Source organism: Solanum verrucosum, unplaced genomic scaffold (assembly GCF_900185275.1).
Source record: "Solanum verrucosum unplaced genomic scaffold, falcon-dt-bn FXZP01000011.1, whole genome shotgun sequence".
Classification (NCBI taxonomy): domain Eukaryota; kingdom Viridiplantae; phylum Streptophyta; class Magnoliopsida; order Solanales; family Solanaceae; genus Solanum; species Solanum verrucosum.
The window spans coordinates 247,978-320,066 of NW_026020058.1; the positions used below are offsets into that span (position 1 = coordinate 247,978).

Sequence of the window (72,089 nt, forward strand, 5' to 3'; positions counted from 1 at the left end):
ACAATGGTCCTTCTTTAGGCAAGTAGGAATCCCTTATCTAGTGAGGGTGACACCGGGATTCCATGAATTACTCACATGGTCTATGTCGATTAAGGCTTACCCCCAAAATAATGTTAATGAACTATGGCTTCTTAAGAATGCACTACTTAGTGTGGGTGGTGGTATGGGACGCCATCTATGCATTGCACAAGTAGGCTTTGAGAGAGGTTGTGGTGTGTTCCTTTGTAATGTTAAGTGTAATGAATGTGTTCTTATGATGATGCTAATGAAGAATGTTAATCTAAAGTCTAATGAATGAAGGTGCTCTTAATGTAATGAAGTTAATGAAGAATATGACTTATGCTTAAATGAGATGGTGCATGCTATACTTTGATTGTACTATGAGTTACTTCTTTGTTATGACTTATTGCTTAGGAATGTTCCTTGTCTATGGTAACTTCAAAGGAGTACTTAGTGTGAGTAGCAGTATGGGATGCTACTTGTACATTGCACAAGTATGACTTCGGGGTTATCTTAGGTAGTGGTCTTTATGTATTGATATGACTTATGAAGTGTTTATGTCTCTTATGTATGACTATGGTGTGAAGTTGGAAAGGTTGAATGGTAAGTTCACTTTTGGTGACTTTAATGTTGTACTTTGGTGTGGATGGTGGTATAGGATGCTATCCATACATTGCACAAGGTATATCATAAGGGTTACTTGAGGTGAAGGCTTAATGTGAAGGTAATGGGTTATATGTTGATTATGTTCTAATGTGAAGATTTGACTTGTATGTTGATTATGTCTTATATTATGCCTATTATGCTCATGATCATGAGGTTTTACCAAAATGGCATATATCATGACTTTCAAATAAAATGTCTGTTTTAAGCATGTCCTTGCATGGCTATCATACTTAGCACTTAATTGTGATAACCCATATTTTCTTTACCTTTATGAAGTGTAGGGATTGGCACTCAATTTGATTCTCCCTAGTTGAAGCTTGGATTAGAGTTCTTCCAAGACATCTTTTGGTATGTCCCTTTAGATCGAGGACAAGGACTTTTAATGTTTCTAGTTCTTTCATATAATAGACTATTTTAGATTTCTATTGTCAAGGGGCCGTGTCCCTACTCTTGTTTAAAGTTTTGTCTAAGATGGCTATGTTCCGCTTGATTTTAATGTTTTGATTGTTGGATTTATAAAAGAAAAGTTTAAATTCCGCACTATTTCTATGTATCTTATGTTATGAATGATATGAGGCTTGTATAAGACCCCTTCGAAATTGAGTACGCCGTGTCGCTTCCGGGGTGTAGACTCGGGTCATGACAGTAAAAGCCTAAACTAAGGCTTATACTATCAGACACAAGTCTGTTATTCCAGTCTACAAGGACCTAGTGTGTCAGAAGCGACGCTAGAAACACAATAAAGCTACAAGGCTTTCAGGTCTAAGGCATCACTAGTCTATCCTAGACTAAGGTTGAACATGCTGCAAATAAAACATAATAATACAAGATAACTACATAGCATATTCCAACACAAATATGACCCCCAAATAGCATGGAACTACCCTCGAAACAAAGCTGAGCAATCTTGAAATATGGTTTCTAAAAGGAAAAGTAGGAATAACTAGGTACCCATCCCAATTTACACTAATCATCCTAAATATACATATTCATGCTCAATCTAAAAATAAAGGAAATCGTAGCCTAACTATAGGCCATCCACGTGCACTTAAAACTACATGGCCAGCCTCTCGAAGTTGACACGCTATAAAAAAAATAGGATCACAATGTAAATCTGGTCGTTAAGACATAAAAAAACACATAAAACATAATTGACCAATTTTAGAGTCAAACAAAAATTGTGGGACCTGCACTAGAATTTCCAGAAGTGACTCGGTCCAAAAGTCCTAAATTAAACCTAAAAATTGTGTTCCAAAATTGAACAAAACTCAAGGCCAGAAACCAGCCAGAACAACGCCATGCAAAAGAACCAACAAGCTAGAAGATAAAAGAGGTGGGATAGTAGCTTTGAGCTCGATTTTACCTCAAACGGATATTCACCAACATAAACCAATCACTTAACCATATAGCCTCAACAATTACGAATGTATGGGACTTTGAATCACAAAATTCCTAGCTAAAATGGAGGAGATATCACCTTCAGAAACTTTAATATGAGTTGCCAACACATCTGTCATTAGTTATAAAGACAGACCTCAGCTTCTCATCATGGTTGCAAGATAGAGGGTCGCGATCGGGGTACATTAAGAGGCTGACTATCATGATCACAAAGACACTGCCTCGCGGTTATGATGACAAAGAAAAGTCAACCCGTCATTGTGATCGCGGCACAGGATCACGAAGTTTTGAAGAACAAAGGCCCAGGCCTTCATGAACGTGACCAAGAGTTCTTGTGATAGCGAAGGGAAAATTGGCCTGCACCAGCAGATGCATATTAGCTTGTTTTTGGCAAGTTCTAAAATCTCGACGGGGCATTTCAAATTCATTTGAAAGCCCGTGCACACAGACAAAATATGCAACCCTACCAAATTTGATATTCTAAACTCGACGGAGCAGTCGAAATCCCTATATGAGGTCATCTTCATTTTAAGACAAATCCTCAAGGGGGAACAGAATTAGCCTGGAAGTCACGGGATTATAAAGAAGGTTTGTTCTAGACAAAAATCAACATTCCAAAGCTAACCACACTAACATAATTCTCATTCGGGCTAATTTACGTAGAATGTTGACCAAAGTCAAAATTAGACCTTAACTTGAAAGTTAAAATAGTTAACCGCACCGACTCTCACTAAAAGCCTCGAGAGTCATGCTGGTAGCCTAAAATGACTCTTACAAAGTTGATGGAATTGTCAAAATTGTATTATGTGGTCATCTTCTTGAACTTTTGGTCAAAATTGATCGTTCAAGGTTCAAAAGCTCCAAAATACTAAAATTTGCAGACAAACTAAACAAACGACCAGGTGACGAAACTACAAATACCAGCAAGTCATAAATGACTTGGGGTCACTACAGGAAAGATCTAAACTATGAATAGGAGGCATAACACAAAATGACTTGGGGGTCATTACATCATTGCACGATGAGTATTATAGAAACTATTGAGAAATGGACTTTCCTTTCTTAAGTTTCTCCCAACAATCAATTGATTTAGGTTCCAAGTTTGTATATAGATCAATGGTGTTATCTTTTGAAGAATGAAAAAATTGCTTGAAAGATGATCACCGTGTGTACCAACACTACTACAAGTCTCGATTCAATGGGAAATATGTTGCCTTGGATTTCCCCTTCCATCAAATTGTTGCAAGTTTGGTGGTTGATATCCAATCAACATCATTAAACCCTAAAATCATTTAGAATATGACTTTCAATATCCTAGAGAACCTTTGTGATGGGCCATGATATTGAGATTTAATTATTTTTTTATCATATATTGCAGTTGTTGAACTGTTGGAGTTGTCACGAAGAGATTGCTTTGCATATTGAAAGTCAACTGACATAGTGGGAGAATCAACATTTTCTTGCATTGTTAGACTGTGTCATGACTCTCCAGGGTTGTAGAGATCTAACTTGCTCATGAGTTGGGCTATTTGGAGATTTTATTCATTAATAGACTTTTTCAAGGCTTCAATGGTTTGCTCCATTATTGCAAACTTCTCATCCATATCAGTTGCATCAACCATAAAGGCTTTACCCTTTGTTTAAATTGGAGAATCCATTAAATTCTTAGATTCACCAAAGTTGAAACGATATTGAGGAAGTTCACCAAACAACTAAGATGCAATGTTTCCCCTAGGGAATGCAGTTATGAGTGTCGTTTGAGACTTGCTCTTTCTTACCAACTCCAAAGATGTAAAGTATTCAGATGTATCCAAGCTACTGGTCTTGAACTCGCGTCAAGTGATTTGAAAAGAATCACTAAAATTAACAAATGTGGCAATAGTAGAATCCTTGCATGAAACACCATTCATCTTTTTAAAGTCCATTGCAGTAGTTGAACTTATAGTTTTTTTATTGTCAGGAGGAAGAGATGAGACTTGAATTGGTCCGACTAGCATACCATATTTGTTCGCAACAATTTTCCGTAGCTCTAAAAAATTAATTGAAATCAAAATAAATAGAAGAGGTGTAATTTTTATTGATGAATCTTGTGAGAAAAATTCTTTTGATCCATTAATTTTTCTCTCCTAAGATTTCTCCATGGTTCGAGCGCTAACAATGGCGTGTTTCTTGAATGTAGAATTATGTAGACCTCCTTGAAATGTGTTTTATCTCTGGGAAGTACTTCTTCATTTCAAGTTGATATTTGGGAAGAACTGTGTTGACAAATACTTCAAAGAACAATGTAGGTGATGTTGTAGCTTTCTCCAATGCTTGCAAAATGCTTGTTGAAGTGTATGTAGAATCGTCCTCAGAATGTCCTTGAATGTCATGTATATCTGTTATTTATAGTTTTAGGAGTGGACAAGGTTGCTTATGATTGGCAAAAGATGTCATTTTTACACTTGCAAATTGTGATTGGTTCTTGAATTTGAGTGAAACTACCACATCATTTGGACATGTGACGTCATCTTGTTGGTCTTTGATGCCTAGTCATCATGACACGTAGCATGGGTTTAGGTTTCAAGGTCAAATGGACGTTGTATTTGAACTTGATAAAATGAATTTATTCATTTTTAAAGCCCAAATTAATCATTCAACCCAACAAACATGGATTAATTCAAATTTAGTATGAATATAATCCAATAAAATTTATGTGTCTACACCTATAATTAATGATTACATAAGTTTGCAATTTCTTAACTATATCTTCTATCTAGTAGTAACATTAGTTTTTAGAAATATATTGGTTTCTCAAGTAAGTATCATGATGTGAAGAATTAATAAAATCAATGGTGATTTTAGATAAGGTGTACCCGTGAACAAAAAATACAAAATACACTTGCAGAAATATAATACTAAACCAGGTTAGTATAGAACTAAAGAGCAAAGAAAAAATGGATGATACACAAACAATGTTGTTAAAATCTATAATTTCTTGTGACAAAGAAAAGATTATTTAAATTCCTACAGATTTTCTAAACATCAAATAAAAGGGATAATTAAAAAAATTGAAGAAATAGATAAACAAAAATCTTGCTTTAAGGGAGGTGACACATCTAACCAAGATTGTAGATATATACAAATACTCACATCTTGGATAACCAATACTAATAAAACTTACTTAGAATTACGAGTAGACTTGAACATTTTACATAACTAGCTATAGAGACCAATCATACCACAAGTATCAAATAATACTTATAAATCCGATTTCCTTAAACAACAAAGATGAATTACAAGTTGGTCGACAGGACAAATAAAATAGATAGAGAGACAAATCACATGGATCCAAAGGTAATACTAGTAACAACAAAAATATGCTACTATAGTTGGTTGACAGAACTTTGCACAACACAATTATTCATTTGCATCTTTGAACCAATTTTAAAATTGTGAAAGGGGGAATTAATAACATCTGCTCTTCATTTGTGATGGACACTGCTTGTTCTTGCCAATAAGTTCTCGAATATGCAGAACATGTTTTCTTCCTACCGTATTTGTCTCCAACACTTTCTCAGTGAGCTTCTTCTTTCAAACTTCTTTGGCTTCCTGTTTTCCCTCTAGTCCATTTTTAGAAATAGAGTCCGGGTTGCGTCCCCTTATTCTAGACTACGTTGATGTTTGGTACACAACTATCAAATTCAAGGGGGTATTCCGCATTTTATTATGACTTTAATTTTTTGAGGATGAAGCTTGATTTTTAGTGTTGAAAATTGTTTAATTTATGTTTTTGTAGTGGACTGTGTGGTACTAGTTAATTGGTTCTTCCACTGAATAGCTGGGGGGGGCCTCTCACAGCGTGTTGAGTTGTGACACTTGTTTAAAAAGCTAAAAGGCATAGTGCATAAACTACAAAATATTTATTAACTCTATCCCAAAATAATTGGTATGTTTTATTTTTTGAGAGTTAATTTGATTAATTTTTAGAACTAAATTTGAAATGGTTAGTTCAATATATTGATGAATCGAGAATTTTGACTAATTTAAGGCTTATTATTCAAAGAATTAGTGTCCGCAATGCCTACTATGTGCTCATAGCTGATATTAATGTGTTGATATGTGGAAATGAAAGCTTAAGAAAAAAGGCAAGGGAATTACGATGCGAAAAGGAGTGAAAAGTTTGAAAAGCTGAAGAAAAGAGGAGTTGGAGATTGCGAAAGTCATTCGGCCACTCACCGAGGAACCCTCCAGCTCGCCAAAAGTTCCAGTAAAGTAGCCCATGTACCAAGCCAACTTGGCGAGCAAACGGATGATTCGGCGATTTGCTAAATGGATCGGTGCTCATGATGCAACTCGCAGAACAAATTGTTGCAGGAGTCAAGCCAAAAGGCGAGAAGATGCACAACTCGGTGGTAGGCCGAGTTAATCGGTGAGCTGGACTAACCTCTCCATTGGACTCTGTTTGAGTTTTTGGGAACGTATTAATTTATTTTTTGAAAGAAAAAAAGGAGTTCCCACACACTGTATTCCTGAGTCTTTGAGGGTTTTTACATTTTTACATTGTTAGACATTCTTGGTGAAGATTTAGATCTATGATGTGAGATTATAGGATTTTTGCTTTGATTTTGGCATTGGGTATTGCAAATTGTTCGCAATTCAGACGAAAATCTTGTTGGTAACGATTTCTTACTTTTCGCTATGTTCGGCTAAAACCCCTTACCTTAGGGGTGTGATCATGTAGTCGACTGAATTAATCAATTAATGGGTGTTATTAATTATTGCAGTTAATGTTGTTTCGAAATGGGCTCGATTGTTTGTTCATGTTTTAATTGATGAACTGAGGTTGCAAATTCAGGTCTAGCTTAGCTCTCTATGCTAGCTTAAGAAAGAGGTATTAGAGTACAATGAATGATTAATAGTTGTATTAATTGCGTCTATAAAATCTATCTTGAGAAAGTGGGTTTGATTACGTCTTTACAAACCCAGCTTAAAAAATTTGGTTAATCAAGGAATTGGGTTGTTTGGTAGTGTTAAGTTTTTTGAGGTTCTAGAGAACTCACTCGAAACATGATAGTTGATCGAGAGATGGCTATTGTATTCATAACGTAGCCTACCCATTGAGATTCAACAACTTGAAGCAATTAGTAATTACTTATTAAGTGAAATTAGCATTCGACTGATTACATTCCTAAGGTCCAATCTCTAATTGTTTAATTACCGTGTTAGTTGTTCTTTGTCACAAATTGATTACTAAATTCCCCCTCATTTGATAATAATAATTGAAACTTCGTGATTAAATTTTATGTTGCAAAATCCTTACTTCTACAAACGATTAGAACACATTTTTACTTCATAGTTGAATTATCTACCATATCACTCCCTGTGGGATCGATCCTAACTTTTAGTTGTGTTTATACTTGTTAGTGACCACCTACACTTAGTATGTGTAGTTCAACTAATTTTATTGTAGTTGAATTATCTTATGTAAATGATAGAAATGCAAGTCAACTTGGGAACAATGATGACATCGGAAACTTGCACGATGCTAATGAGGATCAGATGGGAAGTGCGGGTGCTATACGATTGCCTCCAACTATAGACAATCCGGTTTTTCATTTGACCATCACCATGTTGCAGTTGTTGCAAATGAAAGGTTTCTTTAGGGGACTTTCTCATGAGGACCCTCATGACCACATCCAAAATTTTGTGGATGTGTGTGGACCATTTTCCTTCAAGAACATCACTCAAGAGTCAGTCCGACTTCGTTACTTTCCCTTTTATCTAATGGGGAAGCAACGAAGTGGTTAGCCGAACTACCAAAGGAATCTATCACTTCTTGGGAGGAGCTCACAAAAGTGTTTTATGAAAGGTTATTCCCTCCCTCGAAAATGGTTAAGTTGAGGGATAATATTCAGAACTTCAAGCGGACTGATGGTGAGCCCACCCATGAAACATGGTTGAGGTTCAAAAAGTTGGTTCTCCAATGTCCGACTCATGGGTTGCTGGACAATGTGTTATTGCAATATTTTTATCCGATTCTCAACACGATCAATAAAGGTGTCTTTGACCAACGTATTTGTGGTGGAATCATAAGACAATCTTTTGACATTGCGTCAGCCCTACTTGATGAGATGACTAAAATCAATTGTGCAAGGTACACAAAGGAAGATCAGGTGTCTCCTTTGAATCTTGGGCTGACAAAGGAACAAATTGAAAATAACCAAGAACAACATGAAAACATAGCCAAGATAATGACCAAAATGGACTTATTGACGAAACATGTCATAAGAGGTGGTCACAAGGCTATGAATGTGGTAGGTGGTAATAGTGGTGTGAACCCACATGACACACAATTTGATGTCATGTACAACGAAGAGGTCTAGTTCTTGTCAAACCAAATGAGTGGTTCTCGTCTGAGCTATCCAAGGCCGGGTGAGAATCAAGGTTGGAATAGAGATCGGGATGATGGTTGGAGAGATCTAGATCGAGAATGGCATGACCGTGGTGTAAATTAGAGAGATAGATGATGACAAAAATTAGTTTGTGCCTTCTGATGAACGTCAAAAGTTGAAGGAACCAAGGGCGGATCCCGAAAGCTTCCGATCCGAGGATATACTTGATAGTATCTTGAATAAGGTGGAAGGATCAGACAAGGTACTCAAGGACATGAAATATGATGTCTCTTCTCTAAATCAAACTGTGACTTCACACTCGATTTCCATTAAGCATCTTGAAACTAAAATGGGCCAAATCTCGACTCATTTAAATCCAAGACCGAAAGGGGATCTTCCTAGTGATACCTTAAGCAATCCGGAGAAAGAGGCATGATCACATGGCCTCATCTTGCCACAACATTAAATAAGATGTTTCTTGGGAGGCAACCCAGGTTTTACATTTTGTTTTGAATAACGTTTGTTGGATGTGAAGGCTGAAATTCAAATTTTGGAAGAAAAGCGCAATTGGGCGAGCTAAATCCCACTCGGCGATCTGCCGAGTGGATAGGCGACCCAATATAGATAATCTTTTGGACCAACTGAATGGTAAAGTTTTTGTTACCTTCGACAGGCTAAAGTCCACTTGGCGATTCTCCAAGTGGATCGGCGGTGTTAATGAACCTCGACGATTGAGGAGTGAACTGTAGAGTCAAAGGACTTTCAACCGTTTTAAATTCAAATCATATCCTTACAATAAAAAATTTTATCATAGTTTTTGACTTTGATTTTTGTGGGTGTCCTCGTGTTGTCAGAGTGTGAAGCGTTGCCCATCCTTTTCTCTTTTCCTTAATGTCACGTGTCTACATTTGAGGTTGGTTTTCTAAATTTGTTCTAAAATTCCATAAAAAAATTTGAGCATGTGTTTGAGTAGTTCATAGATCTATCATTTTCCTTGATTGTGTGCTCAATCACTTGTTAAAATCTAATTTGAAATCAAGCATGCATGATATCTTTTTTAGAATAAATTAGTTTGAGATTGGCGTTTAAATTGTGTAAAATGCGGGTTTGAATGTTAGGTTTTGTGTGGCTGATGTCTGAGTAACCCAAATTCCACTAAACAACTTGAATTTTCCCATTGATGGATTAGGTAACGTCGTTCTTAAGGGTAAAATCATTGTTTGGTCGAATCTAGATCAATTGGGGTAAGTCTGAGCACCCTGGGATAGATAATCATTGTGGGTAGGCTTGAATTGCATAGAATTATACTCAAAATTGGTTTATGTGGGCTGTTAGGTGAAAAATTGACTTCGGGTTTAAAATCTTCCACGATGGGCCATTTGGAGAGCTGAGTCGAGCTCGCCGAGTTACTCGTCGGTTGGTTGATTAACCCCCTTATCACCTTTTGGACCCTAAATGTTGGTAAATTAATATGTAACTTGCGGAGATAGGCTTGTGCTCGCCAAGTAGACTCAACGACTCGCAGAATAGCCTTTGGTATCACCCTTTTGTGCTGATTATTTGTTGATTTCTTCTGTAACTTTTGGCGAGCCCCCTATTGCTCACCGAGTGGTTTGGCAAGTTTTCCTGCTTTTCTTTGAAAGTGATATGGCTAGACCAAAGCTTTCGGTAAGAGGTCCAGCACCCCAGAAGAAGGGAAAAATGGTTGTCATTGTAGTGGAGGTCATACCTCCCCGAGCTACTCGTCCTAAACTTCCTTAGAGCAGTGTGAAGGGAAAAAGGAAGAAGCAGGTGGTGGCTAGTTCCAGTTCGAGTTCAAGCTCATCGAAGAGCATGGGCTTCGACTCCACTCATTTCACCTCCTCTGAGTCTGAAAGAGAGAAAGTTGTGGGGTCTAGGACTCAAGTACATACACCGGTAACTGAGAGGATTTGCTCAAATGGAAGCGCTCAATACAGCGATCTAAAGTAGTTCATGATCGTTTGGCTAGACATCCAGCACTCCCGACACCTCCAGCACTTGCAACAGTATAGGCACCTCAAGTGCCTCCAATCTCAGAACATCCTCCGCGGTTCATGAACCGACTGAAAATCGCTGGCTCACGGACTATCTTGGAGCATAAGTGGTTGTCTAGTGATGGTGTTTTTGACAGGTATCCCGATCTGTGGGACACACTTCGCTTCTATAAGTTTCAACAATTCAAAAATCCCAAAATCTGTATGTTCCTTCCTGGGTTCATGAGTTTTATGCATGTTATCCAAGGTTATTCCCGAAAGGGAAGAAGAAAGTTGGGTCGATGGCACCGGTTGGGAATATTTAGTTCCCATATATCATTTTAAAGAAACTGAATTCAACTCTACTCTTTCTCGAAAACATTTTAAAATCATATTATAATATGATCATTGATGACTCCGGAAGTCATACGGCATAAAAGTTGATGGTATATCTAGATACCATAGTGTTCATACATTGATAACATACTTGATTGTCATACTAATCATGTTTTAGAAAACTCTTTTCTCAAAACTCATCTTTATTTTCTTAAAACTCAGTTTAAGAACTCAAGTGTTGGCTTTGAAATGCTTTTTTAAAAAATGTATAACTCAAATCATAGGGTTCATATGGAATTATGAACATGAACGACTCAACTTAGGGATCTTAACAGCAATAAAGAACCTCAGTACTCAAAACTCAAGAATCAATGATACTACTTATCTCTAAATTGCTCGATTCATAGGGGTCATACGGAATTATGGGCATGAACAACTCAACTCAAGGGCTTAATGGGTAACATATAGCAGTCCCATCAGTAGGAATATAATCTCAAAAGGATTAGGAACTCAATGCTCAAAGACTTAGAACTCGAAGATACTACTCCTCTCAAAGATGCTCAATGTATGAAGTTCATACGGAATTTATGGGCATGAACGACTCGACTGAGGGTCTACATAACAATATGTGATAAGTCTTAATGTTTTCAGATGTTTTAATAATCCTCACAAATGCAAGGACCTGGTCTTCTGCAGATTGTTCTTGTCCAGGGCAATGTGCTATACAGCTTAAAGTTGTCGTGTCAGAGGTTAGTGAAGCGTCAGTGTACGTAACCAATCATAATGGACGAGGTTGTTTTGTACAATGGTTAATAATTCTTTATGATAGATATATTCAACATGGCAAACAACATATCAACTCATTCATTCAAAGAGAGAGAAAATTCAAGCTTCAATAAAATAACAAGGGACCTCATCAATTGATGAATTGCTTTCTGAACCTGTTTTTATTTTGATTGATTGTATTTGTGCTTATCTTGTAGGATTTATTTCAGTTGTGATAGAAACGTTTCAATCCATGTGTGAGTCATTGTAGGAACTTAGTTGAGGGAAACTTTGTGTCTTACTTTCAAAAGTCCATATTAATCAGTGAGGGTTAGTATAGTGGGCAATGGAGGCATTGCTTAGGCTCGATTAAGTAATAATGTGTATTACTTAGTGTGGAGATTACCAGGCTAATCTCGTGTTGCAAATTGTGTTTTACTTTTGCATTAGAAGATTAGGAAAAATTGTTTGAAAATCTAGTGAGACAGGTCATGGTTTTACTCCCTTGAGGAATGAGGTTTCCACGTAAAGTTATGTGTGTTATCTTTACTTACATTATTTACTTTTGCATATTATAACTATGTAAAGAACCTGGTCCTATCATAGTTAGTGGACGCATACATTCCAACAAGTGGTATCAGAGCTTTAACTTTTCTATCTGGGTAACACCAAGAAAAGAAAAGATTCTGAAGGAATGACTGCTCCACCAAGCCTGGAAGAAGGTCAGTCCACCACTCGACCACCTCAATTTAACGGATAGTTCTATGGATGGTGGAAGACACGAATGCATGACTTTATCAAAGATGAAGATACGGAGTTATGGGATTGATTCTTGACGGACCGTACATCCCCACAAAGGATGTGAAGAAAAGTGAACTCACTAAAGTGGTTCCCAAAACTAGAAAGGAATACAACGAAGCTGATAGGAAGAATATCGAGAAGAAATAGAAGGCAAAGAAGCTGCTAGAATGTGGAATCGGCCCAAATGAGTACAATAGGATCTCTGCCTGTGAAACCGCTAAAGAAATATGGGACTGTCTCAAAACTGCTCATGAGGGAACGGCCCAAGTAAAGGTATCGAAGGTGGATATGCTAACGAATCAATATGAGAATTTCAGTATAAAGGAAGGTGAAACCATCCATGAGATGCATACAAGGTTCACTTCTATCACCAACGAACTAAGGTATCTTAGAAAGCCCATTCACCCAAGTAAACAAGTTTGGAAAATTCTCAGGGTGGTTTCTTAGTTATGGGAGAGCAAAGTGAATGTTATATCTGAAGTAAGAGATCTAAAGGTTCTCACCATGGGTGATTTGATCGAGAATCAGCAAACCTACGAGCTAAACAGGCAACAGGGGTCAGTAGTGAAAGAATGAAAGAAAGAAAAATTAGTGGCGCTGAAGGTGTCTCTAAATGATGGGTCAAAGAAGAGGATGAGATGGCCTACTTAACCAGAAGGTTCCATAAGATCGTCAAAAAGTAGGAGGGTTCCAGAAGAAAGGGTCTACTAGCAAAGTGTCAAGTGCAAATGATCTCTGCCACAAACGTGGAAAGCCTGGTCACTTCATGAGGGACTGTCAAAGTTAGAAGCAGGAAACTCAAGATTACAAACCGCAGAGAAGGGACTAGGTCCCTAATCATGCTAAAAGAAATGTTCATGCAGATGAAGTTGTGAAGAAAGCCTTTGCAGTCTGGGGAAATGCATCCAGCGACATTCAGGAAGGAGAGGACAGCCATAAAGATGTCTCAATGATGGCAGTCAATGATGATTAAACTGTGTTCAATTCCATATTCTCATTGATGGAAAAATTGGATGATAAAGAAAACCAGGATGAGGTAACCCTTTTCGATCTCAAAAGTGATCTAGACACTTTCTCCATTAAGAGATTGAGAAAACTAGTTGTTGTACTAATTGACTCTGTAGATGAATTGACTACTGATAATATTATGTTGAGTGAAAAACTTAGTTTGTGTGAAGATAAAAAGGCCGCCCTTAGCTCTCAAATGTCTTAAATGAATGGTAGGATGGATATTCTAAAAAATATGAATCCTGAGGTGGAAGGGGAACCTGGTACCTCTAAGGGGGGAAAACAAAACTTAGCGATTTTGAGGCTGAGTTAGAGAAAAGCTTGTAACTTTCTGAGATTAAATTAGTTGTTGCGCTTTAGAAAATGCCCAACTCGTAAAGGATCTGAGTAAGATTGAAGATGAGTTAACTCATTCCCTAAAATGGACTGACTCATCTAAAATTCTATCAAACTTAGATTATCAGAAGTTCAACAGCAAGAAGGGTTTAGGATGTAGGAACATAGAACCTCCCTACAATCCTCATATCAAATATGTGTCTATTTCTGATAATTTGTTATGTACCCAATGTGGAAGAAACAACCACCTGAAAATAAACTACGAGTCTTTAAAAATGGCAAAAGAAAATCAAGAGAAATTCTTTAAGTCAGGAGGAGGAAACATAGAAAAGAAGAAGGTACCCAGTCCCAAATATCATTTTAGCAAGAATACCTTGCCACCATGGATTGGAAGGTTTCTTATCAAACCCTTTGACAGCTTTTGGGAACTCCATCTCAAATGGGTTCCAAAATCTAACAATTGATTCTTATGCAGAAGAGAGAAAGCAGACATTCTCTTTAGAAGCACACCAAGGTGGTGGTGTGTCATTTGGTGATAGAAAAGGGGGATTCATTCTAGGTATTGGTAAAATTGGAAGATCTGCTGAACACTCCATTGACAGTGTTCACTATGTGAATGGATTGAAGTACAACTTGCTGAGCGTATCTCAAATCTGTGATAAAGGCAATGAAGTAAAATTTATATTAGATGGCTACTCAGTCACAAATTGTCTTACTAACAAAGTTGTTATGTGTGCAACAAGGGTCAAAAACATGTATGTTGCAGATCTGAACTCCATTGAAGGGGATAGTCTCACATGTCTAAGTGCTCAGACTGATAATGCAAATATTTGGCATAGACGACTGGGACATGTGAGTGCATCCTTGTTGAACAAACTTGTTGTCGGGGACCTGGTCCGTGGATTGCCATAGCTGAAGTTTGTCGACAACAAAGTATGTGATGCATGTGTAAGGGGGAAGCAAACAAGATCATCTTTCAAGCCAAAGAAAGGCATCAACATGTCCAGGCCACTGGATCTTCTCCACATGGATCTGTGTGGACCTATTAGAATTCAGAGCAAAGGAGGTAAGAAGTACATCCTAGTGATTGTTGATGACTTCTCAAGATTCACCTAGATCATGTTCTTGCGAACTATGGATGAGACAACTGGAGTATTAATCACTTTTTCTAATGCAATTCAACTAAAGATAAACTACAAAATAGTGAGTATCATATCAGATGACGGTACAGAATTTGAAAATCCCCAAATCGAAGGCTTCTGTGCTGAAAATGGGATTTATTAGAATTTCTCTGGTTCCAGAACTCCACAGCAAAATAGGGTCGTGGAAAGGAAGAATAGGACCCTGGTGAATATTTCAAGAACCATGTTGATTGACTCAGGACTTGCAATGAGCCTTTGGGCTGAAACAGTTAACACATCTTGTTATGTTACAAGCAGATGCCTCATCAGGCCTGCAATCAAGAAGACCCCTTATGAGCTGTTAAATGAAAGAAAAACATCACTTATCCATCTAAAAGCTTTTGATTGCAAATGCTTTGTTTTGAACAATGGAAAGGATGATCTCGGTAAATTTGATGCAAGAAGTGATGAAGGGAAGTTTGTCGGCTATTCCTCAACCAGTATAGATTACAGAATTTTCAGTAAGAGAACTTTGTGTGTGGAATAAAGTATGCATGTGATATTTGACGAATCTGATGATCTGAATAGAGCTAAACAAAGTTTAGACATTGAAATGGAGGAACTGATGGAGGGTCTACAAGACAGAGTAATTTAAACTATTATAGCTGAAAAAATTTCAAATGAAGGAAATAGTATAGAACCCACAAAGGAACCTGGTCCCTCCATTGCAGCTTAAAAAGTAGACTCTTAGAACAAATTACCTGAAGAAGATGAATTTGGTGTTTATCTTGAAGAGGAGATAACAAGAAAGTCTGGATGGAAACATCAATCTTCCCATTCTCTGGACAATCTTGTGTCCCCACTTAAATCTGGAATACAAACTAGATCTAAAGCAAGAAATCTAGTTGCTTTCTTGGCCTTCATATCCTCCATTGAACCCAGGAATATCAAGGAGGCCTTAAAGGATGTTGATTGGGTAACATCAATGCAGGAAGAATTTCATAAATTTGAAAGGAGCAAAGTGTGGCACTTGGGGACCAGACCTCTAAATATAACCATCATTGGGACCGGATGGGTATTCAAAAAGAAGCTAGATGAGCATGGAACTATCACCAAGAATAAGTCAAGACTTGTGGTGCAAGGGTATAATCAAGAAGAATGGATCGATTATAATGAGACATTTACACATGTAGCCAGAATGGAAGCCATCAGAATTCTAATAGCCTTTGCAACCTATATGGAATTCAAGCTACTTCAAATGGACTTAAAAGTTCCTTTTTGCATGGATATTTGAAAGCGGAGGTGTATGTCAAACAATCTCCAGGTTTTGAAGATAATGATCTGCCAAATCAAGTGCTAAAACTGGACAAAGCCTTGTATGGTCTAAAACAAGCACCTAGAGCTTGGTATGAGGGCCTGTCAAAATTTCTTCTGGAAAATGGTTTTCAAAAAGGTAAAATTGACAACACCTTGTTCCTGAAGTCAAGAGTTATGGAGTTTCTGATAATGCAGGTATATGTTGATGATATTGTATTTGGAGCCACCTTATATTCACTATGTAAGGAGTCTGCAGCCTTGATGAGTAGTGAATTTAAAATGAGCATGATGGGGGAGCTTACATTCTTCTTGGGCATGTAAATTAAACAGTCCCCTTAGGGCACATCTATATGCCAAGAGAAGTACATACGAGAACTGCTTAAGAAATTCAGCATGCTCGAGGCCAAAGCTCTTGACACTCTCATGAGCACAAGAGTCAGACTTGATATGTACGAAAAAGGAATTGATGTGAATCAGACTATGTACAAGGGAATTATTGGGTCACTTATCTATCTCAGTGCCAGCAGGCCAGACATAGTCTTCAGTGTAGCGATGTGTGCCAGGTTCCAAGCAGCTCCAAAGGAATCACACTTGAAGGGAACACAGGACCTGGTCCTATTATATCCTTCTGGTGACTCCTTTGATTTAATTGGGTATGGTTATGTTGATTGATGAGTCCACGATTTGGACTCATTTAGGGCTTTATTTTAATAGATTGAGTGTCCTCAAATGCATATTTTGTCTCAATAACTTATGTAAATCCTTGAATTTCAGGTATTTGGATTGAGGGACAAAGCATGGACACTATTGAGCAACAAGGAATAAGGCAACTGAAAGAACGAAGAAAAGAAAGCTTGAGAATCTCCTCAACCATTGGGCGAGTCGATCCTGACTTATTGTGCCGACTGGGCCTTCGCAGCACACTTTTTGACAACTATAAATACTTGTTTGAATTTTTACTTTAGTATGCAATTTTAGAATATCAATTTTATTATTCAGTTTTAGAACTTAGAACTGTTTTTGGAGACATTCTTCCTTAGCTTTGAAGATTGCCATTTCTAAGAAATTGGAAGTGGGTGTTGAAGATTATTCATCTTAGACATTTGTAAAGACAATATTAATCGTACCCAATTGATGGAAACATTTTTTGTTATCAATTTCTATCATTTTAATATGTCTAGCTAAAACCCCAATTCTTGGAGTGTGATTATATGATTATGGGTTGATTTAACTGTTGGGTATTGCTAATTGATAGTTTATTTGTTGTTTAAAAGTGATTTTGTTCAGTAGTTGTGGTTGAATTTAATGGGATTGTAGTTGTCAATACAATCTTAACTTCATGTTTTTGGCTTGCTCGAGAGAGAGGTTTTAAAACCAAAATTACTGAATCGATGGTATGTGGGTATTGGGTTGTCATAGGTTCAGCTCGAGAGAGTGAACCCTAAACCCTTTTCCACACATTCAGCTCGAGAGAGTGAATGGACTAAAGTGAAGGTTGTGCTTCATTGTGGCTTATTGGTGTTCAAGAGAAACCAATTTGATTTAGGGTAAATTGTTCAAGAGAAAGTTTATCCCCACTAAAGTCTAGCTTATTCATTGATTTGCAGCGGTTTACTATTAAATGTCATTACCCGATTGTTTACCTTAGCCCATAATCCTATCACATCCCAAGAATCATGTCTTCATATTCGTATTTCCATATCATTTGTTGTTTTTAGTTGCTATTTGACTACAACCCCCCCCCCTTGATATTTGACAATTGTGTCACCTTTAATTTATCATGTTTTTCTTTGCAAATATTTTTAGCTATGATTGACTTGAGCATGTTTATGCTTTTCTATTGATTCTCAATTACGAACTGCTCCCTTGGGACTCGACCCCAACTCACTAGTTGGGTTATTACTATTGAACGATCATTGACACTTAGTATTAGATGAAGTGACCCTGATACGTTAATCACTGATTATGCAGGATTTCTTGTTGATCAAAAGAGCACTTCAGGCGTGGCTCATTTCTTAGGGTCATCAATGATTTCATGGGGAACCAACAAGCAGAATTCAGTGGCTTTATCAACTGCAAAAGCATAGAATGTAGTTGTTGCATCTTGATGTGCTCAACTTTTATGGATCACGTAGCAGCTCGAAGATTTTGGTGTTCTCACAGACATCATTCCTCTCATATGCGACAACACAAGTGCGATGAACATGGCCGAGAATCATGTCCAGCATAAGAGGACCAAGCACATAGATGTGAGGCATCATTTTCTAAGTGACAATGTTGAGAAGAGCAATGTAGTGATGAGATACTGCAAGACAGAAGATCAAGTGGTTGATATCTTTACCAAGGCATTAACCAAAGAGTGTTTTATCAAGAATAGATTGAAGTTGGGGATGCACAAGATTACCTGATTCCACAACAAGTTGGCATAAAAACCTCTTTTTTTGACAATGCTAGGGAGGGCAGGTATCTATACTTGGTGTATTGCATAATGTTTGTGAACTTTCATCTTGTACCTTAATACAGGTACACACTCATGGCATGTTGGCTAAAGGGAAGATTTAACCATAACAGGCAGGGCTATCCACAGAGAGGGACCTAGTCCTCAAAAGGTTAGTATCACTTTTTGCTACACAATTTTCTGACAACGGTCACCATAAACGCTTTTGGGTCTGCTAACTCCTAAAACCTTACTAAAAATGTTTAAATCTTGTTTGGTAAGGAAAAGACCAAAATACCCTTCATATTTTCGAGTAACTTTCCTTATTTGGACATCCCAACTTCAAACAAGAATATCTCCCTCATACGAGATTAAAAATTAGTAAACTCAGCGGCGTTGGAAAGAGGATTCCAAGACCTTTCATTTGATATCTTATGGGTCTACTAACTTATCTTATGCTAAAAGTTATGGTCATTTGAAGTTGAACCAAAACTTAAAAGAACTAAGGACTCATAAGATGGGAGCCTTCACATGAGTTGAGTCAAGGTTCCTAGTAGCAATCTCCATATCCAATGAACTAAGACATGCTTAGAGAAGAATCTCATGGTGTTCTAAAACATGAATGAACTAAGACTTACTTAATGAAGTACCTCATAGTGTTCTAAAGTTAAAAAGAGGAACTAGGTTCCGAAGAAGTGTTAGTATGAGGACCTAAAGGTAGTACTTAGTATGTACAGTATTATGGGGTGCTATGCATGCATTGCATAAGTATGACTAGGGTCATTAAGAGAAGTCTTGAGATATGATTGTGCTATAGTTGCCCTTCCTAGTTATAGTTGACTAAAGGTGAGCGATTCCCTTAGTTATGATAGTTAAGTTCATAATGAGGCCAAAGGAGGGTGAATATGACTAAGATGACTTCAAGGCTATGCTTAGTGAGAAGGGTAGTATATGATGTCTTTCATGCATTGCAGAAGTGTGTCTTGAGGTTACTTAGGAGTATAGTACCCTTATGGTAAAGAAGATTAAGACTTAACCATGAATATAGACTATGATTAAGATGACCAAAAAGGGATACTTGGCTTGGGTGGTATTATGGAATGTTATTCTTGCTTTGCACATGTATTCTTTTGGGGCTACTTGAGAATGGTGCTATTATGGTAAAGGGGACTAAGATTCTATTATGCTTATATGAGTATGACTATGTCTTATGTTTATATGAAGCTTATATTGATGATTATGCTATGACTATGATGATTATGTTATGACTATGTTATTATCTTTTAAGCTTATGTCTTATGTTGACTAACCATTTGAGATGCTTTTATGATGTTGTGCTAGCTTTCATACTTGTACATTTTGTACTAACGCATATTGCCTACATTCTAATCAAATGTAGGGTTGAGGAGATTGAGTTGCTTTGAAGGCTAGGTTTCCAAGGATCTAGAAGAGTTGAAGACTTGGTGAGTCCTCATAGCTTCGAGGACAAACCCTTATTTCCTTTATGTCATTTCTTTATGTTTTAGACTTTGTATGGGCTGCGTCCCAAGAGTTTTATTCAAGAGTTATGTTAGATGGTTTGAGACAAAGAGTATAGAAAGACTTCCGCTTGTTTTTTGAAAAATGACTTCTATTGTAAAAGTTTTACATTGTTTCATATTTTCATTTCTATTACCTATGTTATGATGCTAAGGGCTTGTATTAGACCCTTTCGGGGTCTAGTACGTCGTGTTACATCTAGGGGGTACTCCTGGGTTGTGATAGCAGCGTGCCCTAGATGAGCCAGAGGGGGCTGGGGTGGCGCCCCCATAGTGCGCCAAGAAGTGTTCTCTGAAGTTTAGGGGATGGCGCCCTGCGCCAACAGTGGGGGCACTAGCAGTGCGCCAGGGTTTCCTCCCCCCACCCTTTTTCCATCGTTTTACCCGCCTCCCAATATAATGGATTTGAAGGAGTGAAAGCCACTTGACTCTAAGGAGAGGGGGTGACTTTCGCCTATCTATAAGGACAGTTGGAGTTAACGGTCCTAGTTCTGTTAGAGTAAGAGCTCTTGCTGGAATGCCTTCACCACCAGATATTGCATCAAGAGCTTCTATTGCATCAACTTTTATTGAACACTATACAATTTCGAAAAGAAGGAGCTTTGCCGTCGAGAGAAAAAAAAAGGCAATTACTTCACTTTACTCGAGCTAATCAGGCTTGATGTCGGTAAGTTCTTTTAAAGTGTACCTTTACTCTCTATTGATTCCAAACACTCTAAACTACTTCTAAACACCTAGAAATCATTCATAACATGAATCATAACCTTAAATTCAAAATTAAAATTCAAGGTAGAGTTAAGAGTTAAGTCTTGAGAGTTCTTTCGAACATTTTGAGAAAGTCCCTTTGAGTCTTTTCGAGGAGTCTTCTACAATGACTTTTAAATTGTTTCAAGACTCGAGTAAGTGAGTATGAGAAGGAGGAGAATGTATTCATGAGTCTACATTATCATTGAGATCCTTGAGTCAAGTCGCTCATGCCCATAATTTCGCGTGAACTCCACAACTTGATTTTCTTTGAGAGGAGTAGTATCTTCAAGTTTTAAGTCTTGAGTATTGAGTTCCTAATCATTTTGTGATTATATTCCTAATCATGGGACTACTACATGTTACCCATGAAGGTCCTTGAGTTGAGTAGTTCATGCACATAATTCCGCATGAACCCTATGAGTTGAGAAGTCTTGAGATGAGAAGTATCATTAAGTCCATGAGTTGAGTAGTTCATGCCCATAAATTCTGCATGAACCCTCCGAGTCGAGCATTCTTGAGGTGAGTACTATCATTGACTCCTTGAGTTCTGGAGTTGTTGAGTTCCAAGTATTGAGTTGTATGCATAGTTATTGAAAACCTTGAATTGAGTCATTCACGTCCATAATTCGACATGAACCCTAATTTAAGATGTCTTTTTACAAATTGTTCTAAAACTTGTTTTAAAGACTTGAGCACTGAGTTAAGGAAGAGTAGAGCTGAGTTCATTTTCTTTAAAATGATATATGGGAACTAAGTATTCCCAAGAATAAATGTTTTTACATTTCATATGAGAGGAAACTGAGATTTCCAAAAGAGTTGTGAGCAGTTTGAGTACCATCTCTTTTAAGATAAAGATTTTTGAATAATAATCTCAAAATACATAAAGAGTTATATTTTAAAACATATGAGCCAGTTATATTTTGGGAGTAATATTGAGCACCGATATGGGGGAGAGTACAGACAACTCACCGCCCCCATAAATCGTGTAGCCAACGTGGGTAGAAAGGGTCATACTTTTTAGATGATTCCTTATTGCTTTTTAGCATAGACTAGTGGATCCACTTTGTAGTAGGTTCTATACCCTGGCAAAGTATAGGACAGTTCTAGCAGCGTGGTCTAGACGTTGTATCATCAGATAGCTCATAGTGATGGTTGTCGGTTAAAGAATCTCCCACAGAGTTATATTGTATTTTTATATACAAAGTGAGTTATTATTGTATTCTTCAATACATTGAGTTGATATCTACTAATTTAAAATCTTTCCATATATTGCATCTTTTATTGCTACTTTATCTTGAGTTGAGTATCCAGAGTTGAGTATCTTATTGTTGAGTTGAGTCTTATTACTTTGAGTTGAGTTGAACTATGTTTCACAAGAGTTGAGTCCCTTATTAATGATTTGAACTATGTTTCGTTGAGTTGAGTGAGTTGAGAAGATGTATGTTTCTTTTCTATCAGTTCAAGTTTATCTTTATGTTTTAGAATTCCCCTTACATTCTTGTACATTCCATGTACTGAGCCATTTGTCCTGCATCGTTTCATGATGCAGATACAGGTATTCAGGATCATCAACAGGCATTTCGTTGAGGTCATGTGATATTCCAGTCAACTTTGGTGAGCCATCTTATATTCCGGAGGACTTCACCTTTATTTTACAGTTAGTAGTTTTGAGATGTCGTGGTTCTTGTCCCGATATCCTTCTGTAATAGCAGAGGCTTTATAGATAGATAGAGTTGAAGAGTTTATGTATTTACATTTATTTTGAGTATTGTACAGACGTTTAAAAAGGTTGAGTATTCGAGTTTATTGAATTTATTTCAGTTTTAAGCTTTTGTATACTTGAGTTAGTCTTCCGCTTGTAGCCAGCCATGGTTCAATTGGGAACCAGCAATGGTTCTCGAGTGTCGTCCACCTCCAGGGTGTAGGCTCGGATCGTGATATAATCCTTTCTTCTTTACTAAGTGCTCTCTCGTATGCGAGATGGATTTTGGATGTTCTCTCGGCCATTTTGAAAATCGTGTCTGTAATGTTAGATGTTATCTCGGTCATTATTACAAATTTCTCATCAAATATGGTAACTAATTACTCCATGTCTTGGTATACTTGTTTTGTTTGAATACATTTATTTATATATATATATATATATCTTTGTAACAACCCAAAAATGGATGTGATGGCACTCGTCTTATCTCACTAAGACAAGTCAGTCTAAAACCCAAATATCCCAAAAATGTGGAAGTAAGACAAATTGAAATCTCAAAATATCGTAAGTGTGGATAACTAAGTCAACTTAATAAAGCCCCCAAAATCTGGTTATCACATGTACAAGTCTCTAAAGTATTACAATTGATTCAAAAGAAAAACACAAGTCTCAAATGACATTGTTTCTAGAATAGAATAAGATCATAAATAGGAGTAAGAAGGTCCGCTGAGATGACAAACAGCTACAAGCCTCAAAAAAATAAGAGAATGGAGGGTATCATAAAATCCAGGCTCGTAACCTATAAAAATTGTGGAAGCAAGGGGTGAGTACCAAACCACACGATACTCAGCAAGTAAACCTCAAAACACAAGCTAAAGAAATAGAATGCGGGTACTCCTTTACACACCAACCGAACCTCCACAACTATAACCTGCATAAAAACCAGCCCAACCTAACAGGTCACAATTTACAAAGCACACATCTCAACAACAACACACTAACAATTTCATATCTTCAACAACGGGCTCAATATTCATCAGTCACAAGTTCCACAGAAAGACACTCACATGATCAGCAACACACAAGATCAAGTTCACAAATAATAAAGATGTGCAATGCAATGCATTGCAATGTCAAGTATATTGATGCATGTCTGACCTAATAATACACATATGTTGTCTCACAGTCCGGGACCCATGGGGAACATATTTGTTCATGTATCCATCGTGGCGCGCGATACGTCCCTCGATATATAGCATCCATTGCGTCGTGCGATACGTCCCTCGAATATAGTATCCGTCGCGACACATGACACGTCTCTCGAAATGGTACATCATTTTATCACATAACACTTATCACAACAATGTCTTAGAGCCAATGCAAATGACATGTTCACACAAATAATGAGGAGATGATCATTTTCACGACAATGCACAATTTACAACAACACAATCGTGATATACATCAACCATGAATCAATAAGCCTTTAAAACTATTCTCAACACGTTACATATCAATAATTAATGACATTGCCATTTATTATCCCTTTTTCATCATTAGAATTATTCAATATGGACAAGTCAACCCTTCACCAAGTCTCATTACTCCCCAACACATACCACAAGGAAACACAAGATTCTATGCACTTAACAAGTGTTTAGAAATCCATTTGTCTCAAATAATCGAGCAATTACTTTGGAACTTGAGTCTTCCCCTTTCACAAAGCTTCAAGTGCTTCCAATCTATCAAATATATAATCTTCATAAGAATACGAATCTAATGACACCCATATTACTATATTTAGTTTCGGCTCGAAAATTGGGTCAAAAATCAGCCCGAGCCATCAAATTCAAATCTGAAGTTTTCTTTCAGATTATATTTACCCATGATAAAACAAACTTGCATGCAAAATTTCAGCTAAAACGGATCGTTATTCGACACCCAAATAAAGATTTTGTTCTAAGAACCCTAGACCTATATTTTCTTAAATCAATATAAATTATGCACATTTCTACCCTAAAAATCTGTTCATAATCACATAAAAATATAATAGAAATGACGAGAATCATTATCTTAATGCTTTGAAATGAAAATCTCAATTTTTCTCCTCCATTTTCCCCTCCTTTTCTCCCTTTCTTTTTTCTTTCGTTCGTGCTTCCTCGTTCTTTGTTGCTGCGTTACTGCACAACAGCAGTAACCCATATGAATTATGACCCCCCTTTTTTTTTCTTTTTTCTTGTTTTCTATTGGGCAGTTGCCCCTTTTTTTTATTTTAATTCATTTATTTATTTATTCATTTAGTAGGGCACTTTTCCCTTTTTTCCTTATTATTATTTAATAAAACTTAAATAACTCTTAATTTAATTTAAAATTTGCAACACTTATTCCCGCAAGACATAAATTATTTATAAAAGCTACTATAAAGGGTTTAATATTAGAAAATGGGTAAAATTCATAAAACGACTAAGAGGGTCGTTACATTATCCACCACTAAAAATCATGTTCGTCCTCTAACATAAAGAAAGAAGAAGGAAGAATAACCGACACTATCATAAGCCTAAGTTATGACCTACCAATCGGTGTTCAACTCTCTAAGTGAACTCCTTCTTAAGACCATTCCATCAAAATCAACCACTAAGAACTGAATTGTCGAATCAAACTTTGAAATATCTACAAATCAAGAGTGGTTATCAAGCCACAAACTAACTAATGAACTCAATCTAAACTCAACCCCATTGGACCTTAACACAACCATCATGACTAATCTTTTCTCCCATAACCACGATAACCTTTTGAAGCGATACCGGCTACACAATATTTTCACGAGCTTAAGTTATACAAATATGATCTTTAGACTTCAACTTATCTCACCCAAAGAAGAACAAGATTAAGTAACCACCCTACAAGCAGTACACCCAAGTATACAAAACCTCAAACAATACTATCGAAAATGATAGATCAGTAGCTATGATTGTAGACAGCCCTTAAGAACAACATAACTAGACTCAATGATCCCCACATTCAACAACACATAGCTGGAACGTGATCTCAACGACTAGATGAATACTAAAACTGTCGAACAACTGAAATATATTCATGGAAACTCTTTTATAAATTCTCATAAGTAAGGTGGTACATATAGAACCACTGGAATACTCAACTGCTCCAAGACAACTCCAAATACGTCATATCTAAAATAATTAAGTCTGACCAAGCATCCTATCCTACCAAGAGGATGTCGCAGGATCGGTACACCCGATCCACCACTAGGGATCCACTCACAGAAGTGAAAATATGTGTGGGGATACATAACTAATCACAATCTAAATCATATCAAAAACAATGTAGGTGGTCACAGAAGAAATACAGAACCAAAGTCAAATAATGCTATATACTTCTTCCATAATGTCCAAATCAAACATTTCCATTCATATGACTCCATCTCTTGGTTTTAGCTACCCAAAATCAATCAGTCGGGTCCCCATTATAACTGTACACATACTCAATTTATCAAACCTCGCATACTTATCACAGTACTCCATTGGTGTCAACACTCTTAATATCAATAAACATCATAACCACACCAGTCATTTACCTTAATCTCAAACCTTCACTAGTATCAAAGTCTTCTTAGCAAGCACATTGTAGCCTCCAAAATTTCAAACTATGGTTCCTTCTCTTTTCATTTAAGCATCCAATGATAGATATGGGTTACACCCAAGACTGATAGCACTAATTTCAAATCTAAAAATACTTTCCCATTAAGGTAAAATATTTGAATCATACTCAATGTCAACTTCACACAATCACTCACATACCAAGTTTCAACTACCATTCAAACATTCATATATCTCATGCCAAAACTAAGGGAAATTCTTGGTCACCCCAATAATTCTATTTACTATGAGCACATAACCTCCATTTACTATCAAGGGTCTATGTAACACATCACACCAGTCTGTGTAGTCTCATTTAAAAATAGTAGTTCCAATCCCCTCAAAATCCTCAATAACCATGTATAACTATAGGCCCATACCGTTACGTATTCATAAGTCACCTACCATAATCTGAACAATTTAGCCCCACAGAGCAACACATAATGTTTTTAACCCAAATCAAATTCCAATCTTCATAAAAATTGCTGATAAATCTCTAGTAAGTCTATACCGAACCAATTCACAACCATAGTCATATTAGAACTTATATATGAAAATTCATACATCCTTCAACTTCTAACCAAGAGTTTATATGAGAGGTCTTATTCCTTCACATCTCTTACATTCTTCCTATGACGCAAATTTTAAATACCTTGAACTCCTCAATACACCACTCTTTTTCATGTCGCTGACTTGCTTACCAATCTTACCCTTTGACCAACAACCCATGATATGTTTACCTTATCCTCTAAACATAATGTGAAACCCCTCTTATATAACAATCAAAAGTAACCAAATTTACTACTCAAATTATTTTTAAGTCCTTCCAAGTGCTTCATACTCAATGTGATCGATCATTTCTTACCTTACTAATCCATGCCTTGAAAAAATACACTACCACAAACCTAAACTCACAATGAAAAACTTGAATTTTGAATCCAACTTTGTAACCCAATCCATTTATCTATCAACATTAGCTCATACCTTAAAGATTTTTATGAATTCACGTATCCTAGCTTATCATTGATCTCCTCTCCATCGACCTTATCACATCTTTCGCTAAAAATTCAACCGTACTCATTACCAAACTCAAAACCACAAAACAAATTGATCATCACACTCGAGTTGAATGTCTGTATACTCCTTTCTCAAATTTTATCTAATAGTTTTTAACCAATATGATGAACCTGTGACAGTGTTATCATCATTAGTGCAAAATAGATGAAATCATGTGCCTCTGAACTCAATTATCTACGATTTGAAGGTACATTTTTTCTCCTTGCACTCAAAGTAAATATATTTGTTCTCGATCGTCTCTTTCCAAAGACTAAACTATATTACACTAATTCTTTCCATTATGACTCTACCTCCTTTCAATTTTATTCGAGCGATGTCCCAACACATTCTAGAACTTTTTATAACCACACTACTCACCAAATGGTAGTAACCTATAACTTTAAATACATGCAGGTCATCATTATCATACATAAGTCGTTTAACCAAAAAATCTTATAATCATATAGTCGCATCTCAATCATAATCCATCACAAACTCTTACAATCATTATGCTCACATCCTTGTATAATCCATCATTAACTCGTATGTTATATATAGTAGTCATTGCCATCATCTCGAAGTCAACCTTGTCATCGAAATGACATCTCAAACCCAACTATACCAATAAAATTTAAAGGACTAGCTCAATTTTATACACACTTTCTTACTAAAATTCTCAATTACCTTCACGTAAGTATACTCGTTGGGACTTCCTTTACCCATAAATTTGCCATCCTAATATTGATCCACTTCCATGAGCTTACGATGAAATCACCACTCATTTAAAATCCTCGTGATACACTTCACAACCTAAATACATTAATATCGTACCAAAGATCCACCACTAAAAGCTTCCTTATAAATAATGCTTAATCCAAGCGTCTGTAGTAACAAACTAGTTTATTTCTCAAACGTGAATGTAACATCAAATCTAATTATATGAACATTTAATACAACTGATAATTCTTCAAGTAGTTAGTATTCTCACTTGACAATCAACGTATCTATTTCCATATACAACTAGTATCACACCGTGAAATTCTGTTAGATCCACCACTAGAGCACATCATACACAGTGATAAAATCATTCTCAAATAGTTTACACATTTCTATCCATTGAATAACTACAAAACATTATCAAATTCATTCCGTCTCTATCCCAAGAGAGGTGCATTCTTTCATAGATCAGGTCGATAAAGAAGTAACACACTTCATAACTTTAACCAAGTAAGCCTCAGTATCGTTATAGTAGTCGTATCATGGCCCTTTTTTATATACACTCAATATATAAAATTGTAGTAAAGAATCTGACCTCATTGGCGCAACATCATTCTCTAAGCAACTCATACATGTTATGACAACTTTACTTACTGTATTTTCCATAGTTACAATGTTCATTATCTAGCCACCCCTTTAATCATTCCACTTCCAATTGTCAAACCACTTAAGATATTGCATATATAACACAAGTACTATTCCCTCTGTTGGGTTAGCTAACCTAAAAAGATGACACGTTTATGAAGTCCCTCAAGCCATTGTTCAACCTCATCATTCAAATATTGTTAAAATGTATCATCGAGCCATCACTTACTCAATCTTTTCAAATTGTTGAACATTCTTAATCTAACCACTCATCATTCTCATAAGTTTATCACTTCCACTTTAGTACTAGGTCTAACATTCAAGCCATACACGACACACCAACTGCTCACAGGAGGAACTACGCACGAGTCATCACTATAAGTGAGAGTGAATGTAGTGAAGCGATAAGAATCAAAATCGGACCAAGTACACACGATATAGATCCAAGAAGTGAAGATTTTTCATAAAATTCACTATAGCCTCTCGAAGATAAGTGCAGGCGTCTCTGTATCGATCCTCGAGACTATACTTCGACTAGGCTTGTATACACGTCAGACCTATGAACCTAGGGCTCAGATACCATTTTTTCACAACCCAAAAATCGACGTGATGGCACTCGTCTTATCCCACCAAGACAAGTCTGCCTAAAACCCAAATATCACAAAAATGCGAAAGTAAGACAAATTGAAATCTCAAAATATCGTAAGTGCGGATAACTAAGTCAAGTTAATAAAACCCCAAAAATCTGGTTGTCACGTGTACAAGTTTATAAAGTATTATAATTGATTCAAAAGAAAAACACAAGTCTCAAATGACATTGTTTCTAGAATAGAACAAGATCATAAATAGGAGTAAGAAGGTCCACTGAGATGACAAACACCTACCTCACAAATCTCCAAGAAGCCTCGGAAAATAAGAGAATGGAGGGTATCACAAAATCCAGGCTTGTAACCTACAAATATTGTAGAAGCAAGGGGTGAGTACCAAACCACACGGTACTCAGGAAGTAAACCTCTAAACACAAGCTAAAGGAATAGAATGTGGGTACTTCTTTACACACCAACCGAACCTCCACAACTACAACCTGCATAAAAATCAGCCCAACCTAATAGTTCACAATTTACAAAGCACACAGCTCAACAACAACACTCTAACAATTTCATATCTTCAACAACAGGCTTAATATTCATTAGTCACAAGTTCCACAGAAAGGCACTCTCATGATCAGCAACACACAAGATCAAGTTCACCAATAATAAAGATGTGCAATGCAATGAAATGCAATGTCAAATATAGTGATGCATGTATGACCTAATGATACACACCCGCTGTCTGACAGTACGGGACCCATGGGGAACATATTTGTTCATGCATCCATCACGGCACGCAATACGTTCCTCGATATATAGTATCCATCGCGGTGTGCGATACGTCCCTCGATATATAGTATCCATTACGGCGTGTGATACGTCCCTCGAAATATAGTATTCTTTGCGGCGCGCGACACGTCCCTCGAAATGGTACATCCTCTTATCACATAACACTTGTCACAATCATGTCTCAGAGCCAATGCAAATGACATGTTCACACAAATAATGAGGAGATGACCATTTTCACAACAATACACAATTTACAACAACACAATCGTGATATAACATCAACCATGAATCAATAAGCCTTTCAAACCATTCTCAACACGTTACACACCTATAATTAATCACATTGTCTTTTATTACCCCTTTTTCATCATTAGAATTATTCAATATGGAAAAGTCAACCCTTCACCAAGTCTCATTACTCCCCAACACATACCACAAGGAAACACAAGATTCTATGCACTTAACAAGGGTTTAGTAATCCACTTGCCTCAAATAATCGAGCAATTACTTCGGGACTTGAGTCTTCCCCTTTCACAAAGCTTCAAGTGCTTCCAATCTATCAAATATATAATATTCATAAGAATACAAATCCAATGACACCCATACTACTATATTTAGTTTGGCTCGAAAATCGGGTCAAAAATCAGCCCGAGCCATCAAATTCAAATCTGAAGTTTTCTTTCAGATTATGTTTACCCATGATAAAACAAACTTGCATGCAAAATTTCAGCTAAAACGGATTGTTATTCGACACCCAAATCAAGATTTTGTTCTAAGAACCCTAGACCTATATTTTCTTAAATCAATATAAATTATACACGTTTCTACCTTAAAAATCTATTCATAATCACATAAAAATATAATAGAAAGGACAAAAATCATTATCTTAATGCTTTGAAATGAAAATCTCATTTTTTTCTCCTCCCTTTTCCCCTCTTTTTCTCCCTTTCTCTTTTTTTTTTCGTTCGTGCTTCCTCGTTCTTTGTTGCTGCGTTACTGCACAACAGCAGTAACCCATATGAATTATGACCCCTTTTTTTTTTCTTGTTTTCAATTGGGCAGTTGCCCTTTTTTTTTATTTTTTTTTATTTTAATTCATTTATTTATTTATTAACTATTCATTTAGTAGGGCACTTCACCCTTTTTCCTTATTATTATTTAATAAAACTTAAATAACTCTTAATTTAATTTAAAATTTGTAACACTCGTTTCCGCAAGTCATAAATTATTTATAAAAACTACTATAAAGGGTTTAATATTAAAAAATAAATAAAATTCATAAAACGACTAAGAGGATCGTTACAATCTTGCCTTACACAAAGACTATGTAATTTTGCAGATAAGAACAAGTTTGGAAGTTGCATTAAAAGCTGCACTGAGAACTATTGCATTAGCAATACTACTCTAAAGAAAGATTAAGCAGAAGCATTTAAGCATTATTGCCACAAAAGTATGTGTCTATAGATGACACTAAATAATTAATTTGTAGTTGTACTCTCTTTTTAAAATTATGTAATTGGACTACATTGAATAAATTTTTTGTGCTTTAATGTTCCTTATTTTAGTTTTATTAAGTCATGTCAGCGTCAAGAATTTTTTTTTTCATATACTATCTCTGCTCTACTCTATCTAATTACTGTTATTTTTTATCAGTAGTATCAAAGTCATGTTAGATTTTTTTTTAAAAAGGAAGAAAAACATAGAAAGATACAATAAGTTTATGGCTTTAGAGAACAATTACATGCAAACAATTATCACTACAAGATCAACATGAGTTGTGGTGCACTGGTGGGACTGCTTCATCCTTAATCAGAGGTCTCGGGTTCGAACCCTGGGTATGGAGAAAATTTTGTTGGGAGCACCACCCCCAAATGGGCCCTGCAGAGCGCAATCCAGATTTAGTCGGAGCTCCAATGTGGGCTCCGGACACCGAGTGAAAAACAAAAAAAAAACTATATATTTATTTTCTTCATTTAATATATTTTTCAAAATACGACAAGAGACAAGCTAATATATACATATAGTATTATTATTATCATTATTATTTTATTTATTTAATTATCCATTTTTATCTATTTTATATTATCTTAAAAGTGGGAAGTCCTTTAATTGAGACCACCTTTTATATATGACCTCGGTTCTGAAAAATAAGAAAAATAATTTTGCTAATGGAAGAAGGAAAAACATAATATGGTTATCATCTCCTCTCACCCACTCGATTTCCCCAACCCGTCACCCCATGTGAGGAGAAAATATTTTGACCCATATATGTAATATATGTTTATAAATTATCTAGTATTTCTTTTATGTTTTGTGTTTTAAGAAATTTATGCTTGCGATAATTTGAGAATCAAAACTAAAATTAAGTTTTGTTTTGGCCATGTTCCTTCTAATTTGTCTAAATAAAGTTCTTTGTATTGTAATATTTATTATGTTGGTTTGATCTTTCATAAGTGAAAACAGAATAAAACATCCTTAATAAAGGTTTTATTTTCTTATGTTTTTTTAATAAAACTTTGTCTTTGGGCTTTTCAACTAAATAAAATACAAAAGATTTATACATATACAAAAAAATAATTAGGATATATAGATGTATCATTTTTGTTTAATATGTTCATCAACTAGGGAAGATAAAATAATTCTGAAAAAATCTACCAAAAAGTAATTAACAAGAACACTAGACTTTTATTCAATCGAAACACATAACGATTACATAATTTAGAAAATTACAACCACAAAAATATTTAATTAGTAGACGATTGATAAGGGTGAAAGATGGGGTCTCGTACAAATAGTGTGACGGGCATTGGTATGAATACCGGTGTTATTAAAGGAAGAATTTATTACTATAATATGATAGATTGTAATTCGAGAATGTCAAAGCATATGAGTATTAGCTGATGTATTTAGTGGCTTGATTCTTTTATGTGGTTGTGTTTCTTTATTGAACCCGTATATTTGTGATAATTGAGGTGATTATGTCATAGTGACATTTCATTTATTGAGATGTTGCATCATCCCTTGTTTATTTATATCATATTATGCACATGCATTGACATGAGATTGAGTGTGAGTAAAGGTCTAACACATGGAGATCGTCTGTGTTGAGATCGAGTTATGATTATAATTTGGGCACGTGAAGATCGTCCTCGATATTTTGTTTGAGAGGCATAGCATATTTAATAGAGGAGTCAAAATATAAAGAAGCAAATATATAATGAAGTAAAAAAGATTTAATATATATAGTATATAAATCAGTCCTCTTTAAAATTGTTTCATTCTCATAGGACTAGGGGTGCGCATCGGTCGGTTCGGTTCGGTTTTAGGTGTTATTGGTTCGGTTTATCGGTTTTCGGTTTGTAAATACTTCAAACCGATAACCAAACCAATAACATATTTCTTATCGGTTTTTGGTTAATCGGTTTATGGTACTTAACGGTTCGGTTTTCGGTTTAACCAATAAGAAAATACTCATATATATTATATACACGATAAGAAAATTTTCAAATAAACCATATGATTTTTCCAGCATTTGGCATGAAAGTAATAATCATAAAAGTAACAATCATTTTTCTTGCAAGTTTAGACACTAGACACATTCAAAGGAAAAAGTGTGAAAGTAACAATCGTTTAACCATTAACAAAAAGTGTGAAAGTAACAATCGTTTAACCATTAACAATAAGACTAGTAAATTTAGTATAGTCTTATTGGGTTATCGGTTTAACCATTAACAAAAATTATAAAACCGGAAACCGAACCAATAATCCAATAAAAAATTTTGCAAAACCGTTTAAAAACCGTTAGCCCAATAACCCAATATCAACAAACCAATAGTGTTTTTTTCGGTTCGGTTTATTGGTTAAATCGATTTTTGCACACCCCTACATAGGACACCCCTCATAGAAGGATGACTTTGCCACTAATTGAATAGAAATCCTTCATCACACAAAGTCGCACTAATAATTATCTAGATCTAAATACAATCTAAAAATCATTTATTTTACACCCTAACGAAAGGTCTCATAAAAGGACACCCCTCAGATAAGGATGTCGTTTGGTTGGGAACAAGTTATCCAAGATTAGTTATCCTCAGGATTATCTATCCTGGGATAACTTATCCCACCATGTATGGGATAACTTATCTCATCATTATGGTATAAATGGTGGCATAAGTTATCCCAAACATGACAACTAAACAAAAAACAAAAATTTTATACCATCACTATTTATTTGTATCCCTCACACCAAACGATAATTGAATAGAAATCCTCCATCACATATGTAGACACGTAATTTTTGATCGAACCTAAAGTTTTACACCATTTTTAGAGCTTAAATATTTATATAAATCAAAATTAAATATTTTGACTTTTATCTTATTATTAATAAGTTTATTTTAAAAGATTTGAAAACTACAAAAAAATATATGTTTTCTTTTAATTTTAATAAACAAACTAGTATTTCTTAATTATAATTTTAGACTAGCTATTTGACTTTTCTTATATTTTATTAGTTCAAAATAATTAATTAATATTTATATATTATTATAATTTATATATATATTTAATCTAAAAATTAATAACCTAAAACTACCCACACTACCCCACTACACCTACCCTTACCCCATTTACTCCTCCACTACCCCAACCATTTTCCCTCTCCACAGATATACGTACAGTCCCTCCCTTACACCTATATACATACTACTACTACTATAACAACATACAATCTGCACACAACACACAGAAAAAAACAACACACATACACGCACAACACAAGAAAAAAAGAAGAGAAACAATCAAAAAGATACACCAAAAAAGAGCAACACAAAAAACAATCTGCACGGGACGAAAAAAAGCACACGCACACGTAGCAAGAAAAAGAAAGATTTGCACACTTGAAAAAAATTTCATTCACTTATATACACATATTTTTCTTCCTTCTACACATACATCACTGCATATAATCTACAAAACGATTCGTGAGTATTTTAATCGATGTTTGATCAAGATTTTGCAGTACTTATTCTATTTATTTAAGATTAAATTTTATATTATTTCTTTAATTTATTCATGAAATTTGATGTAACTATGTGATATGTTTTCTTATAGTTTTTGTTTGATTCATGATTTAATTGAAATGAATATTTGATAAAACGTTGTATCTTATTTGATGAGTGGAGATAACTTTAATTGGTGATTATTTTCATTTGTTAATTTTATATTCCTTAGTTACTATCTTGAGTTATATGTCAATAATAATAAAGTAGGGATTTTAGGCTCAAAGAAATTATTGTCATTTTTATTTTGTCAAACAAAAATAAGAATTATTTTGGCAATTCATTATTATTTTGTTGGATTGAAAAGTGTATGCTTAATTTTGGCGTTAAGTTTAAGAGGAATAAAAATATAAAATAAAAGATATAGAAATGATGTAAGAATTATATATTGTATCCTCAAAACATTTATTTATTTAACTTTATTTGGTTTTATTTATAAGGACAAAATATTAGTTTTTTTTTTTATGATTAGACTAAAAATATTTGTCCCGATTAAGAATGTGATTGCGCATCTTTTTTTGAGACAATCAAAAGAAACTCAAGGATGTGGTGACGTACTTTGTCTAAAATATATTAACTTTATTAATTTAAAGTAGAGACTTATACAAAATAAGGTTATTAGGTATGATGCAAAGAAGACAGTTATGTCTCTAATCGTGAAGACCAAGAATGCGATTATGTATCTAGGTCAAGACCAAATAAAAAATTCAACGAATAAAAAATGTGAGCAAATCATGACCTACAAAAAATATATCCAAAAGATAGTTAAAATAAGTGAAAGTTAATAAAAGCGACCGTGCTAGAACCACGAGACTCGAGGGATGCCTAATACCTTCCCCTCGGTCAACAGAATTCCTTACCCGAATTTTTGGTTCGCAGACCAAATAAAGAGTGATTTCCTTTTGATTAGGGATTAAATAAAAAGTTGACTTGTAACACCATAACTCAATTCCAAGTGGCGACTCTGAAAAAATAAAAATAATCCTTAATCAATACCGTCACTTAAATTGGAAAAACCCTTCCACCGCGTGCGCGAAAAGGGGTGTGACAACATAAAGATGCACATCTAATTATCTAGATCTAGATACAATCTATATGTTTAATTTCCTCTATAAATAGTTCACTTTATTTTCACATGAACCAAAATAAGAAGGTCATATATATAACTCACTATTAATTAACCCTAATCTCTCAATGGTATTGAAAGTTATGTTGTTGTTGTTCCTTGCCATGTTTGTGTTGACAAAGCATAATGCCATGGCCCAAAACATTGACCCAAAATGTGCAGCATTTTGTGTACTAAGGTGCCAAAAAAGGCCGATATGCCTATCTTTGTGCCTTGTCAAGTGCGCTATAACTACAATCACATATGAATCAGTTGATACTGAGGCTGCAAATCGTGTTTGTAACGTTGGATGTTCTCTTGGTCATTGCTTCAAGTTTCTCATCAACTATGGTACCTTTTCTTCGTACTGATATGCAAAAAGTTACAATTTGAGTTTGACATCCCAAATTTTGTATATGATCATTGAGATGAGTTGATCTAATCCTACCAAAAATAGATATCATGGAGGGGTCATATATGATCTTAGCCGGCTTAATTATGACATATTAATCTTTAATTATACACATCAACTTATAGTAGAAAATGTCTGGAGTTTTACAGTTTATTAAGACAAATGTGTATAGATTAATGAAAGACATATTTTACACAGTTAACTTAATTGGATTCTGTTAAATGTTTTTAAGCTTTATTTTCTTTATCATATATGAAAAGTACTAATTCTTTTTATTATTTTATGTTAATTTTGCAGATAATGAGAAGTGTGGAAGTTGCATGAGAAGCTGAAATGGGAACTATTGTATTAATGACAATATTAATATTGCTCTACCGAAAGCTTAATAAGAAGAAGCATTAATTATGACCATAAAGTATATTGTGTCGTCTATGACACTAGGCTAATTAAATACTTTTGGGGTTGTAATTTTCTAAATTATGTATTTGTGTTTTGTATTCAATAAAACTTTTGTGTTTTAATATTTCTATATATTAAAGTACGAGAGAAGATGAATGTTATCTATCGTTTTGTAATTTATCATATTGTATTATTTTAATTATGATTATAATTTTTGTAAAATTGTATCATTTTTCTTCATTACATAATATTATATATCAGTAATTTAAAACACAAATATATAAAAAAAATATGATATGAAATAGAACTTATATAAAAACATAATATCGCACATAGAATATGATTAAAAAAAAACATAATATCGCACATAGAATATGATGTGTTTGTCCTAATCACTTCTATGATCAATGCTTACTCAGAATAGGAAAAAATACATAAAATGTCCTAATTGCAGTTGTAGATGCTGCTTCTTTCTTCTTCCTTTTTTTTTAAAAAAATAAGAGAAAATAGTCAAATGCCCCTCCAAATTATTATCGGATTTTCAACTATATACTTCAACTTTACGTGTGTTTTATTATCCCCTTAAATTGTTTAAAACTAAAATTATTACACCCTTAAAAAGCAACAACCACATTTATATTGAAGGGTGAAACTCACGCGTTTGACACGTGGATTTCTTAAAAAACTATTACTCTATTCTTTACCTTTTTCCCCTATATTTTCATCTTTCTTTCCAACATCAAAAGTCTTTTCACCATTTTTTTCCTTCACTGCAAACAGAAAATTCCACCAATCAACCTATGGAACCACCCACCTCCTACCACCAACATTACCAAGTCCTAAATCTTTTGACATATAAAAAAACCTCAATTATTAATGCTTCTTTTCTTTCTTTACAATTTCCCATAAATTAGTTTATATCTTTTTGGCGGAATTCTAAACAATTTGACGACTTATGATAGTAAAAGGAAATTTTTAACTATCTTTCGAAATCATTAGATCTGAACTCATTTAAAAATAAGCGTCAGACCATCTCATCACAAAATAATCCAGCTAGCTACTACCATCAACAGACGGTAGCAATGACAGTTTTGACAAGGAAAAGGCCCGCAAATTTTTCGATTTATATATGTTTCATACACTATTTGATTGATACTAGATAATTTTTAGGGGTGTATCTGTTAAATTGCTCAAATTGAGGCTATGTATACATAACAATGCGACATTGATCGTTCCAATTTCATTAACAAAATCACATGTGGGTTTCGTGGAAAACCCAAAATTCTTTCTGGATTTGAAATAAAATTTCCTTACCAAATTGAGGCACCGAATAATCAAGATATGAATTTTCAACCCAATCGACCTTGTGGGTTGGCATGTAAAGTGATGATTAACAAGTCCAATAATATCAATAAGGAATTTATTTTCAAAATTTTATAATTTCATGCACAAATTGAAAAACAAAAATTCAAGAATCAAGAGGAATAATAAAATTTCATTGTCAATTATGTAGAAATGGTAGTGATGGTGATGATGAAAAAAATAGTGGCGGTGGCGATTTAGAAATGGTGAGTGGTGGAATTTGATCTGTTTTGTAATGAAGAAGAAAGAAACAAATAAAGAAAAAAGAATAATTATAAATACAAGTATTTCTGAAAAGAAATACTAAAAATAAAAATTTACTATTTGATTTTGGTGCTCACTCTCTCAAGGAGAGTGAAATACACTCACTTTGCCACATAAATGTTTAAAGAAATGATAATTCCAGTTTTAAATAGTTTGGAGTAGTGATAGGACTCCCGTAAAGTTTAAGTGTGTAGTTTGGGAATCCGGTAATAGATTGGGGGGGGGGGGTGGCATTTGACCATTTTCTAAAAAAATAAAATAAAATTTGACGTATTGAAAGTGTCAATCTTTTTGAGTGAATTATATATCAAAAGACTTGAAATATCAAGAGGATTTTTTTTCTGTATGAATCTTTTTTGTGGTGGATAAATTGGAAATTTTTAATATATTTTTTAATCTCAATAGTTTTTTTTTTCATCATACCAACCTGAAATTCTAAACACAATATCTTCAATTTTTTCTTCAAGTGAAATTTATGTTTTAAATAGTAATTCAATTCATATAGTATATAACGAGATACTTGATGACAAAATACAAATAAATGTTGTGGTACTAATTCTCTGGAACATGTGTTGAATAGATACAATCGTAGGAGGACCACTGACATCCCTTTTTGTTTATTTTATTGAATCTCCACTTGGTTATTTTCCATATGAGTGAAGTAGCTGGAGACATTTAAATTATAATAATGTTATAAATGTCAGTTTCTTTTCCAAAGTCTTTTTTTAAAATTAATACTCGTCTGTCTCTAATTATTTGTCAATTTTTGAATTGATACACCTATTAAGAAAATAATCATTGACATAGTGAGTTTACCATTTTACACATATTAATTATGAAGTAGATGAATTAAAAATTTAAGATTTTCAAAAAGTTTTACCTTTTTCAAAGTTATTGATTGAGGGTATAATAGGTACAATTTTTTTTGTCATTTCTTAATTTGTCAAAATGGACAAGTAATTAGGGACACCTATAAAGAAAAAAGTGGACAAGTAATTAGGGACAAATGGAGTATATCAGATATATTAGGTGATACATCATTTCTTGTTTTATACTACCTCCGTCTATTTTTATTTGTCATAGTTTCCTTTTATAAAGTCAAACAATAAAAACTTTGACCAACATTTTATGATGTATTTTTTCAATATGCAAAAAATTGCAATTTATAGTGCTCTTCGTATAGTTTTTGAATATCTAAAGTTTTTGTTTAAAATATCAAATTAATGTAATCTAATTTAATTTTGAAAATTAGTCAAATTGACTTTCGAAAAGCGCAGCTTATATGAAGCAATAAATGATCACTCTTTACTTGAAAACATAATAATGCATAAAAGGGAAAGAACAAGTGCAATCTTTCCCCAAAATAAATGCGATAATTTACTAGAAGAATACACAGCTTAATTAAATTTATGCATGTTACTCAATAAACACTTTAGTGCAAACACAATCTATTGTTTGGCCAAGTAAAAGTCATATATGTTTATATTGTAAACCAAACTTGTTGAATTAAAATTCATGATGAAGTGACATGTAATGTTTGGTGCATGCAGGCGTCAAATAAGTAGGACATGATGGTGAATGAAATGGTTGATGATGAACCAAAATCCCTAGGAAGATGTTCTGTGTTTACTTATGGTGTGGGACACATGCTGAATGATATAACATCTTCCTGTTGGTATACATATCTCTTGCTCTACTTGACAGATATTGGATTGTCCCCAAGATTCCTACTTTATTTGTTAACTCACTCAATATGTGTCTTTCCTCCCCTATTTTTTGAGATTCATCTGTTAATTAAGCCTCTTTAATTCACAGCAATGCCGCAACAGTCACACTTACTGGTCAGTTTGCTGATGCATTTACGACCATAATAGCTGTGAACTGGTATATATATTACATTTGATTTTCCATGTTTCCTATATATACAGGAATTATTCTTATATATCTTTGCGGTATGTGCTACTATATTCATGAAGAATAACTACTGCCTTTTATGTGTATGTCTTATGGAAACATCGTGTTAAGCTTAACATCCCGTGCTAGAATTAGTTAAACTTAGCTTGTTCATGTTAGTGCAGAACTGCACATAAGTACATTATCTGTTTCTAACTTGCTCAACAGTATTATAGCCCACCATTTTGGAAGTCACTTATGTACTTAATTAAATATACAGAACATATTTTTCTCATTTGATCTATAGCTAATTCATTTTCTTTTACTGATCAAGAAAAATAAGTTGGGGATAAGTGAGAAATTTGTGCTATAGAACATAATTTTCCGACTGATTTCTCACCGAACCAGCTCATTGTTAAAATGCATAGTGGAAAATAGATTTTCACAGAAATAGTGGGAAACTTCCTAATTTTTCCATATGAAAATATTAACATTTTGTCTTTCCTTACCGATTCAATCAAAATATTTGTGGAAATTGCCCCGGATCATTTTTCAATGGAAAACTTCAGTGGGAAAATAGTGATTATTTAGTAGTGAGCATTTAACCCTGCAGCCTTTTTACTTTCCTTTTATGCTGCAGATAGACAGGTTTGGTCATTTCAAAATATGGCATGGCATGGGATGCCTGTTAGTTGCTCTATCGTTTACATCACTCTTCGGTGGTTGCCTCCCTTGCAAAATTCTTGGATCTGATTCACCTGTCGTTCAAACCGCTGGTTACTGCATATCTGCAGTGGATGGTCTTGCACTCAGATATCACACATGTAATCTCCTCAGCTTATCCACTTCAACGTGTTACAATCTTTGTTGTACAAATGGCTGGCGTAGTACGGAATGCTATATGATTTCTCATCCATTTGCCTCTCTTTCTAACTATATGTTTCTAAGACTAGAACTAAAAACTTTAACTAACATTTCGATCTTCAAGAGCTTTCTATGGGGTTTTTTTTTCCATCTCTTTTTTTATCATGAGCTAGAAAATAAGAAAAACTTTGGGAAAATGCATAAGTACCCCCAGCCTATACCCAAAATCCCAGAGATACACCTAATCTTTACTAAGATCCTATTACCCCCAAAACTTATTTTATATGTAATATTCTACCCCTTTTTGGCCTACGTGGCACTATCAGGTGGGCCCAGCGCATGTTGACATTTTTTTCAAGGATAGTGTCACGTAGGCCGAAAAGGGTAGAATATTATAGATAAATTAAGTTTGGGGGTAATAGAACCTTAGTAAAGGTTAGGTGTGTCTCTGGGATTTCGGGCATAGGCTGGGGGTACTTATGCATTTTCCCAAAAACTTTTGTATTCTGTCACGCAGTGACGCACATACTCTTATCTCTATTACTTGATATGTCCACTTTTATCTATGCGAAAAAATACAGGACAAGGACTCATGGCTAAATGTTTATTGCAGGTCAATGGTGAATGGAGTCACACTAAACCCAACAAGCAGAGTAGCCTGTGTTAGCTGTCGCAATGCTTTTACAATGGTTGGATATTTTCTATACGATCAGTATAATATACTGATACCGATATTTTCTATGTGATACTTGGTATACTAATCCCTTTTTCCCTCTTTTACCAATTCCCTGAAAAATATTGGTCAAGATTGCAAGCCTAATCTTATATGTGATTCCATTTTTCGTCTTCAATAAGGAAACTTCTAGTTCACAGGTTGACATTAAGAATCAGGTACTTAATTTTAATCAAATGCTCATCTATATTTTCAAGTTTTTACAATTGGATTAAATTTTGACTAAAGAAATAATACATGCAGTACCAATTGGTGGCTTATATTTCGATTTTCATTTGGTACAATTGGATTTTCATTTTGCTACATTTTTCCAATCCCATTTGGTAGTATTATATGTTTATGTTGAATTTATCTCACTATTAACTCGTTATTGCTTGAGCAGACAGTTAATGTTGTAGTATTTTGTGCAGTTTAAAACAAGAATCTAATGGGAAAAGTGCTACAGCTTCGTGGACAATACTGGTTGAAGAAAGTCCTATATTACCAAGTACTTAGCATCTATGTGTTAACTCGAGTTGTGACTAATGTCTCTCAGGTCAGTATAAACCTCATCTTTTGTTTTTTTTTTTTAGTGTTCAACTCTCAAATACACAGTATTGCATTGCTCGGGTCACCTAATTTTTAGTATGTGTATTTTTTTTCTTTTTTTGGTTCAGACCTTCTTAGCTGTTTACGTTATCAATGATCTACGGATGAGCCCATCTTCAAAAGCCTTGGTATGGGCCTTACCATCAAATTTAAATAAGGTGCTCTTCTTTTGAGGAAAAAATTTCAATTTATTCTAACTAATCAATCTTATTCATATGAATAGATTCCTGCCATCATCTACTTATCAAGCTTCGTTGCGTCTGTCCTCCTGCAGGTTCTCTTCACCATTCAGTTCATATCTAATTCTTTCCCAGACTCACTTTTTCTGTTCATGCATAAACTATTTTGATTGCTATTTGCTTGCAGGAGCTCAAATGGAGTGGTGAACGGTTGAAGGCCTTCTTTTCCGCTGGGGGTCTCCTTTGGCTATTTTGTGGAGCTGTAGTAATTTTCCTCCCAATAAACATGCATGCTTTTATGTATGTCTTGTCCATACTTATTGGCATAGCAAACGCATTGATGATGGTAAGTGAGGTTTTTTTTAAAAAAAATTCTAGAATGATTAGTCGGTATGTATAGTTACCTGTTTATTGTATGTTAAAATATCACATGCTTAGATTCCAAACAAAAACCTGTTGGTATAATTTCTATCAACAATTATCCAGCTTGGTTTAGGCAATTAATCAGACATTTCATAATTGTGATGTATCATTCTGAATCTCTTTTTCTTTTAATGAAAACTAGAAAATAGACAATAAAGGAGCAATTGTATTAGTAAACAGACTTTTATATGCTTTAGTTCCTAGAAAAATGAAACTTGTCATGAATCAATTGCAGAGTATCAGACATCAGTGCGTTCATCGCTTGTTGCTGCAAAGTAACTATGAGTTGATAAGCAAACCGGTTCATATGTCATATATGTGTGTTGCTATATGATAGAAGTTTTCATTTTGATGACAGGTAACAGCAATAGGAATGGAAAGCGAGCTAGTTGATAAAGATCTTGATGGATCTGCTTTTGTTTATGGATCATTGGACTTTATTGACAAAGTTTTATGTGGAGTGTTTTTGTACTTTCTTGAGTCTTATGAGAGTAAGAATCTGGTTCCCCTCTGTCTGTCTACTATGTCCATGCACGTCTTAAAAACAACAGTTTTCTTAGGCATAATATATAAGCGTCTCTTTAAATTGGCATCATCTAGCATCTATATATACACTCCAACTTTGGGTATGTACAAGTAGATATGTAAACTTGTAGAGAGTTGATCAAGTAGATACATATGTCCTACTTGTTGTCCAATGTGACAATTTGCATCTTACGTGGCGTCCTACATGTAGGGCACGTGCATCTAGTTATTCAACTTTAAACAAGTTTAAGTGTCTACTTATGCACACCCAAAATTGGAAGGCATAGATGCAAACGATGTCAAGTTAAATGATATATTTATGTATTACGCATTTTCCTTATGTCATTTCTTGAATTCTTTGTTTGATTATGCTGAAGAGAATCTATACTAATTTGCAAAACTTACCTAATAACTTAAGCATTATAAGTTCATTGATCATTGAAAGTGATAACGTATCAAAATCCTTGTAAAAATATTTCCCTTTCCAAATTTTGTTCAATGATTTGCTATCAACAAAGGAAAAATGTTGTCATAACATATTCTGGAAGACATTGTTCTTCTTTGTTAAACTTAATGAGTCTTTTTCAAATGTCTGTCAAGTTTGATTCAGGTTAACGATAAATTAACTTGAGCTTTGTTCTGAATAATGCAGGTGCAGATCCTCTTCCCTGTGATCTAACATATCCTTGTTTCTCCGTTACACGATTTTCTCTAGGTTTCATTCCAGGGATTTCTGCTTTAATTGGAGTCGTAGTCGCATTCTTCATAAGGTTCCACACACCCAATCCTAAGACACTGAGAGAACCCTTCTTGGCATAGCTCTCAAGGAGTAAACGTGTAATAAATTCAGGGGGGGCGGGTAATTGACTGGTGCATAGGATAGAGTATGGCCAATTAGAGCTGAATTCAAGTTTGAGCTATATTTTCACTGGTGTACTTGTGAGTAGTCATCGTTATTATAGTATTAAGAAAACAATTATGGTGGCCAATTAGTCCCGAATTCAAGTTTAAATTGTTTATTCATCTAGAGATATACTTAGAGCTGCATATCGGTCGGTTCGGGTTTTGAAGTTTATCGGCTTGACTTATTGATTATCGAATTGTAGAGATGCTAAACTGTTATAGAACCATTAAGATCTTGGTTTATCGGTTATTGGTTTATCGATTATTGATCGTTATCGGTTTTACCGTTAAGATTTGACACCAAAAAAATACATTGAAAATCACTTAGAAACAAGGTGACAAACCAAAAGAAAACTGTGCACATGAATTTACAAGTTACATCTTATTCAAAAGCAAATATTTTTACATTGTAGAATAACCAAGGGTTTGAGAAAACCACAAATAAAAGTAGGAAACCAAACTCTAAGTCAAAGACTTTAAATACAAAATGGTATAAATATAATTATTTAATTTATTATCCGGTTATCGGTTAACACGTTAAGAACCGATAACCCGATAACCAAAAAAATCAAAACCGTTATCTAAACTGCTAAACCAATAACCCATTATTGATAAACCAATAAATTTTTTTCGGTTCAAATTATTAGTTTCGGTTCGATTTTGAACAGCCCTAACTTGAAAGGTATGTATATTCACCGTGAGTGGCGTAACCAGAAATTTCACGAAGAATATCCAAGTCATAAGTAATTTTATTGTTTTTGAAAAGTGGATGCGCGCCTATGTCATATTAGTGATTGACTTTTTTTGTTGGAAAATGCTCCATCAGAATGGACGAGGTTGTTTTTCCAACGGTTATTACTTCTTTATGATTGATTGATATATATTCAACATCACAAACAACAAATTAGATCATTCATTCAAAGAGAGAACATTCAAGCTTCAACAAAACAACAAGGGACCTCATAGACTGACGATTTGCTTCTTGAACCTGCTGTTATTTTGATTGCTTGTATTTGTGCTTACATTGTAGGATTCATTTCACTTGTGTTAGAAACATTTCAAAACTTGTGTGAATCACTGTAAGAACTTCGTTGAGGGAAACTTTGTGTCTTACGTTAAAAGTCTATATTAATCAGTGAGGGTTAGTATAGTAGGCAATGCAAACATTGCTTTGGCTCATTAAGTAATAGTTTGTAATACTTAGAATAGAGATTAGGAGGTTAATCTTTTGTGTGGTTGTAAACTGTATTTTACTTTTGCTTGAGAAGAATAGTAAAAACAGTTTGAAAATCCTGTGAGACAGGTTGTGGTTTTACTCCCTTGAGCAAGGAGGTTTCCACATAACGTTGTGTGTGCTATCTTTTCTTTCCGTATCTTCTTTTGTCTATCATTACTGTGTTAAGGATCTGGTCCTATCGTAGCTAGTGGATGCATACATTCCAACAGGTGGTATGAGAGCTTGACTTTTCTATTTGGGTAACACCTAGAAAAGAAAAGATCCTGAAGAAATGGCTGCTCCACCAAGCTTGGAAGAAGGTCAGTCCACCACTAGACCACCTCGATTCAACGGGCAATTTTATGGATGGTGGAAGACGCGCATGCATGACTACATCAATGTTGAAGATACTGAGCTGTGGGATGTGATTCTTGATGGATCATACATTCCCAACAAAGATGTAGTGGAAGGAGAACTCACCAAAGTGATTCCCAAAACCAGAAGGGAATACAATAAAGCTGACAGAAAAAAGATAGAAAAAAACTATAAAGAAAAGAAGTTGCTAGTATGTGGGACTGGTCCAAATGAGTACAACAGAATCTCTGTGTGCGAGACGACCAAAGAAATATGGGACTGTCTAAAAACAGCTCATGAAGGAAAGACCCAAGTAAAGGAGTCCAAGGTAGATATGCTAATGACTCAATATGAGAATTTCAGTATAAAAGAAGGTTAAACCATCCATGAGATGCATACAAGGTTCACTTCCATTACCAACGAACTAAGATGTCTTGGTGAGCCTATTCACCCAAGCAAACAAGCTCGAAAAATTCTCAGGGTACTTCCCAAGTCATGGAAGAGCAAAGTGAATGTTGTCACTGAAGTAAGAGATATGAAGGTACTCACCATGGATGATTTAATTGGAAACCTTCAAACCTACGAGTTGAACAGGCAACAGGGGTCAACTATGAAGGAAGGAAAGAAGAAGAAATCAGTAGCTTTGAAGATGTCTTTGGATGATGGGTCACAAGAGGAGGATGAGATGGCATACCTTACTAGAAGGTTCCAGAAGATAATCAAGAAGCATGGAGTGTTCCAGAAGAAAGGGTCTACCAGAAAAGTAGCAAATGCAAATGATCTTTGCCACAAATGTGGGAAGCCTGGACATTTCATGAGGGACTATCAAAGCCAGAAGCAGGAAACTCAGGACTTCAAACATCGTAGAAGAGACCAGGTCCCAGACTATGCTAAAAGACAGGCTCACGCTGATCAAGTAGTGAAGAAAGCCTTTGCAGTCTGGGGAAATGGCTCCAGCGAATCTGAGGAAGAAGAAGACAACCATGAAAATGTCTCGATGATGGCTGTCAAAGATGATGAAACCGTTTTCAACTCCATTTTCTCACTGATGGCAAAATCGGACGACGAAGAGAACCATGATGAGGTAACCCTTTTTTATCTCAAAAGTGACCTAGATACTTTATCCACTAAAAGATTGAGAAAACTTGTTGCAGTACTAATTGACTCAGTAGATGAATTAATCACTGAGAATATGTTGATAAGTGAAAAACTGAGTCTGTGTGAGGATGAAAACGCAGCCCTTAACTCTCAAATGTCTGAAATAAGTGTTAGGATAAGTATTCTAGAAACTGAGAGTCTGCATCCCAATGAGGGACCTAGTACCTCTGAGGGTGGGAAATGAAAACTCAATAGCTTTGAAGTCGAATTAGAAGAAAAGTTAAAGGCATCTGAGTCTAACTTAGCTACCTCTCTTTAAAAGAATTCTCAATTAATGAGGGACCTAAGTAAGATCAAAGAAGAATTGAACCATTCCCTGAAATGGACTGATTCGTCTAAGATCCTTTCAAACTTATCTAATCAGAAGTTCAACAACAAAAAGGTCTTAGGTTGTTGACAGATATAACCTCCCTACAATCCTCACAGTAAATATGTCTCCGTCTCTGACAATCTTCTGTGTACCCATTGTGGAAGAAATGGTCATCTGAAGAAAAAATGTGAGTCTCTAAAAAGAGTAAAAGAAAGCCATGAGAACTTCCTCAAGTCAAGAAAAATAAATGTAGAAAAGAAAATGGTACCTGGTCCCAGCTACCATGTTAGCAAGAATACTTTGCCCCATGGAAAGGAAGGTTTTTTGTTAAACCTTTTGACAGTTTTTGGGAACTCCATCTCAAGTGGGTTCCTAAGTCTAATAAGTGGTTCTTGTGAAAAGAGAGGAAACAGTCAGTGCTGGTACATGGACAGTGGATGCTCAAACTATATGACTGGAGACACTCAAAACTTCATCTCTTTGGAAGCACACCAGGGTGGTGGTGTGTCATTTGGTGATGGTTGATATGCTCAAATTACACCTCTTTCCAGAAGCATAAGCGATCGTTATCACGTAAAGAACCCAACTTGTAGGTTGGGGTCGATCCCACGAGGAATATGGTATAGACTTAAGTTCAATAACGATTATATTCGTTTAGCCAATGTATTTCTGAGACAAATAAATAAAAGAGGGGGGGGGGGGGAATTTGTGTAACAAATTTTGGAAATTATGAAAGTAATTAGTAAGCAAGATTCAAACTTTTGTTGTTATCAAATTGAGAAGGAAACTAGGGCGTACGTGTTCCCCATAAGCTCATAACATTCGTAATCCTAGTAATAGCAATCCCTTCCTAGTGTATTACATGGAAAGCGATAAGTTATGTATCTCTAAATCCTTGGTCTGGCATCTAGAGAATTTCACCCCGCACCTTTGTCCGGCTACGTGTGTATAATTTACTAACCCTTACCATTACCTCATATTAGACATCACATCGATGTATGGATTAGTTTTCACCCTCGCACCAATCGACATTAATTCTAATAGATAGTATCACACTAAATATGTGTTGATAATTCTTTTCTTATTAACTACCTCCTTGATCCAACAAGTAGCAACAAGGCGAGTTCTAACGTTGCGCACCGTTAAAAAGACTTCTAGACGAATAAATTATCAATGCATGCAAAACACTATTCGGGAATTACTTAGTTACTATTCATACTTCGTTAATCGCTCATGGTTCCCACAACCTTAGTTGTGGATTTAGTTACCCATATTAGCAAAAAGACAATTCATAATGTTTGAAGAATAAATCATGAACTTACGTAGTAGAGTAGAGTAATCCCAGAATTTCAACTTGAATTTCAAAGTAAAAATCACCAAAACGTGCTTAGGAAATTAAGAATTGCTAAAGTGCAGGTTAATCTCCCAAGCCAAAAACTAGAACAAAAATAATAATATCTAATCTCCAAAAATGAGGTTTACATACCCTATATATAGAAAAATAAGTCCTAATTAAAAAGGAAATGAAATAAGGAAATAAAGTTGCAGGACGCATCTTCATTCTACGAGACTGACCTACGGTCCGTAGGTCCCTTCTGTGGCTCAGGACTTAGGCAATTTTTCTTTCTTCAAAATCTGCAAAATCTCTATCGCAATCGACAATTCAACAGTATGGACCGTAAGTCTATCTACGGTCCGTAACTCTTCTCCGTAACGCCACACTTAGATTTTTTCAGCATCATGTATTGGAACCAATCTCTGAATGATTTGACGGAGCAACAGTATGGTCCGTAGATCAATCTACGGTCCGTAAGTCCCAACCGTGGTTCCACACTTGGTCAAGAATTCCATGATTTTCAACAATGCCTTTCCTGCCCTTCTACGACTATCATCTACGGGGCGTAACTGGACCTACAGTCCGTAAGTTACCTCCGTAGATGCCCTTTTCTGCACTTCTTTCAGTTGTGTCTTCAAGTTTCCGCGCCTGAACCTATTCCCTGCAAACATGAGAAAAACACATATAAACTAATACAAAATAGCCCTAGACACACACAACTCTCAAGTGAAATGTATCAAAAATACCATAAACTCACAGTACATCAACATCCTTAACTTAAAATCGTTGTTTGTCCTCAAGCGACGCACTAAGACTCTAAACGACACTTGTATACAAGCAAGCAATTTAAGCACAAGCAATCACATGGCTCTCTATCCCAACTCTCTTTTCGGGTGCAAAATCTGTTCTCTTAGAAAGCTAATTTGTGTGGATCAAAATATGACATAGATGGACCAATCAACTCACCACATACACTGTTCTATTATCACTAGGGTACCAACTTTCCAACAATGTCACTAGGGTACCAGCCCCTGGGCCTTTATGTATATCGGATGTCATTACCACTCCTTCTGACCCTACAGGTCCCTTTACTGCTTCATTACCACCCAGACCTACGACTGCCATTGCCTCCTGTGAGCCGATCACTCAGGCATACTTGATCCGAATGGGACAGCTTGCCCAATCTACTAATTGTCAGACTGCTAACATAGAAAGCTCCATTCCAGGCATGATTCAGGTTGCCCTCAACAATGTTGTGAGACCACTAAGCATTACGATTGATGCTTTAGAGGCCAGGATAGTAGTGTGTGAGCATGATCAAGGAGCCACAGAGGAAGTAATAGCCTTAAAGGCAACCATTGCAAAGCTGAAGAAAGATATGGACTATCTAAAGTCCACCGATATCCATGATCTTTGGAACAGTGGAAATTCCAGACGTGCCCGAAATGACTGCAGGACATAGAGATGGAATGAGCATACAATTGATCCTGGATCAGAGGCATAAACTGACGAAGAGATGTTTGAGGAAGTTATAGCAGTCGACATAGCCGAGACTAAAGAAATCATGATAGATGTTGTTGTGCAAGCTTCTTTGGCAAAGTCTCTTGCTACTGGATCCAGTGGAGCTGGTCCTTCTGGTGGTTACTCCGGGTACTGATTCCCAGACAGATGAAGCAACCTATTAGCCAGGACTCCCTCTTTACCTCCCTCTCTGTATTTCTTTATTTTACCTTTCAGATTATGTGTTTATTTGCATTTGAGGACAATTGCTTTTATTTGTGGTGGAGTGACGCCCACACTTTTTGTGTGGGCCGATAGTTGTGTTTTGTGCATACTCTTGGGGTATTCTGTCTTTAGTTGTGTTTTTAAAACTTCTTTGCGATTGTTTGAGCTTGTGGCTCCGTTTCCGTTTATTTTTAATTGCAAAATGATTTTGACCCTTCCAAATTTTGAATTTTTTGCACATTTCTGCCACCTCTCATGTGTTGAATGTGGCTTTTCTTTTGCAAAAAAAATTGAGTTTCGATTTCAATCAAATCGATGACTTCAATAGTGCTTACAATTGAACAAACATGAATGTACGGCTACGACGAGACCAAATGAAATTACATAGAAAATATGTGAACTCCTTGCATCTCGTTGTGATTAGCCATGTATTGAATTGATTCTCTTGTAATGACCATTGCACACTAGCGAAAGTGTGTAGTCTTGTTTGACTTAAGTGTCGATGTCGTGTGTGATGAGCTTACTTTGAAACTTGCATGAATAAACTTAGAATTTGCCCTGTTAGTCTGATTGATTTAGAAAGGTGTGCTCTTGAAATGATCTTAGGCAACTTTAAAGAGTTTGAGCCAAATTTGACATATACCTCTGTTGTGGCCTACCCGTGAGCGTGTGAAACTCTTTTTGAACACCCTTTGAGCCTTACCTTTCTTTGAGAGAACCTGGATGGTTTAGCAATAGCCAACTTAGGTCAAAAGCCTAAGTTAGGGGTGTGGTAATAAGGAAAAGGAGAAGGAGAAGTCAAGAAGTGCAAGAAAAGTCCCCCTTAACCCCTGGTATTGTACAACAATGGAAACCCTTCGGGAAAAAAATGTGTGTGGAATAAAGTACAAAAGAAATTGGGTTTCCAAGCAATCCATGAAGGTGAATAAAAAGATGACTTAGAAGCACTAGAAAAAGAATTGATAAAGAAAAAGAAGGGAATGCCTTGAGAACACCACATCTCATGAGGATGAAAAGGCACTGAGCCTAAATGACCATACCTTTACACTCAGCCCCATTACAAGCTTTAGAAAGACCTTTTTGATCTTGAGTGAGCCAAACCGAAGATCAATTGGAAAATAAAGGCAAGCCTATGGGTGAAAAAATGCATTGTGTTCCTCTTTTTAAGTGTAAGTGTTGCATCTGATTCCTAATATTGAATTGATTAACCTCTGTGTGTGAATATGGAATCATTCTTTATGTGAGGGCATTTGTTGAGCTTGAACTAGCACAAGTAGCAAGTATTGCGAGCATGAGAATCTTTGGTAATGGTGTGTCACAACTTGAATCTTTGAGTACATAGTTGATCTTTGCATGAGTAATTTGAGTCTTGTTGTGTGTATTCATGATTGAGTTTTGTGTAGCACTGTTTGAGACATCCCTTTTGAACGGCTGAACTTAAGTTTGCTTGAGGACAAGCAAAAGTTTAAGTTGGGGGTGTTGATGAGTCCACAAATTGGACTCATTTAGGGCTTTATTTTGATAGAAATAGTGTCATCAAATGTTTATTTTGTCTCAATATCTGATGAAAACTCTTACGTTTCAGGTTTTTGAAGTTTTAGTGGAAGCATGGACACTTAGGTGCAAAAAGGAACAAAAAGCCTGAAAAGAACGAAGAAACTGAAGCCTGTGCATCGCCAATCACACTTGGCGATTCGCCGAAGGGACGCACTACGCCATTTGTTCCTGTATGCGAAGCCCTGAATGAGTAGGATCAAAAAGGCGATGAAAGGAGCAGTCGGAGTTTCACCAAATAATTCTGTGAAGCAGTACTATCTCGCCCAATGACACAGAGCACGACCATGCTGAAGGTTAGTGCAGGATGGTGACGAACTACACCAAAGGGTGAATTGCCGAGTTAATCGGCGATTCTGACTAACCTCGCCGAAAGATCCGCCAACACTATTTTCTGAAGTCTATAAATACTAAATTTGTTATTATTTTGTAGGATTCGAACATTTATTTTAATTTTCACAATAGAATAGTACTTTTTGGGATATTTTCTCTCAAGTTTGGAGAGGGTTTTTGGGAGACTTGAAAAAAGAAGGATTTCATCTTCCCCAAGTTGGAAATGAGTCTTCTCCATTCTTCTTCCTTTGCGTAAATCAAGGTTTAATTCCTTATACCCATTTGATTTTAGTATCATTTTAGGTGTAATTTGTTATTTCTTGATGTGTGGCTAAAAACCCCCATTCTTGGGGTGTGATTTAGCAAATATGTGTTGATATTGTTGTTGGGTCTTGCTTGCTAATATGATAGATGTATTTTAATGGTGATTTCACCTAGTGGTTGTGGTTAATTTAATGGGTTTGTAGTTGTAAATACAAAACAACCCATGTGTTTTCACCTTGCCCGAGAGGGAGGTCACGAAACCAAGACCGCTAGACTGATGGCCTAAGGAGTGGGTCAACATGAGGTTCAGCCCGAGAGGGTGAGCCCTAGTCCCATATCCTAACACTCAGCTCGATAGAGTGAGTGGGGTAAGGCGTAGGCTGGCCTTCATGCGGCAAATGGGTGTCCGAGAGGAACGCATTTGAAACGGGGTAAGTTGCCCGATAAGGAACTTATTTCCATCTAAAGCTTAGCCTAGTCACTATTATCTTGCAAATTTCCTATCGAAAGGATGTACCCAATGATTTATATCAACCTGTATTGCGGTCACACCCCAAGAACTTGTCCCCATACTTGATTTTCTTGTTATTTTTGTTGTTTTTTACTACTTGTGACAAAACCCCCCATTCAATATTTGATACCTTTGTGTCACCCCTTTTTATTTATTTATAATATTTTTAATCGTTAATGTTTTTATCTACGACTAGTTTGAACTTAATTTTATTTTTCTACTAATTTTCAAAACCACTCCCTTGGGACACAACCGTAACCCTTGATTGGGTTACTATATTATTGACGATCGTAGACACCCGTACTGTAGGTTACTGTCATTGGTCACGATAAGCATCAAGGCTCAGGGTCAGGTGTGGTACATTTGGGTACTTTTAGTTACTTTCTGCCCTTCTTGACATTACATTAGACTTTTCTACCTCTTTTTGCCCTATTTTTGACATCCTACCTTTTTCTCCTCTTTACCTTGATTCTTTTCCATCATTGATGTGACTTTTGACTTTGTATCTCTTTTATTTTTCACTTTTCTTCTTTTTCTTGCTTTTTCTTCTTTTCTTTAGTTTTGCTCACTTTCTTTCGCACAAAGTCACATCCCTTTTTTTTTCTTTTCTTTTTCAACACCAAACTCTTTTCATACCCATTTTATTCAGATTGTCCCTTTCATAGCCACCCTCAACTTAAGAAATTTCCGTTAGTTGAGGTGCACAATACCTGATGTCGGATCAGGGCCAAAATTGAGGTCACTTTTTGCATTAGCCACCCTAAACTTAGGCTTTTGTCCTAAGTTGAGGTGCACATGTCCTAGGAGGGACTGGAGCCAAAACAATAGATTATGGGAAGGTGAGTTACGGGTTTAGAAAGAAATGGTCTCTTTTAGGCCCAAAGCATTTGGATCAATGGGAGCATTCATTTTCATTTTGTCGGATTATTTTAGGCATTTAGTGGACTATTCAGAATAATGGCCTATGATTACTTCCTAGCCTCTAGAGTAGATTATCTTCGCAGGACTAACCAGGCAAGTTCTAGATTGGCACCACTTGTTTGAACAACCAACGATTCTCGCACACTCTTGGCATACAGTTCCATTATCAGATTACCTAGTTCAAGTTTTTAACTTAAGTCATGAAATTAAATTTGTCATTATCATGTCATACTCAGAGCCAACACATTCAAGTTTATCACACCCTAAACTAGAGAAGGCGTGATTGGCACTCGACACCTTAAGCAATCGAGTTAGCCACATAAACATACCAACTGACTCAACTGAGGGCTTAGAAGGTCGGGCAACATAACATCTAAAATACTATGACTTGACCCTTAAGGTCATAACCTGAATATCGGTAAGTCATATAGACGAAGGTAGACAAGCCAAAGATAATAAGGTACTAGCTAGCTGACAAGGCTACAATGAAGATATACACACGTACACACATATCTATACATGCCAAGCCTATGTGGCTGGAAACTGGAAGCTGCAGAAATAAACCCAGAATATTGTGTCCACAATAGCCTCTATGAGTGACATAAGCACTGGTCGGGACAAGACCCCAATTATACCCAAACTGTACAATAAAAGTAACACAGTATGAAAGCTCCAGGTAGAAGTGGAGCTTACCAACTCACAGCTAAACCCTGAATCCTAGCAGAGGGATCAATCAGAATCCCTACATGAACTTGCACACACGAAACAAAAATACGTCCCTAGGCAACGGGACGTCAGTACGAATAAAAATGTACTGGTATGTAAGGCAGAAAATAGAACAATAAATAGTTGTTGTAAAAGGGTAATAAAGGTACCACCTGAAATAGAAACTCTAATATCCTCCATTGCTGACATCCTACCTTATATAAATTAAATATGCATGGTATGCTCGCATAATCGTATGTCGTGAATACATATATATGGATGCAAATGCATGTCAAACCCAATTAAGTTCTAGCAATGGTGGTGCCTTCCGGTAGCGAACCGGCATCATATTCGCCAACTTGTGGCCATCTTTGTCTCATACGTATAAATATAGGCAGTAGGCCCCATACCTTTAGCTCAGAAGTAGAATGCATAGCATGCAATGTCATGGATTCGTAATGCATTTGTTACCTGAATCATGTTACCAAAGTTTGCTCGTTGGTACTCTTGTCCTCATAATCTCGTAATCACTTTCGTATCACATGTAAATATCTCATAGAACCTCATATCCTTGTAGATTAAACTGGAACACTTAATTAAATTGGATTTAAAAAGGCAACTTAAACTTGAGGATGTTCATAAAGAGCTTAAAATTCTTCACTTAGTATCTATATATGTTTCCTTAGTAGTTTGTAAAAGAAAGTATTTCAAAAAAACCCGCACTTTAGTAGTTTAGACATACGATTTATGTTTAACAATTTTGGAGATCGACGTTTTATTTTAAAGTTTTCAAAAAATTATATAAATTAGCGAGGAAGGAGAACTGATTTCATATTGATATTGTTTATCCCTAATCTTTTTAAGTTACTACACCTAAAGAAGAAGAATAATTTGTACACATGGACCTATAGTCAAGAGAATCAACAAAATGACATAAAGACGCCAAATACCCTATCTAATCGAACGAGTGGAATAACAACATAATGGAGTCACAAAAATACGCCAACTGCAATCTCAATGCCTTTCACAAAAGGTCTTTCTAGCAATAGAGTAGTAAAATAATATTTGATAATTTAGGATTCAAAAATTCGTGCACAAAGGAAGTATAGTGCTTAGCCTTAACATACCTCGATTTTGGGTCTTGTTGTATCAATATGGATTGTATTCCTTACAGTATGTAGTCAACAAAAAATCATGTCACACAACCATTACAGGCAGAATATTAACACGTTAAGGTCAAAGTAGCAATTTAGAGCTCACTAGCAAAGTGATTAGCTCGCCAGACCATTTTTAAATGTATGCTTCATTACCTTCTCTTCTCCAAATTTCAACCTCAAATTACTGACATAACATACGTTTTTGCAGCAACTCTTAACAAGTGGAGGCCTACGCAATAGTCAACAACAACCAAATAGAGTATGCCTGCACAACAATTAAAACTCGGCGTATCGCCACACCTCTCTTTTCCAACCCAAAATAATCATAACCAAATCCTAACCATGAGTATTCGAACCATTAAAGCCATAAAAAAATATGTATAATATAGTCCTATAATTGTTCAATATAACCATAATAACTTGGACTTGCCGCTTCCAATCAGCATCATATATGTTCGTCCAATAATTACATTTGGAGTCATGTCTTTCTCTTCATATGCAATAGGAGCTTAAAAGGACAAAACCTAAACTTAAGCTTGATGGAGCTTGCAGTACATTAACAAGTATTGTCAATAACAAATAGTCTCCTTAAACGCAACACGTTGAGCCAAGAAGAAGCAATTTGAAAATTGCAATGCAATAATAGAACCAACGTTACACTAATTTATGTTACAATTAAATATCCATCTAAACTTCTTCTTCTCTTCCAAACTCATATCAACAAGAACCACACACATACAAAGCATGTCCAAAAAAATTCCAGCAACAACAATATCAGAAAATACTTCAAAACAGCCCAACATCACGTAACTATCCAAATATGATTTTTCTAGCCGTCTATTCATGTTCTTTCTTATATAGCATAGCTATAACTTGGACTCACTCAATAAAATGAAGGGTGAGAATTATTACCTCCAAACAAAAGCAACACCACATAAAAAACGAGACTCCTTCACCATGAAGAATCCTTCAAATCACAACCAATGAGGAGAAAAGAAATAACACAATCTCTATGAACGTTCCGAGGGTGAAATCACGTTGAAATCTTGTAGATCTTTGCTTGGATGATAGGTGAACCTTTAGAGAGGATTTAGGACTGTTTTATTTTTATTTTGGTCGAAAATAATGAGATAAAAGGAAGGGAAATCTGACCTTATAAAGCTAAACCGATATATGGGCTAGGGGCCCACCTTACGTGTCTGCTCGTGCAGTCTCACTAAAATTTGAATATCTCTCAATTCTGAAGTCGTATAGACAAATGATTTAGTGCGTTGGAAAGTAAACTCGTAGACCTTCGATTTCATATATTGGGGTTCTTCTAAAGCTTTATAGAATGAGAGAAAAGCTCCGAGACATTTAATCCAATTTTCAGAAAATTTATCAAAGAAACTTACTCTAACTTTTTCCAACTTTTTATTTCTCAACTTGCTTGACTTCAAAACTTAACTTACGATCATTGGGCGACTATATCACATTATAAAACATCCTTATTAGCATATAAGACACTCTTTGTCTTATCCCCAAAGCTACCGGTTAACTTAAGCATTCTGAACGGGCGGGGTGTTAGAATAGACATTCTTTAACTCGAACTTGTTTAAAGGCATACTTGACCCATAATTTTAGTCTAATTCTTTGCTTTTTTTTACCTCCCCTTTGCAACCTTATTCTCCTGAAATGATACACTAAGTCATATAAACCTCATACACTCATTCAATGATATATATATTATGCGAAAGAACCACGGGGTCTCACATTCTCCCCTCCTTAAGAACATTCGTCCGCGAATGGATTCGAACAATCTCTTAGTTGTATTCTTTGCTTCTACGTGCTATTTACAAGGCTATATTTGTTACGTCCACAAATCTTAAATCCAATTCGAAAATTTAATTACAAGGCTTCATATATCTAGCTTGCGACAATCCATATAAACTGCATTTTTGAGGTATTTAAAATCCAATTAAGTTTGTGTACATTAATAATTGTCAATTATTAAAATGCAACTCAGCTTAAGTCGTCAATAGTTGGGGGTACTTCTTCCTTATTTCCTCCTCGGCTTCTCAAGTTATTTCCTCAACGTTTTTATTCCACCACATCACTTTCACAAAAACCACTTCTTCAGTCCAAATCTTTCTTACATGCCAATCCAACATAGACACTAACACCTCAACATACAAAAAGTCTGTAGAGACAAGAATATCCTTAACGGGCATAATTCAAAGCATTTTCGATGCACTTCTATAAACTAGATACATGGAACACCGGATGAACTGCTTTAAATTCTGAAGGGAAATCAATCTCGTAAGCCACCCTACCAATCCTCTGAATAATATTATATTGCCCTACATTCCTTGGGCTCAGCTTTCCTTTCTTGACTAATCACACGAAACCCTTCATAGGCCATACTTTGAAGAAAAACCAATCTTCTACATCAAACTCTAAGTCTCGTAGTCAAACATTTGCATAAGACTTATGACTACTCTATGATATCTAAAAAACCGATCTCTACTAAGATTTACCTTATCCATAACTTGTTAGATTAGATCATGACCTTCCAACTTTACTTCCCTGATCTTGAACCAATAAATTGGTGACTTGCACTTCTTCCATATAATGCTTCATAAGGAGCTATTTGAATACTTGCTTGGAAGTTGTTATTATAAGAAAACTCAACCAGTACCACGTGATCATACTAGTTTCCACGAAAATCTAGCACACATACCCATAACATGTCCTTGAGCATTTAGATTATACGTTCGGCTTGGCCATCAATCTGAAGATGAAAATCCGTACTAAGATTAACTTGAGTCCCCAAACCCTTCAACAAGGATCTCTGTGTTGTGCTATAAAATGTGTCCATCTATTTGAAGTAATCTATGTTGAGACGTAATTGAGTATAAATAACTCTCTAATGTACGTCCCAACATATTCCACCAGAAGGTAGTCCTGACTAGATAGAAATGGGCAGATTTCGTCAACCTGTGAATAATCACCCAAATGGAATTTGATCTTCCCTTGTGAATGCGGAAAACATGTGACAAAATTCACATTTATCTCCTTCCACTTCCACAATGGAATAACTATCTCCTGAGTTAGCAAACTAAGCTTCTGATGCTCTACATCTCCCTATTGACAACATATCTCCTTAATACCATGACACATTTTCTTGGTTCCTATGTGAACAGAGAAGCGAGAATGGTTCGCATGTCCCATATTTTTCAATAGAAGCCATGTGGCAATCAGAACATATAACTGATCTCTGAATCTGAAGACTGTCTCTCCTGTTCTATCAAAGGTGAATTTTTTTTTGTTGCTAAGACTTGCCTCTGAGCTGATCTAAGCTACGATCTTCACTTTGTCAAGCCTTCACCTCTACAAATAGAGGTGATATTACCCAATCCTGAACTGTGACTCTAATATCATTGGAGTTTTACAATATAACCCCAAACCAGCTAGCTGATGGAGCTCTTAGGCCATCTCCTGGTTCTTAGTTCCCAAAGGTGATAAACTACCAACAAAATTACGACTGAGGGCATCCGCTACTATATTTTACTTTCCTTGGATGATATAAGATATCCACATCAATAACTTTCAGTGATTCATTCCATCTGCGCTATTGTAGAATTACCTTTTTCAGTCTAAAAATATACTGGGGGCTCTTAGGATCTATATAAATATCAACATTAAACACATTCAAGTAATGCCTCAAAATCCTCAAGGAATGAATAATTGCAGTCAACTCTAAATCATAGGTCCAATAGTTCTTTTCATTCTTCATTAACTATCATGAAGCATAAGCAATTACCTTTCTTTAATGTTTCAGAACATAAACCAACCTAATTCGTGAAACATAATAATACATTACATTGACCTCTTGACCGTCTTGTAGGGTCGGAACTGGTGTTTAAGTCATTTGATATCTCAGCTCTTGGAATCTCCCCTCATAGGCTATTGTCCATTGAAAGTTAACTTCTTTTTAAGTCAACTTTGTTAGGGGTGCTGAAATTGGAGAAAAAAAACTTCCACAAAACTAATATAATACTCCACTAACCCTCAGAAAGATTCAAACTTCTAGCAGGTTCATAGGTTTAGGCCAAGTCTTCACGACCTCAGTCTTCTGTAAGTATACTTGAATACCAGCATCTAATACAATATGGCCCCGGCAAAAAAAAAACACCATTAAATACAACCAGAACTCATACTTTGAGAATTTAGCTTACAACCTCTAACATTGGGGTAACTGAAGCACTACTTAGTGATGATCTCTATGATTTGCCTCTGAATGAAATGTACCAGAATATCATTAACTAATACAATTACGAAAAAGTATAGAATGACATTGATATACTATTCATCAGGTTCATAAATATTGTTGGGTCATTCGCCAATCTGAAAGACATTACAAGAAACTCAAAATGGCATATCTAATCCTGAAAGTTGTCTTTGAAACATTACTCTCTCGAACAAGTACCTAGTGGTACCCTAAATGTAAATCAATCTTTGGGAAGCATCCGACATCATATATTTGGTCAAAAAAACCCATCAATCCTTTGTAGTGGATATTTGTTCTTTATAGTCACCTTATTCAGTTTTTTTTTGTAGTCTATACACTTATACAATGATTCATCTTTCTTCCGAACAAATAACATTGGTGCACCATTTGGTGATGCCCTAGTCCTGTTAAAGCTCTTATCTAATATATCCTTCAATATTGTTGGTGCAATTCTAAATGGGGAAATTGATATCAGTAGAGCATCTCGTAATGTATCAGTAGAAAAATGTGTCGCTTATTCAAGGGAAATAGCATGAAGCTCACCTGGAAATACACCTAGAAACTCATTGCCCACTATAATAGCTGAAGAGTCGAGGTCTCAACAACAATATCTTAAACTTGCTCGGAAAATATGATAAGTACAACCATTGGCAAACATTTCCTTGCCTAAAGATTGCAAATAAACTGGCCTTTTGGCATTGCACCATTAGCCTTCCATTCTCATACTACTTCCCCTGGGAAGTGAAATCTAACAGTTTTCTCTTGGTAGTTGGCATCGACATAATAAGGTTCCAATCCATGCCCATATCAATAACAAAGTTGAGCATCTCTAGCCCTATCACGTCTAAAAAAATTGATGACAAACAATCTCTACCGTAGAACCTCGATAAATCCTCTTGACCGTATGTGAAACACAGAGCATAATTCAGATTTCATACGTACTTATAACTCAGCTCTATAGCACAAGCTATTTATTGAAAGAAATGTAACCAGTCCTAAAAGCCCTATAGCCTCTTAATTATAAGTGTGGTGTACAACACACCCATAAACAAGAAAATATAAGACACGACTTGTCGACTCCCTGGAACACGACTTGTGGACTCCCTGGAACACGACATGCTCTGATACTAAATTTGTCACGCCCCAAACTAGAGAAGGCGTGACTGACACTCGACACCTTAAGCAATTGAGCTAGCCACATAAACATACCAATTGACTCAACTGAGGGCTTAGAAGGTCGGGAAAAATAACATCTAAAATACTATGACTGGACCTTTAAGGTCATAACCTGAATATCAGTAAGTCATATAGACGAAGGTAGACAAGCCAAAGATAATAAGGTACTAGCTAGCCGACAAGGCTACAATTAAGATATACACACATACATACATATCTATACATGCCAAGCCTATGTGGCTGGAAACTGGAAGCTGCAGAAATAAACCCAGAATACTGTGTCCGCAATAGCCTCTATGAGTGACATAAGCACTGGTCGGGACAAAACCCCGATTATACCCAAATTGTAAAATAAAAGTAACACCATATGAAAACTCTAGGAAGAAGTGGAGTTTACCAACTCACAGATGAACCCTGAATCCTAGCAGAGGGGTCAATTAGAATCCCTACCTAGACCTACAAGCACGAAACAAAAATGCGTCCCCAGGCAACGGGATGTTAGTACGAATAAAAATTTCCTGGTATGTAAGGTAGAAAATAGAACAATAAATAGTTGTTGTAAAGGGGTAATAAAGATACCACGTGAAACAAAAACTCTGATAGCCTCCATGGCTGACATCCTACCTTATATAAATTAAATATGCATGGTATGCTCGCATAATCGTATGTCGTGAATACATATATACGGATGCAAATGCATGTCATACCCAACCAAGTGCTAGCAATGGTGGTGCCTTCCGGTAGCGAGCCAACATCATATTCCCCAACTTGTGGCCATATGTGTCTCATAACCTTCTCTTCTCCAAATTACAACCTCAAATTACTGACATAACATACATTTTTGCAGCAGCTATTAAAAAGTGGAGGCCTACGCAATAGTCAACAACAACCAAATAGAGTATGCATGCACAACAATTAAAACTCGGTGTATCGCCACACCCCTCTTTTCCAACCCAAAATAACCATAACCAAATCCTAACCACGAGTATTCAAGCCATTAAAGCCATAAAAAAATATGTATAATACAGTCCTATAATTGTTCAATATAACCATAATAACTTGAACTCGCTGTATCTAATCATCATCCTATACGTTCATCCAATAATTACATTGGGAGTCATGTCTTTATCTTCATATGCAATAAGAACTTCAAAGGACAAAACCTAAACTTAAACTTGATGGAGCTTGTAGTACATTAACATGTTTGTCAATAACAAACATTTTCCTTAAACACAAGACGTTGAACCAAGAAGAAACAATTTGAAAATTGCATTTCAATAATAGAACCAACGTTACACTAATTTATGTTACAATTAAATATCCATCTATACTTCTTCTCTTCCAGACTCATATCAACAAGAACCACACACAACAAATCATTTCCAAAAAAATTCCAGCAACAACAATATCAGAAAATACTTCAAAACAGCCCAACATCACGTAACTATCCAAATACGATTTTTCCAGCCGTCTATTCGTTGTCTTGCTTATATAGCATAACTAAAACTTGGACTCACTCAATAAAATGAAGGGTGAAAATTATTACCTCCAAACAACAGCAACACCACATAAAAACGAGACTCATTCACCATGAAGAATCCTTCAAATCACAACCAGCGAGGAGGAATGAAATAACACAATCTCTATGATTGTTTCGAGGGTGAAACCACGTTGAAATGTTGTAGATCTTTGCTTGGATGATAGGTGAACCTTTAGAGAGGATTTAGGACTGTTTTATTCTTATTTTGGTCGAAAATAATGAGATAAAACGAAGGGAAATCTGATCTTATAAAGCTAAACCCACATATGGGATAGGGGCCCACCTTTACGTGCCTGCTTGTGCAGTCTCACGAAAATTTGAATATTTCTCAATTCTGAAGTTGTATGGACAAATGATTTAGTGCATTGGAAAATTCGTAGACCTTCGATTTCATATATTGTGGTTCTTCTAAAGCTTTATAAATTGGGAGAAAATCTCCGAGACATTTAACCCAATTTTCGGAAAATTTATCAAAGAAACTTACTCTATCTTTTTCCAACTTTTTATTTCTCAACTTGCTTGACTTCAAAACTTAACTTACGATCATTGGACGACTATATCACCTTATCAAACATCCTTATTATTGTATAAGACACTCTTTGTCTTATCCCCAAAGGTACCGGTTAACTTAAGCATTCTGAACGGGCGGGGTGTTAGAATAGACATTCTTTAACTCGAACTTGTTTAAGGGCATCCTTGACCCATAACGTTAGTCTAATTCTTTGATTTTTTTTTACCTCCCCTTTGCAACCTTATTCTCCTGAAATGATACACCAAGTCATATAAACCTCATAAACTCATTCAATGATACACATATTATGCGAAAGAACCACGGGATCTCATAAACTTATTCTAGTCTACAATTTTTAGCACACATTTCAATATCTTTGAACTGGTATAATTTTTTCAACAAGCTCATGCCATCTTGCTTATGCTATCATTCTTTCTCATGCTTCTACACATACAATCTTAAACATGCCAGTCCAACAAAAATTAAGCAGTCTCTTGCGGAAAAAGAACACAGGCAAGAAAACCTCAAGAGAGGATTATGAGTTGGGTTACTCAGACTTCATCCTATCACTCACAATCCATTTACCCCACCCCCAACAAAAATAGGTGCAATTGTCCCCAATGCACACAAAAAGTAGTAAAAATTAATGGATTTGGGTGAAGAAAACCTATGGCGCTTAGCGCCGAAGAATCATCAACAATCGGGTGGGTCCGATTTCTCAGATTCCGCTACAGTAATAGTGTGGTCACCCTCAGTAGTGCCCACATCTTTGGTCACAGCACCCTCAGTAGTGCTATCTGTCGGTCTCACCGCACCCCAGTGGTGCTCACATCATCCGCCACAGTAGGCAGAACCTCAGAAACAGGCATTGACCTCGATTCCCCAGCAACCATCTCACGGACCCTCTGCTGCCTCAACTGCTCATCTATTATGGAGGCTTTCTGTGCCTTCTTCTCCTGCCTGCGCTGCCTTTAGCTAGCCTTTTCCTCTTCTGTGAGCTCAGTTTTGCGACTAGATCGGTGCCTCTTACCTCGGGCATGTGCAGGCTCGGTCTCCTCCTCTGTATCATCTCCACTAAATAGTGCACCCAGGACTGTATCATCACCTAATGCAGAGGGTGCAGCCTATGGTTCAACAGCTGGTGTGGCAAGGATGACGTCAACATAGGCCTATAGACTAGCTAGCTCGGTCCGAAAAGAGGACATATCAGTAGTAGGAGCTGGCCTCTCTAGAACTCTTAACTCGAAGGCATTGAGCTGCTTATGAACTGCTTGGACCTTTCGGTCTATTTTTGCCCCCATCCTCTTTTCTACTCTCTCTTCAGACTCAACAATCAACTTCCGCATCTAGGGCTTAATATGGTGCAACAAGGTGGCCATCTGATCCTCTAACTTCTGGACTCGGGCCCGTGGTATAACATTAGCTCCAGAAGGCGAAGTGGCTCTAGATGAGCTCGGGACCTAGCTAGCGGCCTGTGAGGAGAAAATCGGGGTATCATCATTATGGGCTGGAGGGGCAGGATGATCACCCCACATCTTCTATATCAGCATTCTCTGGTATCGACCCATGGCCCTCTGCGTGGTGCCACTACATTCGCCTCGTCCTGAATCAGCCCAATATCTAGAGTTCCTGTTGCATGGACCAATTTGTCACAGTGCCAGATCAGCACTCCAGCGTCTCTGCATAGCTGAAAGATCATACATGGGAACAAGTAGGTAGTAGTGGTCTTAAAATCCCTCTCATTAATCTCTGCTAATATTATGCAGGCAAAGTCTATCTCCAGCCCTTCCACCAACGCTACAACCATGACCGTTCTATCCCACGTTACCAAATTATCAGTCTTGGTTGGTGAGACTCTATTCTGCACCAATATCCAAAAGAACTTGGCCACCAAGTTTAGGGTGGCCTTTTGAATGCCCAGCCATGCTGTGGTGACCCACTCCACACGCTCTCCATTTGCAGCGATGTGCCTGGCGAGCCATAGTAGCAAAGCCTCCCTCTGCTTGGCATTTCGGGTGAAGGTTCCACTCCACAATGTATCCCATCTATAGTCAAAGTCGACCGTGTTTAGCGCCCAAGTGTGATCAGAGCCAAGACCGTAGAGGAATTAGCTGATGGTCAGATGAGAGATGTCCACCGAGAAACCTCGGACCATGGTTGAGGTGAGGGGGTCCTGAGCTGTGGGCTTGGATCACTTATCAATCGACCCTCGGAGAGTGGCAGCATTAGAAGCATAGAACTCCCGCACAATCTCCTTGCTATACGTTTTGGGATCATGAGCCATCCACTAGCACTTGTGAAGCTTAAATAGGTGGTAAATGTCGGGCATGGTGTGTAAATTTCCCGTGAGGACTCTGCGCTCCTCAGTAATAAGCTGGGCCATCCTCTCTTTCTCATTTAGCATTTTGGCATCCTGGTAGATCTGCCACTACCCCTCAACACACCATCTACTTGGTTATTTTTCCCCTGGATCAGGGTTGTTGTTTCATGGAACTGGGACTTCTTTCGAACTAGAGGCCTCATCAGACGAGGCAACTTGGTTGTGTGTACTTGAGCTGGTGGCGGAGCCGGACGCAGACCCTGCAACAGAATCGGAGTAGGAACCCTTTCCAGACCCGGAAGCATACCTAGTCGGTGACCCGATCAGTGAGTCATCCTCATCAGACTGGGAGGCAGTGACTACGTCGGTGACCACCTTTCGGGGTGTGTTCCTGGTAGACCGGGTGCAGTTGGGGATGTCCTCGTGGTTGGTGGGACATATGCAGGATCCTTCTCCGTTTCGGTGTCCTCATCAATTAGCCTTAGAGTTGGGGCAAAAGATTTGGACTTCCCCTTCTTGGTGTAAGTTACTTTCTTCTTAGGTGCCATGGTACCTGTGGAGGAGTAGTTAGTACCCAAAAGAAACCTAAAACACACTCGAAACAATTTTAGAACTAGAAACGAATCAAACGAAAAATAATAATAATAATAATAATTTTGGGTGGCGGAGCCGGACGCAGACCTTGAGGCAGACCCTGCAGTAGAATCGGAGTAGGAACCCTTTCCAGACCCAAAAGCATACCCAGTCGGTGACCCAATCAGTGTGTCATCCTTATCAGACTGGGAAACAGTGACTATGTCGGTGACCACCTTCCGGGGTGTGTTACTGGTAGACCGGGTGCAGTTGGGGATGTCCTCGTGGTTGGTGGTACATATGCGGGATCCTTCTCCATTTTGGTGTCTTCATCAATTAGCCTTAGAGTTGGGGCAAAAGATTTGGACTTCCCCTTCTTGGTGTAAGTTACTTTTTTCTTAGGTGCCATGGTACCTGTGGAGGAGTAGTTAGTACCCAAAACAAACCTAGAACACACTCGAAACAATTTTAGAACTAGAAACGAATAAAACGAAAAATAATGATAATGATAATAATTTTGGCAGTAAGTTACAGTGGCCACCTATGGTCCGTAGGTAGACTTACGTTCGTAGAACCCCTCCATAGCTCAAAGGTACCAAAAGGTTGGTCTCTGTTGGAAACTACAGACATGCAGAACGGTTCGTAGATTAATCTACGGACCTTAGTCCACATCCGTAGTTTCACACTTAGTGAATTTTGCCAAGTGCCTCCATCTACGGACCTGATCTACGGTCCGTAACTAGACTTACGGTCTGTAGGCGGGGTCTCGTAGATTGAGTATGCCAATTGCAATATTATCCTAGTCTAATCATGCATTCCAACATAACTCATGCTAGTTTGTCATTCTAAGGGTTCCAATTATGCAATTTTATAATAACTTCAAGACAAGATGTGGAACCCTAAGTCAAAACTTACATATAGACTATTTATTTGCACTGATTTTATGCTATAGTTATACACAATCACTGACCATCATCCCAAGGGTGTTAGTACTCCAAATTTAGCATGCATTTATAGACGGTTAACTACCCAAGGTCAAGACCCAACTCCCGACTTTCTATAATCAATCTATGAACCAAAATTCATAGTGAGGGGAAAGTCTATTACCTTACAAGTAATGAGGAGTGGTGTGATTGTGTGGCAACACTATGATTCCAATATCACCAACAAAAGTCACCTACTTGCATCACACCCGAACACCGAAGTTTGAAAAACGGGGGTTTAGAGAAATTTGGGGGAAAAAGAAAAGAGAATTGGGAATATGGGGGATGAATTTAGTGTGAGTGATGATGTATTGATGGTAAGAATGAGTGATTTGAGGGATTGGGGAGGTGGAGAAACGGTTAGGGAGGATTTAGAAAAAGTGGGAAATGATTTGAAAGTGGGGGTTTTTTAAATAGAGGTCGTCCGGGTCAGGTCGGTCAAGCTAGGGTTGGACCTACGAGACCACGCTTACGGTCCGTAGATCGATCTACGGTCCATAGATGGGGACCATATATCACCTTCACACTTTCTAAAATTTCAGACACTTACCTGGGATCTACGGAAGCCATTTACGGTCCGTAGAATGACCTACAGACCGTTGATGGGGTCCGTAGACCTCTGCACCAGACCATTTTCTACAGATTTTACCTTGCACACCTGCACATGTAGCAACCATTAGGCCATTCTTTTTACATTTTATGGACACTTTTTAGACACGGACCCTATGCTATATCTAGCCAACACTAACCAAGAAATTAAAGAACCTATCTAATTGAGTACAGAGACGTAATTAACCAAAGAAACTACTAGACGCAAAACAAAACCTATAGTTGGCTAGATTGTACATCTTGGGTTTCCTCCCAAGAAGCGCTTGATTTAACATCGCGGCACGATGCAGGCCCCTTGATTACTCAGACTTTATCAAGATAGTAGGCCTCAACAACCTCTAACACACTCTTTGCGTTTCCCAGATAGATCTTGATCCTTTGTCCATTTACCATGAATCTTGTTCCTTCACTATTCTCAATCTCAACCGTACCATTGGGCAGTACCTTCGTGAGTAAAAATGGCCCGGTCCATTTGGACTTGAGTTTGCCAGGAAATAAGCGCAACCTAAAGTTGAATAGAAGCACAAGATCACCGACAATAAATTCTCGCTTTTCAATTCGTTGACCATGATACCTCTTCATCTTCTCTTTGTACAAAGCTGAACTTTCATACGCTTTTAGGCGAAACTCATCAAGCATATTTAAGTCATTTAACCTTTGATTTGATGCGGCTCCCCAATCCAAATTAAGCTTCTTCATCGCCCACATGACCTTATGCTCTAACTCTACCAGTAAGTGACAAGACTTTCTATATACAAATTGGTAGGGAGACATACCTATAGGAGTCTTGAATGCGGTGCGATAGGCCCATAGAGCATCATCAAGCTTCCTTGACCAATCCGTTCTATTGGCATTCACAGTCTTCGCCAAAATCTATTTGATCTCTCTATTGGACACTTCAATTTGCCCACTAGTCTGCGGATGGTAAGGAGTGGCTACATTGTGGCGGACACCATATTTCTCAAGTAGCGCTTTGAATAACTTATTACAAAAGTGGGAACCTCCATCGCTGATAATTAACCTAGGTGTACAAAATCTGGAGAAGATATTTTTTTTCAAGAATACAGTGACACTTTTACCTTCATTGTTGGGGAGCGCAACTGCTTCCACCCATTTCGACACATAATCAACCGCAACAAGAATATAATTCATCCCATGTGAGCTCACAAAGGGACCTATGAAATCAATCCCCCATACATCAAACAACTCAATCACCAATATCGGATTCATAAGAAGCTCTTGCCTTTTTGAAATTCCTCATTCTCTTTGGCAACAGTCACAAGACTTGGCGAAATCATGAGCATCTTGGTGGATGGTGGGCCAGTAGTACCCACACTGCAAATTTTATGTGAACTCTGAACACCACTATGATGCTCACCAATAGGCGATGAATGACACGCCTCTAGTATACCCATCATCTCGACCTCTTGCACACATCGACGAATAATTCCATCGACACAACTACGATACAAATAAGGCTCATCCCAAAAGAACTTTTTCACATCATGCATAAACTTTTTCCTTTGGTGAGAAGACAAATCCAGAGGCACTAAATCGCTTGCCAAATAATTAGCAAAGTCTGCGAACCAAGGAATCAAATCATGAGAAACAACCAATACTTGTTCATTCGAAAAAGCATCATTGATTTAAGCCCTATCACCAAGTTTTAGCATCGCCTCTTCCTCTAATCTGGACAAGTGATCGGCAACTTGATTTTCAGTCCCCTTTCTATCCTTCACCACAAAGTCGAACTCTTGTAGCAACAATACCCATCTAATCAACCTTGGTTTCGCATCCTTCTTCGCCATCAAATACCTCAATGCAGAATGGTCAGTATACACTATGACCTTAGTACCAAGCAAGTAGGATATAAATTTTGTGAATGTGAAAACCACCGCAAGAAGCTCTTGTTCAGTTACCATATAGTTTATTTGGGCCACATTTAGAGCTTTGCTAGCATAGTAAATAGGATGGAGAATTTTCTTTCGCCTCTGCCCCAATACCACACCAAGCGCCACTCCACTCGCATCACACATTACCTCAAATGGTTGTCCCCAATCCGGTGAAATAATGATAGGTGCAGTACTACCTTCTCCTTCAACTCTACAAATTCTCTTAGACAAGCATCATCAAAATAGAACTTACACTCCTTCTCGAGCAGTTTGCACAACAGATGTGCAATTTTTTAGAAATCTTTGATGAACCTCCAATAAAAACCTGCATGCCCCAGAAAACTCCTAACACCTTTTACAGATATAGGTGGAGGAAGTTTTTCTACTACCTCAATTTTTGCTTTATCTACTTCAATGCCCTTCTCAGAAATCCGATGACCTAGCACTATACCTTTTTTCACAATTAAATGGCAATTCTCCCAATTGAGCACTAGATTGCAGTCTTCACACCTCGGCCAAATGATCCAGACAACGATCAAAAGAGTCACTCATCACCGAGAAATCATCCATTAACACCTCAATAGTGTCCTCCACCATATCAGAGAATATTGACATCATACAATGTTGGAAGGTTGCTGAAGCATTGCACAACCCAAATGGCATCTGTTTGAAGGCGAATGTCCTATAAGGGCAAGTGAATGTGGTCTTCTCCTGGTCTTCCAGAGCTATAGAAATATTATTGTAGCCCAAATAACCGTGAAGAAAACAATACCAACCTTTACCCGCCAGTCTATCCAGCATCTGATTCATAAATGTCATAGGGAAATGGTCATTTTCTGTCCAAGCATTTAACTTTTGGTAGTCCAGGCAGACTCTCCATCCAGTCACGCGCCACATCGGAACAAGCTCGTTTCTCTCATTAGGAACCACAGTAATCCCATCTTTCTTGGGCACACACTAAACCGGACACACCCAACTACTATCGGCAATGGGATAAATAACTTCGGCATCCAACCACTTGATGATCTCCTTTTTAACTACCTCTTGCATATGCAGATTTAATCTTCTTTGGTGTTCAATACTAGGCTTGTGATCCGGCATGAGTTGGATTTGATGAGAACAAATACCGGGAGGGATCCCAATAATATCTGCAATAGTTCGCCCAATGGCTCGCTTGAACCTCTTCAATACGGCAACCAAACATTCTATTTCTTGCCCATTCAAATCAGCCGCAATAATGACCGGTAAAGTATCATCTTTTCCCAAGAACACGTACCTCAAATGCGGTGGTAGAGCCTTAGGCTCTAATTTTGGTGCCTCCTCAACAGATAGTCGTGCAGGTGGGGACTCATGATTTTTCATGTCCAACTCCAACTTCTTTGGTTTTGACCGATATTCACACTTGTCAAGTGCAGCGACTACCTCATCATACTCTTCAATACCATCACTGTCGAAGTGCATCATAACCGCCGCTAATGCCTCAACACCTGATCTCTCCTCAACCTGCACCTCAGAAACACTCTTAACTCTATAGGTTATCGCCGATACCGATTGGAGCTCACTAATTTGCTTCATAAACCTACAAATATTGAAAGTCGCCTTTTCATTGTTCAGTTTGAATTTCATCTGCCCCTTTTCCATATCAACCAAAGCGTGCCCCGTAGCTAAAAATGGTCTCCCAAGAATGATGGGAACCTCAAAATCAACCTCGCAGTCAAGAATCACAAAATCTGCCATAAAGATGAATGACTCCACTTTCACTAGTACATCATGGAGCACACCTATGGGCCTCTTCACAGTTCTGTCGGCCATGAGCAATCGCACCGTAGTCGGTTTTAGATCTCCCACACCTAACTTTTTGTAAATCGACAATGGAATCAGATTAATGCTAGCCCCAAGATCACACAATGTCCTAGCAAAATGCAACAACCCGATGGTACATGGAATAGTAAAGAAACCAGGATCCTC

At 36.6% G+C, this 72,089-nt stretch overlaps 1 pseudogene; it reads left to right on the forward strand.

Annotated features, from left to right (window-relative positions):
- Positions 1–40,166: 40,166 nt before the first annotated feature.
- On the forward strand, positions 40,167–44,775 carry LOC125823222 (uncharacterized; annotated as a pseudogene).
- Positions 44,776–72,089: the final 27,314 nt, after the last annotated feature.